The 70,831-nt window shown below is 45.8% G+C and overlaps 4 protein-coding genes across 6 annotated transcripts; 3 read left to right on the top strand and 1 right to left on the bottom strand.

Annotated features, from left to right (window-relative positions):
* The first annotated feature begins 10,996 nt into the window (after positions 1–10,996).
* On the top strand, positions 10,997–13,544 carry LOC129841888 (urotensin-2 receptor-like). Its single transcript, XM_055910232.1, has one exon. The coding sequence runs from the start codon at positions 11,079–11,081 to the stop codon at positions 12,234–12,236; it is 1,158 nt and encodes a 385-aa protein (XP_055766207.1). The 5' UTR covers positions 10,997–11,078; the 3' UTR covers positions 12,237–13,544.
* A 30,225-nt stretch (positions 13,545–43,769) lies between these two features.
* Positions 43,770–47,848, bottom strand: LOC129841911 (Fc receptor-like A). Its single transcript, XM_055910271.1, has 5 exons — positions 46,979–47,848; positions 46,583–46,752; positions 46,039–46,377; positions 45,792–45,884; positions 43,770–45,697 (listed from the first exon to the last, which is right to left on the bottom strand). Exons 2-5 carry the CDS (start codon positions 46,725–46,727, stop codon positions 45,624–45,626), a joined length of 651 nt encoding a protein of 216 aa, XP_055766246.1. The 5' UTR covers positions 46,728–46,752; positions 46,979–47,848; the 3' UTR covers positions 43,770–45,623.
* Positions 47,849–47,983: 135 nt separating this feature from the next.
* On the top strand, positions 47,984–58,110 carry LOC129841910 (KH homology domain-containing protein 4-like). 3 transcript variants are annotated; one of them, XM_055910270.1, is made up of 14 exons: positions 47,984–48,154; positions 49,895–50,087; positions 50,295–50,423; positions 50,636–50,715; positions 50,874–50,926; positions 51,050–51,201; positions 52,342–52,553; positions 52,737–52,797; positions 52,964–53,021; positions 53,110–53,324; positions 54,596–54,739; positions 55,689–55,804; positions 56,089–56,180; positions 57,176–58,110. In XM_055910270.1, exons 1-14 carry the CDS (start codon positions 48,126–48,128, stop codon positions 57,418–57,420), a joined length of 1,779 nt encoding a protein of 592 aa, XP_055766245.1. In that variant the 5' UTR covers positions 47,984–48,125; the 3' UTR covers positions 57,421–58,110. The 3 variants fall into 3 exon arrangements, with proteins under 3 accessions (XP_055766245.1, XP_055766243.1, XP_055766244.1); XM_055910268.1 differs by having other exon boundaries at positions 57,167–58,110; XM_055910269.1 differs by having other exon boundaries at positions 47,985–48,154; positions 56,092–56,180; positions 57,167–58,110.
* Positions 58,111–61,055: 2,945 nt separating this feature from the next.
* Positions 61,056–68,712, top strand: LOC129841846 (dual specificity protein kinase CLK2-like). The gene is made up of 10 exons (XM_055910164.1): positions 61,056–61,127; positions 62,227–62,317; positions 62,500–62,566; positions 62,666–62,782; positions 63,443–63,581; positions 65,978–66,107; positions 66,187–66,269; positions 66,807–66,886; positions 67,043–67,133; positions 68,484–68,712. The coding sequence occupies exons 1-10, from the start codon at positions 61,056–61,058 to the stop codon at positions 68,658–68,660; spliced, it is 1,047 nt and encodes a 348-aa protein (XP_055766139.1). The 3' UTR covers positions 68,661–68,712.
* Positions 68,713–70,831: the final 2,119 nt, after the last annotated feature.

Raw genomic sequence — 70,831 nt, 5'->3', positions numbered from 1 at the left:
TTTCTCTCTGTAATTCCCCCTCTCTCTCTCTATGTGTCCTTCTCTTTCTCTGTGTAATTCCTCCTCTCTCTATGTGTCCTTCTCTTTCTCTCTGTAATTCCTCATCTCTCGCTGTTCTTCACAGAACACAATCATCTGATAATGACCGAGAGAGAGTTAGCACGCAAGGAGGCGTGTCAGTCTGTGAAACTATACATTTTTCTCACCCTCCTCCCCTTTCCATCTCTCTGACCTCTCACTATATCCCTAGCTTCAAAGGACAGAGTGGATGGTAGAGGGGTAATCCTTGGCCCCGAGTCCAAATACAGCGCTCCCTCTCACAGAGCTGCCAAACACTGGCTCACATGGCCCAGAGAACCACACACAGATAACAACATAACTTAAGATGATGAAAATGGTGACGATTTCAGCATTATCATCATACAAATTCTGATTGGTTGAACTACAGTAAGAGTAGGTAATACAGTTCTGACCTTCAATTATGTTTTAAGTAACTTAACAAGAATAAAGTAAGGTTCTTCCCAACAGCCTAGTCACAGACAGACGTCACAACCCTGTCAAGTTATACAACGCCTGTGGTTCCCAATACTCCATTTTTTTTAGGAATGTTTTTCCATTATCCAAAATAATCAGCCACGAAAACACAGCAATACAGGCCTTTCTTTCCCTTTTCCTTTAACCTATCAGTATACAATGTACAGATATGTCTACAGTGGGGTGGAAATCTGTCACTTTGAAGGACAGTTCCACCAAATCCCTTTGGACAATATGTTCCCACTATTCTAGTGAGGATCCCGACCAAACAGATGACTATTAATAACATGTTGCCAACTAAAAATACACTAAATACAAAACAGAGGAGGCTGTTTATAGTTGCTTCCTCTGAAGTAAACACCTGCCCAATATGGAAATGGACAGATTTACAATGTAAAACACTGTACAAAACAATTGTCAAATAATTAAGAGGCAAGGCATTTTCAAGTGTCTACTATCTGCATGTCTCTAACAGAGCACTTTAAAACAGTGTAAACAGACATTATTCCACTGCGACATGAATAATATCATATGTGTTTGTGGTTTGTCAACTATGAACAACAGCAGGTTATGTCTAATGTCCATGATGCTACCATTTATGGAAGCCTGTGCGCAAATTTCAAAACAGTTATATCGGTTAAAACAGCAAGAGTATTATGATCAAATTTGTCCAATATAAAAATGTGTATTTTGGCAACTTATTTAATGCAAAACAATTATCACTCACCGTTTTATTCGCCTTTTTGTAGTTGTAAAGAAATTCTGCAAATTTCCATTCAGGACCACCTGATTGCTTTTCTTCATATATGAATTTGTAACACAGGAGGTAGCCAGCCTACTGTAAAGTGTCCGGGACGGGTACCCTCTCGCTCTGTATGCCCGTGCGCTGGCTCGCACCGGGATATTACCCTCGTTGACTGACTGCTACCGGCCACGTCTCGTCGTGCGCTCTGACTGGCTCCTTCTCCCTCGCTCTCTCCAGCAACAACTGGCTACTTCAAATATCCTCTACATGTGCTGTGTTGTGACAGTAAAACTAATGGTGTGACAGTAAAACTAATGTTGTGACAGTAAAACTAATGGTGTGACAGTAAAACTAATGGTGTGACAGTAAAACGAATACATTCTGCATAGGATTTTATTGTCTAAAGTTTAAATGTAAAGTGGAGAATATTGGTCATACAACGTCAATGCGCAAAAGCAAAAGGCATTGCAAAATGGGTAGGTTGCTCAGCAGGAAAAACATGTATTGTTACCTTCATTTCTGGTGTCATTAATAATGTAAATGTTTGTCATGCAAATAAAAGGTAATTGTGCAGGAGGCGTGTGTGTATATATGTGTAGGCTCTGTGTGTGTGTTTACTAATACTTAATCTGTTTTAATCTCGGTCAAATTCCCCAAGGCGTGGCCTATGATGTCATATCATAGCCTTTGTCATCTAATGCAAATAGGATCCGACAGCCAGCAGCGCACCGGAAGGTGATGGAAAGGAGGTTAGGGGCTGAAACCAAGGATATCATATCATGACGCCGGGCAATAAAGCATTCCCTTTTCTCTGGCTAAAGTTAGCAAAGGAATCACATAGTGTACAATCATAATAAGGAATAAATGATCACGTCACTGTGCGAATTAGATATGAAGGATTAATAGGCCTACCAGTGATTCAATATATTAGCTGTGGTTTTGTACCGTTATGCTACTGGTCCATCTAGCCGTCTGTCCTTGCATAGTGTGAGAAAGGTACACTGATTGTAATTGATCGATGGAAAATTCTCTCCAGGCAGCGAGAGAGAGAAATGTGTACATGGGAGGGAGAGAAGGGGAGCGGGAAAGATAGAGGAGAGAGAGAGAGAGTGTACATGTCATGAGAGAGAGAGGAGAGCAAGAGAGAAAGAGATGGAAGAAATACTTCATTTTTGCCTCTAACAGCTTTTGAATGTGAAAGTTCATGATCAGCACAGCAAAGAGAGAGAGAAGGGAGGCATGGTTTTATGAAACAGTTCAATTCAGTGGCACAGACAGAAATTCGTTGGTGGGTGCCCCCCCCAAAATGTTTTTACACATTTTGCCATGAGGCTGAGAGAAAATGTCTAATTTCCTGCAATTAAAGCTAAAATATAGGTGTGTTAACTGTGATAAAGGCACTGGGTTATGAGCTGTCTTGTTTGCTAAATAAACAAATGACATAGGCAGTGGCATGGTGCATATAGCCATAGAAGCACAGTGACATATGCTTCAATGCAGTCATATTTGTGGCATATTGGGGTTGTGGCTTTCAGTTAGTTATTTTTGGCAACCCATACTGAGAGTGAATGTCATTACAGTTCATCAAATATGACTAACCCAGTGCACTGCTTGCTATGAATTCTATCTGAAGGCATTTGCATGTTTAAGTTAAAAGACAAAGAATGTCCCATTTGGAACACTGACAAGTAAACACCATCCTTTATTTTTTTAATCTCAATCTGATTGGATGGGCCTGTCTCCCAGCAGGTGGGCCTGCACCCACCCAGGCCCACCCGTACCTACACGCCGGGTTCAATTAAAATATACATCCCATCATTCAGGACATGCTTCCCCTAAAGATCTGTAATTGGCATTTCCAGGCTATGCTTTTTTATAGGGTGTTTGTATGGGTAGAGCAGAGGGAGGGTGCTTTAGCAACACATAACCACCAGAGAGCAGATGTCAGCCATTTTTGCAATCATCACCAAAGTGCTTGCAGCAACCAAGGAGGTTTGGGCTTATATTTTAGCCCTTTTTCTCCGCAATTGGTAGTTACAGTCTTGTCCCATCACTGCAACTCCCGTACGGACTCGGGAGAGGTGGCCGGCTGCAACACAGCCTGGGATCGAACCTGGGTCTGTAGTGACGCATCAAGCACTGCGATGCTGTGCCACTCGGGAGGTCGAGGTTTGGGATTTAGATTATGCATGATAGTATAAACTACCCAACAGGGAATCTAAGCACTATTTCCCTCTGCCTTGGGAGAAAATGCCATTTATGTGACCATTTTCATGTAGCTTTCCTCTCGGGGCTTGTTTCAGAGTATAAGGGTTTCTTTTTTGTGATTGTCAAGTGATTTGACACTAAATATATTGCATCCTACACCAATATTATAATTATTACATAACTATTACATTAAAATGATCATAATAGATGTTAAACTACAGTTACATTGAATAAATGCTTTATAACCCGCTCAGCATCTGGGAGAAAGAAGAAAAGACGGATATGTCCAATAGTTCCACTGATCTGCTCATCACAGTGATGGGGACCATCTCCCTCCTCTGCAGTAATACCTTGGCTGCAGCGATAACATACCACATGGGCTCACTAAAATTCTGATCTGGGACAAAGAGAGATTCAGGCCCAGTAACAGTTTCCATTTTGTCATGGTCACAGAATGTCCAAATCAAATGCTCCAGGATTCAGGAGGAGGAGGAGAGACCATCTTGGTTCAATCTGTGGCTTTGAGGTTCTCCAGACTTCACTGCCTGTCAAAAGAGACTAGAAACGTCATATATAAGTGATTCAGAGGCGCAGGTTAAACTGTTCCTCCCTTAGAGCAGCCATTAGCAGTTCATATGACTCCTGTGGGAAGCCACATCCAACACAATCTCACAAACTCACTGCTATATACTATGATGTTCGTCCAAAAGACACAAACATCGATTTGCGAGGCTGCAGTCAAACGCCCAATACTGCTGTCAACCTTCCCTCAGAGACTGGCCACATCACTGTTACTCTGACTAAATGGGACAGTAGCAATTGAGGGGGTAAAAGGACTACCAATATGGAGGTAACTCTTCCTGTGCCATAAAGATCTAGACCTATTGGCAGAGGCCAGTCTCGCTGAAAGAAATATCAGCATCTGTTGTGCTGGTAAATGACAACACAATAAAACCAAAACAACCCTTGCTCTGTGGATTAGTGAAAGTGAAACATCTTGTTTAGAGTCCTACATAGGCCTGTGTGCGGAGGGGGATCAATAACTCATCGCGAGCGTGGCTAATCAGCCGGAAGGAACAACCGTTTGTCACGCAGAAAAGATGTCCGCCCATTTAATTATTAGTATGGGAAGCTGGCCAACCGGTGGGCAATTTGTCAGTCAGTCGTTGAGAAACAGGAAGAAATTAATTAACATAATGAAGGTACAGCGCAAGGACAGCATGAGAAGCCGGAGGTGATTATTTGGTGTATTTTAATTTCTGTCATGAGAGGCTACTAAAGTTACATCCCTTGTAACTACCGCTCACAGATGCTGATATATAGACAAACAAAACACTGTTTTTCCAAGGAGAGTGTGTGTGTGTGATTTCAAGCTCAGTTATGTTTTTATAGTCATAACCTCTGGAACTCTCAGCAGTAGCCTACAAAGACACGTCAGAAGGATTGTCGGTCACATGGAAGGCTTCACACCTGACTTACATCTGTCTACACAACACTGGATGAATTACATACATCAGACACACACCTGACTTACATCTGAACAATACGGATGACTGTTGGCTGTCATGAAATACTGAAATATAATGTCTGTTGTCGTTATCATGGTCATGACAGCGTAGTACCACTGTGACAGCTGCCTCAAGGATATGGTTCCTACCTTGGCGTATTACAATTTACCTCTGTCATCCAAGGGTTTAGACCAGCCAGGTTCTCTATGTGATGTCCATCTCGAAGCGACAGCTAGATCCAGGTCCCTTCCAGACACAACCTAAAACAACATAAATGTAACGTTATAGAGCATAGATGTGATCAGCACAACAATGGTCAGGAGGAGAATGAAGACCCTGGTTTGGGGTCAGTTTCAATGATGAAAGAAATAGATAATAGTTCAGAAAATAAGAAATTATATAATTGATCTGGACACATCTCTGAAGTCACATCTCTGAATGAGGCTATTCTTCGTTCCTCAAATGTTCATTGAAACAACTGTAGAGGAGGTTAAGATGCCGCAGTCATAGCTCAAGTGCATGTAATTAGAGATTACACCAGACAGGACTGTCACGTGAACAGAGATTGATGGGCTGGATGTGTACCACAGAAGAAAACACGCCACATACCATCTCAGATTAACTTCCCTTCTCATCTCCCCTTCTCTCCATTTCTCCCCTCTTTCCCCCAATTTGTCGTTCTCAATTTTCTCAAGTCAACATTGACCACTAAATTCTCTCGCCTAACTATTCCATACCCCTTCATCTCTATATTTCTCTCTATCTCTGTCCACTTGAGAGCCCAAGCAGTGAGCACCCAGAGCTCACTGCTCTCTCCCGTCTTTGGCCTTTCCTTCTACCTTTCTTCATCTCTGTCTATATACACTGTATCTCTATTTCAATCCATTGTTCTGTCTGTATCGGAGCAAGCCTATGTCCCTGTACCCCTCCTAGCCCCTCTCCCTCCAGCTTCTCCCGCCCCTAGCCCCTCTCCCTCCTAGCCCCTCTCCCTCTAGCTTCTCCCGCCCCTAGCCCCTCTCCCTCCTAGTCCCTCTCCCTCCAGCTTCTCCCGCCCCTAGCCCCTCTCCCTCCAGCTTCTCCCGCCCCTAGCCCCTCTCCCTCCTAGCTCCTCTCCCTCTAGCTTCTCCCGCCCCTAGCCCCTCTCCCTCCTAGCCCCTCTCCCTCCAGCTTCTCCCCCACCTAGCCCCCCCCCCCCCCCCCCCAGCCCAGCCCCTCTCCCCCCTAGCCCCTTAGCCCCTCTCCCCCTTAGCCCCTCTCCTCCTTCTTTGGCATGCCCGTGCCAGGTATTTGTTCAAATTCCTCACACCCTGCGGGGCTAGGTATGTCCCCCCAACCTCCCTCTCTCGACTTCTCATCTTTACGACCTGTCTCAGTCTGTCTTGTGTTCTCTTGCTAACACATGTATGGGACATCAAGACCAGACCTCAGCATTGGTATCACATACAGTGATAGAGGCGTACAGTGCACAGGTTAATACTCAATAAGTACCACACACAACCAGGTCAATGTGGCTGAGTTGCTAGGGGCATAGTGGTGCTGGCAGACCCAAGATGGTGGTTTCAATTCCCGCGCACAAGCCTGAATGTGAGTTAGAAGTTTCTTCTATGCTTAATGACCAAATCATTGCTATTTAAACTTGTTTCTGACATGGAAATATGTTGTTAGAGGCACTGGCTGCCCTACTGTAATTCAGAATTCAGACATCCCACCACCATATAAAGCTGTGTGTGTGTGTGTGTGTGTGTGTGTGTGTGTGTGTGTGTGTGTGTGTGTGTGTGTGTGTGTGTGTGTGTGTGTGTGTGTGTGTGTGTGTGTGTGTGTGTGTGTAGTATTGACATTGGGCCGAAGTTGAAGTGCGTTAGTTATTGCAGCGCTCCCCGAAATGACAGCAAATAACGACGTCTCACTGGTGTGTCAGCACGTCTGTCCGTCTGCCTCCTGTCCTGTTCTGCTCTGTTTCACTGGAAAGCCTCATGAGTCACACATTTTTCCTGGAAGATACTGGAACTAACACGCATATCAAGACCAGTGTGTATGTGTAATCTAGCTACTTATTCAATATACAGTATGTTGCGGCAGAACGTTGCTAATTGTAGTTCTGTCTGTTGCAATTGAGGATTGATTCCTTTTGGAGTCGATAAAGTTACTGTTTTACATTTAAATCATTTTGCAGAGGCTCTTATCCAGAGCGACTAATAGGAGTAATTAGGGTTAAGTGCCTTGCTGAAGGGCACATCAACATAATTTCCCCACCTTGTTGGCACTGTGATTCGAACCAGCAACCTTTCCGTTACTCGCCCAACTCTCTAACCGCTAGGCTGCCTGCCGCCTTATACCTTATCTTAATCAGTCCCAATTGAGTGATTGACTTTGTAATTGAAGAAACACACGAGTGTAAATGTCACTGAAAGACTATTGTCGTGCGTCATTGTGATTCTTACTGGAAGGTGCATGTTCAGTAAACACTAGTAACGTAATGTCTATAATGAAGAATGTACAATTGAGTTCATTCATAGCAACAATGTTTGTACAATATGTATTGTACTCTAGTCTAGTGTACTCACCATTGGTTAAGTTCTTGTGTTGTTATTTTTTGTGTCATGTTGTTATAAAGTAATTAAGCCTACTGTTTATTGCACTGGCAGGATAAATATTGCATAATTAATTTCAAAGCGATTCACTGATTCACAGGGAATAGCATTAGTATGTCTTGGCCTAGGCTATGAGGAAGCCAGATACTGTATTTTTTATTTACATTTTATTTAACCTTTAATTAACTAGGCAAGTCAGTTAAGAACAAATTCTTATTTACAATGACGGTCTACCCCGGCCAAACACTCCCTTATTAACCCGGGCGACGGAGGGCCAATTGTGCGCCGCCCTATGGGACATTTAAGTATTTGTAGTAATATAACATTCTATATAAAATAAAATAGCTTTTTTATTTCAGTAAAGGGTTCGTAAGATAAGTATTTATTTGGCTTTAAAAGGGATGTTCTTGATCTCTTAATTGAAAGGTTGGTATTATTTTTACCCTCCAACAGTAATCTCTTTGCTGAGTCATCTCATCAGAAAGCCAGATCCCCAGCTTTTCCTCCTCTTGGAATCACAGCTGAGACCAAAGCATCCAGCTGATATAAATCTATAATGATATACTTTATGGAGGACTATTAACATTTAGACATCATGGTAATACATCCTTGACTCATTGGCATCTGCAATGTACTGCAGTCTACTTCTGAGATACCATTTATGGTCAGATGCTTGCATTTAACAAGTCAATGCTTGAATTTTGTGGGGAAATCTTTCCAGGACGTTTATCTGGACCTGGCTCAAAATTATTGAACCGATTATATCAAAATATTGAATTTTCACATGCATGATCATGCAACAACACTGTTCAACCCTCACCTTTTCTTTACAGCAAATACAACTAATCTAAAAATGCACATAGTAACACAAGAAAGCCCAATTCAAGTGTAAAGGAGCCCATTATTTTTACCATAATATGAAATGTTATGTTAGGCTGTAAATACAGAACACTTCATATGAACCTAAAGTATTGAAAGACACACTCATTCAAGCAAGCAATGTTACATTTCCAAATGGATTCATTATTTCAATTTAGAATAGAATAAATATTATCTTAGGGAAGCTTGAAGTGTCCAAACTTTCACCATTTGACAATAATCATTTACTGTAAGGACTTGATTATAGGCTGCATGAATGACAGCTATAATAGTTACTTTAACCACGACCTTTAATAACTGACTAATATAACCAGATGTCCAATATAATAAATAAAACAAACCACAACAAATGTTCAGCCAAAATATGGAACTCTATGTGCCACCAATGAAGTGAAAGACCTCTCTCTCTCTCTCTCTCTCTCTCCCTATCATTCTCTCACTCTACGCTGTGAGCGCGTCGGTTTCTCCTCCTTCCCCCTCCCGTGGACTCGTAGACACACCAGAGACTGGGCCGCGGGGGCGAGGGCCACACTATGAGGAGGGAGAGGAGAGGAAACATAGCATAGCGAGGCACAAAGTTAGGAGGAACAGCTTTAGATCCATCAACCATCACCTGTCTGACAACGAATAATAAAGAATTGAGGATATCTATTTTTTCTATAGACAAAAACTGGACCAACTATAGGCCTCTGTGGATTTTTGAATGGAAACTGAATCGGACATTCAGACCAATTAAATGGATGATGATGTTATTTGCAACTAACGGAATTGGATTGAATAAGGTAAAGACAACTCAACAGATTATATAGCCTACTTCAAAAATGTGTATTTGTTGTCTTGGCTAGAGCAGTCTGTAATAAAGAGCTCTGGTCTTGGATATCCACTTCTGTGGAAGAATTGTCTAATGCTGGGTGGATACGCTACCTATTCATCTGACCATTTAGCCTAAATTATTATTATCAATAATTAACAAGTCATCATTAGGTCTACTCTACTTTTCAGTCAGTCTTTTCAGATATGTTTATGTCACTGTGTTTACCGTAGGCATTGGCCTGTTTGTCAAATGTATTAAATTCAAACGTAATTTATATTCTCTGACAAAATGTTATATTTGGAGCTTGCACAAATATTTTCACAAAATAATACCCGTCACCTACATTTAGAAGGCATAGCATATTCGTTTTAGATTATGATGTGGTAGCCTTGGCCTAATAATAGAAAGCAAAATTAGGCTAAAATATGAAATACCTAAGTAACAATCTAAGGAAAGAAACGTCCAGTAAAATGCAACCGTCTGAATGAAATGTCCATTTGTTAGAGATATTAACAGAGATGTTATTTTAAGGGACACGTTAAACCCGGTGGGGCCACAGCGGGAGTTCGGCAGGCCCTCCACAGGTCAACAGTAGCTCTTAACCCCGGTACTGGCGGAGCCAACATGTGTCATAGGCTTTTTCTTCTGCACTCTAGGTGCTTTGACGTGCTTTGACGTTACCACGTACAATTACAATCACTGCATTTACACTACACGAGAGCTATAAGTTAGGTAGGATAGGCTATTTGGATTCGCCTATAGGAAACCACGTTGCAAACAAGTCTATACTTGTGTGTTTATAACCATTATTAACTTATTATAATTAGCCTAATGTAGATATCGCAATGTTTTGTTTAATGAAACAGTGGGTTTCAAACCTCATTTTATGCCCTAATAAATGACCGATTGTTAAACAAAAAACATGATATTTTATTGCCTACAACATGGGTTCTCTCTGTCTCCTGCCTTGCTCTTCCTATCCCCAGCCACAGCGGTGTAGCAAGCCGATGGAATTTCATAAACTGGTGAGGACTATGTTCTGTTAAGTTAAAAATGTGGTGACAGCTTGACGCCGGAGTCTCTGCATTCTCGTGCCCCCGGTGCGCAAATGTGCACGTAGACATAAATCTGGAAAGGGCCGAAACACGCGTCAGCTTGCTTGCCTGCCTCATGTTCAACTTCACGAGACGCGCGGTGAACATTTGTGTGTGTCGGTTCCACATTTCGTTTCGTGCCATGAAATTGTTGCCCACAACCAGCGGTGCGACCTTAACAGGAGTGCAGGGGATTCATCAGTAAATTTATGACCTACAATTGGCTCTACACCCCTACACAGAAAAGCCAGTGTGAAAAAAAGCACTATAACCGTATCTAGAATTGAAGCTTTGCCAATACAACGACTTCTATGATGATGCCTTTCTAAATTGCCTCTGTTACTGGGACTACTACACAAATACAATACATTGACAGAACATTAATCCATATGCCAAAAACAAAATGGCCAAAAATAGGCAGAATACAGTTGTGTGACAAATCATTAAATGCTGTAGATGCTTTTCAGAAGGTCATTTTCTGTGTTTCAATGCTAATACATATAACTTTCTCCTCTCCCATTTCTCTTTCTCAACCATGCTCCCCATCTCCTATGTCTACCCCCCCACACTCTTACCATTGTCCACCACCAAAACCCTCCCATCCAGCCAAGTGGAATCAAAATAATAGTTCCTCTCCCTCTGACATTTATATAAACCCAGCGAACCTCCACACCACCCCCATTTCAGAAGTCTCAACTAAAAAGTATGGATTTCTCTAGCTCCCTGCCTCCCTCACTTTCTCCATTATACACCTCCCCCTTCATCCCCAACTCCTCCTTCCCCTCCGCCTCTCCATACATCTCTCCTTCCCCCAGCCTGGCCTCAACCGCTCTCTTCTGCTCCCTCCTGTCCCTCCTGGCTCTCCTGGGCATTGGGGGGAACCTCTACACCATGGGTCTCCTCATCAGACGCAGGAGAGGCAGAAGGAGGCGAGGATGTTCTAGCAACTGTTTAGGAGGGAGAGGAGTACCGTTACCATCCTGCCTCTCCTCCTCTCCCCCCTCCCTCTCCCCTTCCTCCTCTCCCACCTCCTCCTCCTCTTCCTCCACCTCCCTCCATCTCCAGGTTCTGAGTCTAGCTCTGGCAGACCTCCTCTACCTCTTCACGGCTCCCTTCATCGTGTACGACAGCCTGGCGGCTGACTGGGCGTTTGGGGAGCTGGGCTGTCGCCTCCTCTTCAGCCTGGACCTGATCACTCTGCACGCCTCCATCTACACCCTCACCGCCATGAGTCTGGACCGCTATCGGGCTGTGGCCAACCCCCTGGCCACCTCGTCCTCCCCCTCCTCTGGGCTGCTCCGTGTGGGCCTAGCCTGGGGCCTGGCGGTGGCCCTCAGCCTGCCCATGATGATCACCCTCCACCTGGAGGATGGAGACGACGGACAGCTGTGTGTCCCTGCCTGGGACGAGCAGAGCTCCAAAGTGTATATGAGCGTGCTGTTCTGTACCAGTATGATAGGGCCGGGGCTGGCCATCGGGGCTCTGTATGCTACTCTGGGCCGTCTCTACTGGGTGTCCCAGACCCGGCCCTGGGACAGTGGTAGTGGGGGTAGCACGTCCTACCCTCCGCGGGCCCCAAGGCCCAAGGTCCTGCTCCTCATCCTGGGGATAGTTCTGGCCTTCTGGGCCTGTTTCTTGCCCTTCTGGGTGTGGCAGCTGCTGCCGCTATACCGGCCCGACATGCTGCGGACAGTACCGGTGGGTACCCAGGTGACGGTGAACCGGATCCTAACGGGGCTGACGTACGGGAACTCTTGCGTGAACCCATTCTTCTACACGCTGCTCACAGGGGGGAAACGACGGAGGAACAGGCAGACACCGACATCAGCGAATCAGCTCTGCCGCAAGAGCAGTCCGCAGTAGTGTTCGTGACAACACAGACAGTCCGGTATAATAGACTGCTCTGGGGGCTGGTGGGGTGCTGCTTACAAACTGTCCGATTCAAACACCCCCGTCAATATCAAAGGGCATTTCACTGTGTGATTGTTACTCCGTAAGGACTATACCAAAGACAGCACTTCGTATGCACGTTTGTGACTGGACCATATTTCCTATTTGGAGATTAAAAATGTGACGGGCTGAGCGAAAATACCAAAGCTTCAAAACTTGAGAAATATCTCATTGATTGTATGAATTCACAAAAATACATCCACATACGGGCCATGAGTGGAGTATGACAACAGAGAAGCAGCGTTTGTGTGTTATGTTATCATTTAGGGGGCTTTAGTGGACCCGCGCATTTCCAGTAAAATGACACACTTCTATCAGTCTGGAATGTCATCAAAGAAAATGTTTTGCTTTTGAACAGCAACTGATTGTCACTGGCCATGACATATTTGGAGATTTTTCTTTAAAAAGTTGTTTATTGACACAGAGAATGATGTTTGAGGGGGTAGAGAGGACCTCGTTTCATGGACCCTTAAAGTTTGATATGCACCCCTAAAGTCAGAACTTTTTTTATTAGCAATACCTGCATGGTGGGTTTGGACTTATTTTGTAATGAACTCTGCAATGCTTTGCATGGTGACGATGACGCCTGTATTTATATCCAGTTTGGTGTGTATAATATGACATAATATATCAAATCAAAACATGCTTTATATACTAGAGTCTATGTCACAGGCTTTCTGTTCCCTAGAGGAGAGGATGTGTTCCTCCTGACCCCTCAGAAAAGAACACAACAGAACTGAAAACACAGATCTCATACCCACGGTTTTATGGTATTTATGACAATAGCAGACGAGGGGAGAGAAAGAGGGATGGCCAGAGAGAGAGAGACAGTGAGAAAAAGAGGGACGGCCAGAGAGAGTGAGCAAAGAGATGTAGAGGGAAGGAGGGGAACAGAAGGCGAGAAGAAGGAGCGACAGAAAAAGAGAGAAAAAAGTGAAAAGAGCGAAGGATAGGCCAAGAAGAAAGTGCTGAGTGGAAAAATCCCTGGATTTGAGTTTGCACTCATACTTTTATTTGTGTGTCTGTGTCAGCGTGTCTGTAAGTCTCTCAGGTCTTCCCCTTCCCTGTGTGTGTTCGTTGGGCAGCCTCTCTCTCTGTGTCTCCTTGTAGCAACAGCGTGCCTGTCTGTGTCTGACTCAAACACTGACTGTACTGTACACCCAACAAAACCCTGTGGCTCTTTGATGCAGATGAGCAAATATTGTTGTTTGACAGAGAGGAGTGAGGTTGGGGGGATAGGGGGGATAGGGGGCTGGGTGGGGGGGATAGGGGACTGGGTAGGGGGAATAGGAGGCTAGCTGGTGGGAGGGTTAGGGTCTGGGTGGTGGGAAGGATAGGGTCTGGGTGGTGGAGGTGTACATATGTGAAGGAGTTTGTTTAGAAGTATTGCGTGGGTGCATTTAAGAGAGGGGAGAAGAACAATGGACTTGTTGATGCATGTCACGCTACTAATCAGTGGGAATAGGGGACAGGTGTGTGTAATGAAAGTTCTGGAGGGATCCGTGATAGTATTTATACCCCCCGACGTGCTGCACTAGCAGCGCAACCACACCGGCTTCGAGGACGATCACAGGAACGCAGTGCGGGTCGTTCAGGGCTCGATGCAGCTGCCGAAGTTGCGGCGGCGTCGGATGGACCAGTAGCAGTAGCGTCGGACGGACCGGTTTTGGCGGCGTCGGACGGTCCAGTTGTGGCTGCTGAAGTGGCATCGTTGGACGGACCCGTTATGGCAACGTCGGGCGGCCCATTTGCAGCTGCCGAAGTTTCAACCCTGTGTTTTTGTTACGTATTTGTTTGGTCTTCCTCCCGGTGCCCTTACACGGCACGCCGTAATATGGGCTTAATTTTAAAAAACTATTACGCATTCCTGCACCTGTCTCCCAAATCTCTTCATACCAACGTGACAATAATAATCAAACTAAATTATATAGAGATACCATGTAGCATACCTTTTAAATATACAGTGCATTCGGAAAGTATTCAAACCCCTTGACTTTTTCCACATTTTGTTTCGTTACAGCCTTATTCTAAAATTGATAAATGTCAAAATCTTCATCAATCTACACACAAAACCCTATAAGGACAAATCAAAAAAACATTTTTTATACATTTTTGCCAATTTATAAAAAATAAAAAACCAGAAATATCACATTTACATAAGTATTCAGACTCTTTACTCAATACTTTGTTGAAGCACCTTTGGAAGAGATTACAGCCTCGAGTCTTCTTAGGTATGACACTACAAGCATGGCACACCTGTATTTGGGGAGTTTCTTACATTATTTTCTGCAGATCCTCTCAAGCTCTGTCAGGTTGGATGAGGAGTGTCGCTGCACAGCTATTGTCAGATCTCTCCAGAGATTTTGGATCAGGTTAAAGTCCACTCAAGGACATTCAGAGACTTGTCCCAAAGCCACTCTAGTGTTTTCTTGGCTGTGTGCTTAGGGTCGCTACTCCTGTTGGAAGGTGAACCTCAGTCTGAGGTCCTGAGTGCTCTGGAGCAGGTTTTCATCAAGGATCTCTCTGTACTATGATCCGTTCATCTTTCCCTCAATCCTGACTAGTCTTCCAGTCCCTGCCGCTGAAAAACACCCCCAAAGCATGATGCTGCCACCACCATGCTTCATCGTAGGGATGGTGCTAGGTTTCCTCCAGATGTGATGCTAAGCATTCAGGCCAAAGAGTTCAATCTTGGTTTCATCAGACCAGTGACTCGTGGTCTGAATCTTTAGGTGCCTTTTGGCAAACTCCAAGTGGGTTGTCATGTGCCTTTTACTGAGGAGTGGCTTCCTTCTGGCCACTCTACCATAAAGGCCTGATTGGTGGAGTGCTGCAGAGATGGTTGTCCTTCTGGAAGGTTCTCCCATCTCCACAGAGGAACTCTGGAGCTCTGTCAGAGTGACCATTGGGTTCTTGGTCACCTCCCTGACCAAGGCCCTTCTCCCCAGATTGCTCAGTTTGGCCAGACGGCCAGCTCTACTCTAAGCTTACTCTAAAATTCTTCAATTTAAGATTCATGGAGGCCACTGTGTTCTTGGGGACCTTCAACACTGCAGACATTTTTTGGTTCCCTTCCCCAGACCTGTGCTTCGACAGAATCCTGTCTTGGAGCTCTATGGTCAATTCCTTCGACCTCATGGCTTAGTTTTTGCTCTGACATGCACTGTAAACTGTGGGACCTTATATAGACAGGTGTGTGCCTTTCCAAATCATGTCCCATCAATTGAATTTACCACACGTGGACTCCAATCAAGTTGTAGAAACATCTCAAGGACGATCAATGGAAACAGGATGCACCTGAGCTCAATTTCGAGTCTCATAGCAATGGGTGTGAATACTTTTGTTTTCGCTTTGTAGTTATGGGGTATTGTGTGTAGATTCAAGAGGATTTTGTTTTATATCATCCATTTTAGAAAAGGGCTGAAAATGAAATACAGAAATCTCATTTAGACAAGTATTCACACTCCAGAGAAAATACTTTATAGAAGAACCATTGTCAGTGATTACAGCTGTGAGTCTAACTGGGTAAGTCTCTAAGAGCTTTGCATACCTGGATTGTACAACATTTGCCCATTATTCTTTTCAATATTCTTCAAGCTCTGTCAAATTGGTTGTTGATCATCGTGAGACAACCATTTTCAAGTCTTGCCATAGATTTTCAAGTAGATTTAAGTCAAAACTATAAATCGGTCACTGATAAACATTCCGTCTTCTTGGTAAGCAACTCCAGTGTAGATTTGGCCTTGTGTTTCAGGTTATTGTCCTGCTGAAAGGTGAATTCCACACCCTGATCTGTTTCACCTGTCCTTGTGATTGTCTCCACCCCTCCAGGTGTCGCTTATTTTCCCTGGTGTATTTATCCCTGTGATTCCTGTCTCTCTGTGCCAGTTTGTCTTGTATGTTAGTCAAGTCAACCAGCGTGTTTTCCCGTACTCCTGCTTCTATTCTCTTTTTGCCAGTCCTCCTGGTTTTGACCCTTGCCTGTTTTCTGGATTCCATACCCGCCTGCCTGACCTCGAGCCTGCCTGCCACTCTGTACCTCCTGGACTCTGAACTGGTTTTGACTTGTCCACGACCATTCTCTTGCCTACCCCTTTTGGATTGATTAATAACTATCAAAGATTCAAACCATCTGCCTCCCGTGTCGGCATCTGGGTCTCGCCTTGTGCCCTTATAGTGGAAAGCAGTCTGAACCAGGTTTTCCTCTAGGATTTTGCCTGTGCTTAGCTCTATTCCTTACATTTTGTATCCTAAAAATTTGTCATTGCTTAGCCACATTTTTTGCAGTATTACTTTAGTGCCTTGTTGCAAACAGGATGCATGTTTTGGAATATTTGTATTCTGTACAGGCTTCCTTCTTTTTACTCTGTCAATTAGGTTAGTATTGTGGAATAACTACAATGTTGTTGATCCATCCTCAATTTTCTCCTATCACAGCCATTAAAATCAGCAACTGTTTTAAAAATCACCATGGTGAAATCCCTGAGCCGTTTCCTTCCTCGCTGGCAACTGAGTTAGGAATGATACCTGTATCTTTGTAGTGACTGGGTGTATTGATACACCATCCAAACTGTGATTAATAACTTCACCATGCTCAAAAGAATATTCAATGTCTTTTTTTTCTTCTTTTTTTTACCCATATACCAATAGGTGCCCTTCTTTGTGAAGCATTGGAAAACCTCCCAGGTCTTTGTGGTTGAATCTATGTTTGAAATTCACTGCTCGACTGAGGGTCCTTACAGATAATTGTATGTGTGGGGTACAGAGGTGAGGTAGTCATTCAAAAATCATGTCAAACACTATTATTCCATGTAACTTATTATGTGACTTGTTAAGCACATTTTTACTCCTGAAGTTATTTAGGCTTGCCATAACAAAGAGGTTGAAAACTTAATGGCACAAGACATGTCAGCTTTTTATTTTAATTCACTTGTAAACATTTAAAAAAATATAATTCCACTTTGACATTATAGGGATTTTTTTTAATACAGGCTGTAACACAACATGTAGAAAAAGTCAAGGGGTGTGAATACTTTCTGAAGGCATTTTCTAAGAAAATGTACTTCCTTCCCGTGTTTTGTGCTGCTGGGATGGTGCAAAACTAGGCTGGCTATACTGTATTACACACAGCAATGGATAGGCTATCCCAATCATCAGCCCTGGCCTGCCCTGCTCTTGCTGATGTAGACATAAAGCCGTTTGTGCTGTCTAACCAATGGCTGTGATGTGTACAGTGGCACTTCAGGAGGCGAGTCAAAGGCTTCTTCCGGAAAAAAATGTTATTTGTAAAAAAAATTAAAAAAAATGCAATATCTGTGCGCACGGACTAGGCCTACTGATGTTCTGTTCCGTTTAGGAGGGACAGCGCGAAGACGAGAAGGAGGACTGAAGTTAAGCTTGCTACAGCTATAATTTATTTTAAATGAAAACAAAATATTTTGTTGACCATAGTGAAGCTATTTGTCGGAGCTATTGACCTCACAATAAGCCAGATTTGACTAATTGACATCATTTACATTACTATGAAGCGGCAGCATGGACAGTGCATGGGTGCTGAAATGCTATTTCGAGAAGGCCTAATTAATTTAAATCTTGATTTTAATCTTGATTTTAATTTGACTTTAGGCTACTAAAGAAAATAGCTAAAGCATAGGCCTACCTCTTGTTAGCTTTTGTGGACCTTATTATATACAGCGATCTATAACGACACTTTAGTTTGCAATACTTTATGCTTTAAACAAACTGTAAAATGCCGGGGAAAGTTGTGACTATGATGCATATGGGATATCGTTGGTTTGTCTCTACGACATCAGAGGATGCACTACAACCTATTGCAGAGGAGACAAAAATGTTACTTTGAAGTAATGTGTAATTCTGTCACTATTAATTGACGTCTAAAATGTCAACAGGCTATTAAACAATACACTAACTCTAAATTAGCAAGCTGGGTAGCCTAAGAAAGAAAAATAATAATTTGGGCTATATTATTATTATTATTTGACCAGGGGAAACCCATTGAGACCAGGGTTTCATTTTGAAGGTTGCCCTGGGAACAATAATGTCAGGACTCCTACGGAAGGTGGCTCCCCTTCCTGTTCGGGTGGCGCTCGGCGTTCGTCGTAACCGGCCTACTAGCTGCCACTGATTTTTTTCTCCCCCTCCTTGTCTGTTTATTAGTTACACCTGTTTGTAATTAGGTTTATTGGTTGGGCTTTATTACCCAGCCGGCCCGCCTGCTGGGTGTGCGGGATTGTTTGATGTGTACTGTCGTACACGCATGTAGCCACGGTTGTTCGTGTACGTTGGTTATTTTCGGAACTGTTTAGTTCCCCTGTGTTTTGGGGCATTTGTTTTAAGTGGCGTCGTTTTCACCTATGTGGTGATTAAAGTAGTAACGCTACTCTGAACTTTCTGTCTCCTGCGTCTGACTTCTTCCTCCACTACACCCCGGGCATTACAAATAAATCAACATAATCAGAATCAAAACAACACAATCAATTTACAATTTCACATTTCAACAAATCAAATTCAAAAGCAGCAGATAAAATTACACATCAATCAAAACAAGTGCATTTCTCCTTCACCACATTCCTCATGAAAGTCCCAACCTGACCCTTCGAGACCAGAGAGTCAAGCCTCAAAGTGGGCTGCATGTCATTCCATGCGCTAAGGGCACAATAACTAAAGGCAATCTTCCCGAACTCTGTGGAGACCAGAGGAACCTCTAGAACACAGGTGTCAAACTCATTCCATGGAGGGCCGAGTGTCTGCGGGTTTTCGCTCCACCCTTGTACTTGATTGATGAATTAACATCACTAATTAGTTAGGAACTCCCCACACCTGGTTGTCTAGGGCTTTATTGAAAGGAAAGACCAAAAACCTGCAGACACAAGGCCCTCCGTGGAATGAGTTTGACACCCCTGCTCTAGAACTATTCAGTCTTGAGAGCGAGTCTGGTGGCTTTATTTCCAATTAAGAAGTGAGGTAGCTAGGGAGTTTCTGGAGAACTGTTTTATATACAAATAGCAGCCAATGTTGGGCCCTTTTGGTAGTCAGAGACTCCCAGCAAACAGAATTATATAAAAGGCAATGATGTGTAAGAAAATATTGTCCAATGATATAGCTAAAGCCACCATTTAAGAAATCAAATGTGAAGCATTTGTGACATGCTTCCGGCTGGCAGGAGAGCTCAGCATTTCAACTACAGGACTTTAACAACATGCCTATATATTTTGCATTTAGGCTATAAACAATTACCTTATTTTTTACTTAGAATTAAATAATAATGAAATTAAAAATGTCTTATTAGGCTATAGAGTCATTCTACAATGCCTTTGAATTCACTTTTAGAAACATGAGTTTGGCCAGTCTTTGGTTTGAGGATCATGCGATGAGCCATGCATGCCTAGTTGTTAATTTAGCCTAACAGATGTTCTTATATTCCCATGCCCTAATCACAGTAAACACACATCTATTTTGTGCTAACAACATCATGGAATAAAATAGAATACATTTGTACATGTACAAGTGCATATACTGTAGGCCTACCTGATGATATGCGGGCGGCTGCTGTGTTAAAAAACAAATGTATTTTTCTTAAATTCATGTATGATCAGATACTTCAGATGTAACTCGTTCTGTTGCGTTCCATTTTTACAGTTGATGGACAACTTTAGCACTGTTCCAAACTTAGACTATACTCTTTTTTAAAGTCTAGTTTCTCAGACAGCAAATAAGATGATAGATTCATGCCGTGCTTTTATTATTATGGAGATCATCTCACCCCTTCCCTTGTCAGCGGTGGTCTGCCAATCACAACTTTCTGCCACTTTGCCATGTAATGCTTACAAAATAAAAAACAGTTTCTAAACTGCATCTAAGGCTCTGGTCTGTCCTAGGAGTGAGGGTAAACGGTAGACATGTTCTCTGCTATCCACATTGTTTTAATTGTTATTATGGGTATAGTGGAGGGTCACTTGTTTTTTTTTAAAGCGTTCAGGGAGGGTCGGGTAAAAATACATTTTATTGAAGGAGGGCCATCCATTTTCAGGTCCGATTTTCTTCAGTTATCATTCATTATAAATAATGTACAGTCCCTAAAAGTTTTCTCGGTTACTATTTAGAAAGGGCTAAATGAAGGGGAATCTCAAATCCGCAGAGAGAGTGGACCTACACAGGGGGTAAGGAGGGATCTGGTAAGTCCTGTAACTAAGAGACATATTGGTAACACCTGACCCCTAAAACACTGATGATGAGAAACATTAGTGAGCAGTAGCTCGTTGGATTGGTTGGCTGATGGGCAAACGCCCTTTTCCATGGTACTTTTATCAACATACACAGCAACAACACCCTCTGGAGACATCCAAGACCAATTAAAGTTAGTTTTGACACATCGCTATCCACGATAAGTCTCCAATAATTATGTGATATCAACAAATTACGCATTCACTTTCATGGCGATATGGGTGAACTGTGGAAATTCTTGTGGACTTCAGAACTGTTCTAGCCATCTGAATGTGCGTCCTGGCCGTTCTGTCTGTATGGCTGGGAGCCTCTCCTGAAGTCTTGGGTTTTGCCGCCATGTGTTTCCATTTACCTGGGTTACCTCGGAGCGTGACGTTCCCACCGCAGTTATTACCCAGCGCCCTGTGCGCCCTGTGGGGGGTGCTTCTTCTGTGAAGTTAATGCAATAGCCATCCACCTTGAGACCCTTACTGTCACAGACAACTAGTCGGTCTCAGAGACCTTCTTAGTCCAACTGGGCTCTCAGACTAGACGTTATAGTAGAGATACAGCATATTTGACAGAGAGAGACGCTGTACAAAGAAAAAGATATTGGCATGTTCTTGGGACGAATGTAGGGTTCATGTGGGAATGTGCTCCACAGATCCCAAACTTACAGAAAAATGACAGAAATGGAGGGTTAAACTGAAGCTCATCCAAAACAGACATTTCACTCCATTTTCGCCATTGGGGATTTGACAGTACTGGCAGTAGAGTTGGTCGTTGAATATTGCCCGCCTCAGGCATATTGGACAGGCCGTGGGTGTCAGTGTATTCTCATACTCCATATATCAGATGATTAAGTTATCCCTCACGTCTGCTGGGATGACTGAGTGTTTGATAAACTTCAAACACCTTGTGTTTATTCAACCCAACCAAACCGGCGGAAAATATTGCCTCAGTCGGAGGCTTAGCCAATCCATACACTGTGGGTTTGTGTTGGTGGTAACCAGCGCCTGCAGGTCGGGTCCAACCATAACTTCTGCCTCCTGCTCTCCACAGAAACGTCTTATTTCACACGAGACCGGTGTCTTCGTCCTCCTATCCTCTCGTCCGCAGGGAGAGGAAGAAGACAAATATTTTCTTTCAGGAGCGTCGCTCTGTTACCTGAGAGTTTCATAAATCCAGCACGTCTATTTCCTGGAACTGTTGAGTGTCTTTCCATCCCCTCGCCCCTCCGCCCCACCCTCCAGACCCTTCTCTCAGCCAGTGTTTGGGCCTGGAGCAGGTGCCCCTCCCCTGGGCAGCCTGCTCAGGAAAAGCTCCTGCTGTGCAGACGAGACTGGGCCGCAGCCCGGGCCAAGCTCATGCTGTGAGGGGTATAAGAGGCTCCCTTCTATCCAGACACACACAAAAAAAGATTTGCCTTGCACTCCTCCTCCTCTCTCGCTCTGTTTCTCTCCAAAATGCAATCTTCCCATCTGTTTTCCCTCTCTCAAATCACTTTCTTTCTCTACTTCGCAAGTCGCTCTGTTTCCCTCTCTCTCTGCCTCCCTGTCCCTTCTCTCACCCCATATGACTTTATAAAGGTTACAGACCAAAGCACGTCCATCAATCCTGGAAAATTATGAAAAACATGACTACTAAAAAAAGGTTTAACTCTTTACTCAAGCTATCATAATAAGCAGTAAGAGTTACTGTAGTTACTCATGTCCTGAAGTTACTCATGTCCTGTAGTCACTCATGTCCTGTAGTTACTCATGCCCTGTAGTCACTCATGCCCTGAAGTTACTCATGCCCTGTAGTCACTCATGTCCTGTAGTTACTCATGTCCTGTAGGCCAAGCTGTGTGAGTTACTCATGACAGTGTAGTTACTCATGTCCTGTAGGCCAAGCTGTGTGAGTTACTCATGTCCTGTAGGCCAAGCTGTGTGAGTTACTCATATCCTGTAGGCCAAGCTGTGTGAGTTACTCATGTCCTGTAGGCCAAGCTGTGTGAGTTACTCATGTCCTGTAGGCCAAGCTGTGTGAGTTACTCATGTCCTGTAGGCCAAGCTGTGTGAGTTACTCATGACAGTGTAGTTACTCATGTCCTGTAGGCCAAGCTGTGTGAGTTACTCATGTCCTGTAGGCCAAGCTGTGTGAGTTACTCATGTCCTGTAGGCCAAGCTGTGTGAGTTACTCATGTCCTGTAGGCCAAGCTGTGTGAGTTACTCATGTCCTGTAGGTCAAGCTGTGTGAGTTACTCATGTCCTGTAGGCCAAGCTGTGTGAGTTACTCATGACAGTGTAGTTACTCATGTCCTGTAGGCCAAGCTGTGTGAGTTACTCATGACAGTGTAGTTACTCATGACAGTGTAGTTACTCATGACAGTGTAGTTACTCATGTCCTGTAGGCCAAGCTGTGTGAGTTACTCATGACAGTGTAGTTACTCATGTCCTGTAGGCCAAGCTGTGTGAGTTACTCATGACAGTGTAGTTACTCATGTCATGTAGGCCAAGCTGTGTGAGTTACTCATGTCAGTGTAGTTACTCATGTCCTGTAGTTACTCATGCCCTGAAGTCACTCATGTCCTGTAGGCCAAGCTGTGTGAGTTACTCATGTCCTGTAGGCCAAGCTGTGTGAGTTACTCATGTCCTGTAGGCCAAGCTGTGTGAGTTACTCATGTCCTGTAGGCCAAGCTGTGTGAGTTACTCATGACAGTGTAGTTACTCATGTCCTGTAGGCCAAGCTGTGTGAGTTACTCATGACAGTGTAGTTACTCATGACAGTGTAGTTACTCATGACAGTGTAGTTACTCATGACAGTGTAGTTACTCATGACAGTGTAGTTACTCATGTCCTGTAGGCCAAGCTGTGTGAGTTACTCATGACAGTGTAGTTACTCATGTCCTGTAGGCCAAGCTGTGTGAGTTACTCATGACAGTGTAGTTACTCATGTCCTGTAGGCCAAGCTGTGTGAGTTACTCATGTCAGTGTAGTTACTCATGTCCTGTAGGCCAAGCTGTGTGAGTTACTCATGTCAGTGTAGTTACTCATGTCCTGTAGGCCAAGCTGTGTGAGTTACTCATGTCAGTGTAGTTACTCATGTCCTGTAGGCCAAGCTGTGTGAGTTACTCATGTCAGTGTAGTTACTCATGTCCTGTAGGCCAAGCTGTGTGAGTTACTCATGTCAGTGTAGTTACTCATGTCCTGTAGGCCAAGCTGTGTGAGCAAAGAAACTGAATTTATTGACTCCCTGAAGCATCACAACCAGTCACAACTGACACATGGTTACTTACTACATCATTTAATGTGGTAACAACATTTATCAAAGTTTGAGGGTAGGGTTTATTTTAGCGAATGCAATCGAAAACCTGTTCAAAACTCCCCTACTCGTAATTGCTGGTTTGACAGCAAACACTTAAACCAGGGAACAGACAGAGTCTCTTTGTTCACCGTATGGCACCCCCACCATGAGGAACCCTCCTCCCCGCCACGTCCCCTGTCTTCACACTTCTGTGTCAGCCGCCAACATCAGGCGAGACCCAGGCTTGCGTGCCTTGAAGGCTGGAGGTTACATAAACCTACATAGGCACTGCAGTTCGCACATGGGCTCTTACTAGTAAAGACTGTAAATATGGCATGTCTCTCCATCCTTCTCCAGGGCTTGACATTAACGCTTGTAAAAAAAATAGTTAAAAAAAAGTTGGACAAGAAGAATATAGATTTGAGTTGTCCGAATGGACAATCACACAAAAAACATTGCAATATCAAACAATTACAATTGGATCAGAGTTGGATCATTGTCCCTCCTGAATGCGATATATTGCTGTTCTCCCAATTTCTGAAGACTGCATCCAGTAGGATTGTATTGAATTGACAGGTAGAAGCAGTCTTTCAATCATCTCGGGTTGTGAGCTTTTGAGAACAAAGCAAAGAGCTGTGTGTAGCCGTGTGTGCACGTGTTGATATTCGGTGCTAATTAGTGAGTTATTTACACAGGTAACGCACATTTTGGTCAGCAAACAGGGTTTGTACAGTCATGAAAATCCTGGAAAAGTCATGGTGTGCAGCTGTGTGCATCACCTGCATGCGTGCCAGTGTGAGTCGGCCAGAGAAGAGAGAGACATTGCAACAGGTAGGCCTAGCCTATAAAATAATGATAGACAACAGACTAATTAGATAACTACATAACAACTAACTACATATCGTGTAGCCTGGCTAGTTATCTCGGCAGTTATCTATTTAACATTATCATGTATTAATGTCACAGGTACTCAAACTGCAAATGACCGACAAGCAATTGATGAACTGGTGCCTTAAAGCTGGAATCCGTAAGGCGGCGTCCGTAAAAAAATGTTTACATTCTGTGTGACGCTCCTCAGCTTATCAACAAAAATTATACGAACGGTGGAAGGGCGGCCATTGGAGCCGTTTCCCCGTACTGCAGATTCCATCTTTAATAAACCAATGCCACATACTCCTGTAGAGACCAACTGTCTCTACAGCGCTGAATATTGGGAGCTGAAAAATAAATCTGTGTGGAAAGCTGGAATTCCCCTCTGTTCAACATTGGCTATGTCATTCTAACAACTTTAAAATATATTCTTAGAATAGCCTAGTTGACAAATACCTCCCATGCTGTCAATAGATCTCCACTGAAACCAGAATATTTTAGCCTTACAAGGTTATAGATAAACACGTCTTAGTTACCTTGCTTTGAATTAGCCTAATAAATCCATTTGATCCCTGATTCATTGAATGAGTAAATTATTTTATAAAGAAATATAAAGTATTTGGTTGTACAGTTGTGGCCAAAAGTTTTGAGAATGACACAAATATTAATTTTCAGTCTGCTGCCTCAGTTTGTATGATGGCAATTTGCATATACTCCAGAATGTTATGAAGAGTGATCAGATGAATTGCAAAGTCTCTCTTTGCCATGCAAATGAACTGAATCCCCCAAAAACATTTCCACTGCATTTCAGCCCTGCCATAAAAGGACCAGCTGACATGTCAGTGATTCTCTCGTTAACACAGGTGTGAGTGTTGACGAGGACAAGGCTGGAGATCACTCTGTCATGCTGATTGAGTTCATATAACAGACTGGAAGCTTCAAAAGGAGGGTGGTTCTTGGAATCATTGTTCTTCCTCTGTCAATCATGGTTACCTGCAAGGAAACACGTGCCGTCATCATTGCTTTGCACAAAAAGGTCTTCACAGGCAAGGATATTGCTGCCAGTAAGATTGTGCCTAAATCAACCATTTACTGGATCATCAAGAACTTCAAGGAGAGCGGTTCAATTGTTGTGAAGAAGGCTTCAGGGCTCCCAAGAAAGTCCAGCAAGCGCCAGGACCGTCTCCTAAAGTTGATTCAGCTGCGGGATCGGGGCACCACCACTACAGAGCTTGCTCAAGAATGGCAGCAGGAAGGTGTGAGTGCATCTGCACGCACAGTGAGGCGAAGACTTTTGGAGGATGGCCTGGTGTCAAGAAGGGCAGCAAAGAAGCCACTTCTCTCCAGGAAACATCAGGGACAGACTGATATTCTGCAAAAGGTACAGGGATTGGACTGCTGAGGACTGGGGTAAAGTCATTTTCTCTGATGAATCCCCTTTCCGATTGTTTGGGGCATCCGGAAAAAAGCTTGTCCGGAGAAGACAAGGTGAGCGCTACCATCAGTCCTGTGTCATGCCAACAGTAAAGCATCCTGAGACCATTCATGTGTGGGGTTGCTTCTCAGCCAAGGGAGTGGGCTCACTCACAATTTTGCCTAAGAACACAGCCATGAATAAAGAATGGTACCAACACATCCTCCGAGAGTAACTTCTCCCAACCATCCAAAAACAGTTTGGTGACGAACAATGCCTTTTCCAGCATGATGGAGCACCTTGCCATAAGGCAAAAGTGATAACGAAGTGGCTCTGGGAACAAAACATTGATATTTTGGGTCCATGGCCAGGAAACTTCCCAGACCTTAATCCCATTGAGAACTTGTGGTCAATCCTCAAGAGGCGGGTGGACAAACAAAAACCCACTGATTCTGACAAACTCCAAGCATTGATTATGCAAGAATGGGCTGCCATCAGTCAGGATGTGGCCCAGAAGTTAATTGACAGCATGCCAGAGCAGAATGCAGAGGTCTTGAAAAAGAAGGGTCAACACTGCAAATATTCTTTGCATCAACTTCATGTAATTGTCAATAAAAGCCTTTGACACTTATGAAATGCTTGTAATTAAACTTCAGTTTTCCATAGTAACATCTGACATAAATATCTAAAGATACTGAAGCAGCAAATGTTGTGAAAATTAATATTTGTGTCATTCTCAAAACTTTTGGCCACAACTGTAATTATAGGCTTAATGATGCAATATTTTATAGGCTATGAAGGGTGGCCAACCATCCTCCAGGAGAGCCTTAAAGATGGAATCCGCAGTAGGGGCAAACAGCGCCACTGGCCACTGTCGTGGTAATTTCCTGTATTACCAAATGATGAGAGAGCAAACCACACACCAGTCAGTTATACTCAAACTTTACCTTCAATAATAATTAAGCTTTTGCAATAGCATTTGACTTTCAACATTTCAGTATCTCTAATGAAAAGTTGAGAGTGGCCAACATAATGGCAACTGAGATCTTTTATAGCAAAGATCCACCCCCTAGTCGACATGACAAACCACAGATAATAAGAACTGTTCACAAAGAAAGACTTTTACTTGAGAGAGGAGTATCCCATAGCTAGACAGCATTCGCTATCAATTATCATTCAGTTTGGTCTCCTAAACAAGGTTCTTATCTCGTTCTTGGTACTTCATAGTGCTAAAACATTACCTCATCCAATGGCATATATCAATTGTCAATTCTAGATACTCCCATCTCAAATACACACCCTCCTGGACAAGCTCACTGAAGACAGTGAGCCTCTTAGGTCATATACTAGGTCAAGATAAGGGCAACATCAGAGGGGTAATACAATGCTGCCATACTCCTCCCCCCAATGAGAAAAGGAGGGAGTGACTGGCGTACAGACATTGTATGAGATAACTAACTGGTTCCCCATTAATCACGCCATCCCTTCACATATTTTAGGAATAGTTATAGACACATTCCCATAAGAAGACAACATTCCACTCTGTCCTCCTCCCCTTCTAATATTCTACATAGCACCACATGGTTTAACAGATACATTGACTTATGAAGACAAGCCTGACCTCTCCCCTCTCTGGGCCCCAAGTGACTAAGCCCTAGCTGAGAAGTGATAACTGCCAACCCTATAGTCCAAAGGGAAACATTCTAATGACAAGTATCTCACAAGCATATGATGAAAATAAAACATCCTATCTATGTTACCCAACTAATTCTGATTCATCCCCAACATTCCCCTTTCAAGGGACTCCGTCCTTTCTGAAGAATCAGAACAGTAACATGGTACCTTACTAACAGTAGTTGCAGAGTATATGAAAAAATAAAAAAATACATACTCAAAATTTAAGGATAATAGGGAATCAAATCCCTTCAGAAACTAAGTTTACAACCTTTATACCACAAGACAGACTTGCACAAGTTTAATCACACAGAATAATACATTTGTTGAGTAAAATAAAAAATAACAGAACATAAATGCTCCCTAAATTACAGGAGAACCAGTGTCTAAACACAGGCCTCATCACAACATATAGGACAGTCATCCCTCTGAGTCCTCATGCTCAGAATTGGGTTCCCCGCTATCAGAGATATAGTCAGGAATAGGGAACAGGTCAGGGAAATCATTCATATACTGTGAACCCTCTATCTACACTGTCCAGTGAGAATATTTCACTGTGTTCACCTGATTGTCGTCCATCAATCTCAGATTCTTCATCTACAGCTACTTCCTTTGCAAGCAAGGGCATAGTAAGAACAACATCAACCACTTTATTAAACAATTTCTTCACATAAATGATAATTAGCAACAGAGCAATCAGTAATAATAGACCATAGATGCACCAGTCGAAAATTGTCGCTCCCCAAGCATCAAACACTGACTGAACCCATCCTAAAGGATTCCAGTCGATGTCAGGCTGGTGTTCCCTTTCGAGAACACCACTAAGCTCTTTCAAATGTTCCACTACAATATTCAAATTGTCATCCCCCTGGGGTATGAATGTACAGCAGTGATCTCCTATAATTTGACACTCCCCTCCTTCACGTGCTAGCAACATGTCAAGTGCCAACCTATTTTGTGTTGCCATGAGTCGAGTGGCTTGCAACTCTGGTCTTATCATAGAAAACCCTGCAGTGGTCAAATTTACCAGTGATTCCAGATGATATCCTAGCCTATCCAACTCATGTGCATTCTCCGATGCCCCATACCAGGGATTCCAAATGATATCCTAGCCTATCCAACTCATGTGCATTCTCCGATGCCCCATACCAGGGATTCCAGATGATATCCTAGCCTATCCAACTCATGTGCATTCTCCGATGCCCCATACCAGGGGAATAAACCACGCCAGAACTTTTCCAATTTCGAGGATCGTCGCGAGTCACTGGGGACATAATTGGATTGCGAGATGTCCCTCTTAATTAGTCTTAACCTGCTTGGAATGGAGGAATTCGTTTTTTGCATTACCACAAGGGATATGTTTAGTTTACCAAAAATACAGCACCCTGTCCAATTTGTGGGTAGGTAGAGATAGGCTTTATCACCACAAATCCAATAATGATCAGTAAATGTTGCCGAGCCGAATTGATGAGAACGATCGTCAGTTTCCGCATCAATAATGGTGTTCCCCACCCCCAGTCAAATGGGGTATCCAGAGCTGCATGTTCCCTTCTTCCAGCTACATCCTATTGAGAAAACACTATTATTGACACATGTTGACATTCCGAGATAGGATTCATTAAATTGTGGTATGGAAATATTGCTTGGGTTGGGACAATGACAGGTTCTGAATGGGGTTCGCCGGGGTTGGACTTGAATAGGTTCTGGTACACGGGATCTAGGTTCTAAGATGATTCTACTGCACCAATGTGAACAATCAAATCCCCCTCGTAAATCTTTTGTTGATGACAAATTACCATTAATGCATTTATCCCTCAGTGTTCTACCTAGTGAGGGTTGACCCCCTGTGTTCTCATTGGACAAGAGCACTTCTAATGCACATAGTGTCATTAATGCTGACCTCTACTGAATACTGTAAGAATGGGGAGATCGCTGAATGTGGAAACAAACTACATACATAACAGGAGTTATTTCCTAACATCAGTTCAGTCTTTACTGTATAGTTAAGCAGTGACCACCAAGTGTTTCCCTCGTGATTCCTACTGTGATGCTCATCCAGTGGATGCATCGACCTTCTTCTTCTTTCGATATGGGAGCGGCTATTGTTTGCTGGACTCCTGTCCTGAGCCTGCCGTTGGCTCGAGCTGGAGTGGCTGTTATTTAAGTCCCGCCATGGAACTGAACGGTCATTAGTCGAGTCCGTACCATGTTGTCTTTCCAGGACCGGTTGTCCTTGAGTCACTGTCCATATGGCAACTGTAATGAGAAGGCTCAAGACAAGAGCAAGAAACATTATGTGTAGAGTCTGGGCCTGATCCTCCCATGGCCATATAGGCGGTGACTTCCGGCGTCTCTGGTCCTCCATCCTCAGGGTCTGGTGGGCAGTATGGCACCTTCCTGCAGTGGCTGGCATGGATCCAAGTAGACCTCTCAGCTACGCGAACAGCAGTGGGGGTAATCAGCATCACCTGGTATGGTCCAGTCCACCTCTGCTGGTTCCAATGCTTTCATCTCAGGTCTTTCCCCACCACCCAGTCACCTGGTTGCAGTTTGTGGAGGATCCCCACCAGAGGCTGGGGTAGAGCCGCTTTCACCCTGGGGAAAATAGCCCTCAGAACATTGTTAAGAGCAGTTCAATAACTTACCATGTCATCGTCACAGCCCATCAGTGTCAGCTTGTTCTGTGGGAAGGGAGAATTAATCATCCTCATTGGTCTACCTGTCAGAACCTCATGAGGAGCCAATCCAGTGGTTCTGTGGGGCTGCCCTGGCATGTACATCAGAGCCAGGAGCATCACAGTGACCCAAGAAAGCCCCGTCTCTGCCATAAGCTTCACCATCTTAGATTTTAGGGTTTGATTAGCGCGTTCAACTAAACCACCGGATTGCAGCCTATAGCTACATTGGGTCCTGAGGTCTTTCTGCAGACTCTCAGACAAGTTCTGTATCACCAGGTTTACAAAGTGGGAGCCATTGTCGCTGGTTAATTTAGATGGTAACCCCCACCTTGGGATGATCTCCCTAAGGAGATTCTTGGCTACTGCTATAGTAGTGGAATGTCGACATGGGAATGCCTCTACCCACTTGGAGAAGGCATCCACTATCACCAGACAATATTTGTAACCTTGACAAGGAGAGAGTTCAATAAATCCATCATTATGTGTTCATATGGTCCTTCAGGGGTTGGATGAGCCGACAGTGGCATGGGGATCCCTCTTCCCATGTTGTTAGTCATACAAATCACACATTATGCACCAAATTGTTCAGCAAACACAGAAAACCCAGGTGCAAACCAAAATGTATTTACAAAATCAACAACTCCCCCCTTTGACACATGATCCCTACCATGTGACAACTTAGCTAAGTAGGGGAAACATGAACATGGTAAGACTGGTAGCACAGCCGGGCCCAGCCAGAGTTTCTGCACCTGGTCATATGTACATAGTCGTTTCCACTTCCTCAACTCAACAGGACCTACAGAGGATTGCAAGTCAGAGATATCAGTGAGAGAGAAGAGGTTATGATCAGGAAGTAAAACCATCTGTAACACAGGTTCCTCCAAGGAGACAGCTACTGCCTTAGCTGCCAAGTCAGCCATAGCATTACCTTTGGAGACAGGGTCGGAAGAGTTAGCATGAGCAAGGCACTTACAAACAGCAATTTAGCAAGTTATCAACAAGTTTTGAATGAGAGATTGTCTTACCAGAGGAGGTCAGGAAGCCGCGCTGTTTCCACAGAGTACCAAAATCATGTACCTCACCAAAGGCATATCTGCTATCTGTATAGATAGTAGCAGACTGGCCTTTAGCTAATATGCAAGCTCTAGTGAGTGCAAAGAGTTCTGCTGCTTGAGCAGAAAGGTGGGAGGGTAATTTAGCACTTTCCAGTGTGGTTGAGGCAGTAATAACCGCATACGCAACCAATGGTTCTCCTTTCTCAGAACGCTGAGCAGAGCCATCTACAAACAGTTCCAAATGTGCATTTTGCAAAGGGACATCAGTTAAATCCAACCTTGGTTTAGAGACAAGCTCCACCAGAGCAGCACAGTCATGCGGCTCTCCATCATCCTCAGTGGGCAACAAAGTAGCAGGATTTAACACAGTGCACCTCTTCAGGGTCACATGACACATTGTCAGAAGGACATTCTGATAATGGAGCAGTGGAGCTGGTGTTAGATGGGCCGTCTTTGCCTGTGAAATAAGAGCATGTACAGCATGAGGAACGTGTACAGTGAGTTCACACATGGCAACAATGTCTGCACAAGCCGACACAGCTTCAGTAGCAGCAGCCACAGCTCTCAAACAACAAGCCAGACCTCTGGCCACACTGCCCAGCTGTTTGGAATAATACCCGAACGGGCGCTGCTTTCCTCCATGTTCCTGTGTTAAAACAGATGACATAAAACCATTTTTCTCACAAACAAAGAGGTTAAAAGGTTTAGAATAGTCAGGGAAGTCCCAAACAGGGAGAAGTAGTCATGAGTTGTTCAGTCTGATCAGAGCAGTCAGTCCCTCTGGTGTCCACTTCATTCTGTCAATCATAGCCATTTTGTGGCCATAAATAAGGTCAGCAAGCGGCTGCACCACCTCAGCATAGTCAGGTAACCACGCCCTACAATACCCTGCCGTTCCAGTCAATGACATCATGTGTCGTTTAGTAACCGGCTGTGGGACGGAGAGAATAGCCTGTATCCTCTCTTTACCCAGCTGCCTGCCATTGGGAGAGATGTCATGACCCAAATACCTCACTGTCTGTGAAACCAACTGTAACGTCTTCTTTGAAACTTTGTGGCCATTCTCAGCGAGAAATATCAACAAAGCCTGAGTATCAGTTCCACAAGTTTCCATTGAGCTGGAGCACAACAACAAAATCATCCACATACTGAATCAGAGTGCTGCCCTCAGGGGGTATAAAACCCTCCAGATTTTGTGCTAAAGCTGCTGAAAAAATAGCGGCGGATTCCACGTAACCCATTGGAGCCACAGTCCACGTAAATCTCTTACCTAATAATGTGAAAGCAAACCAGAACTGAGATTCTGGTGCCACTGGAATACTGAAAAATGCATTCGTCAAATCTATCACAGAGAACCACTCTGCTGTGGGTGGTACCGCACCCAACAGTGTAGTAACATTAGGAACCACCGGGGCACGGGCAAAAACTGCATCGTTCACAGGCCTTAAGTCCTGGACCAATCTCCAACCACCTGAAGGTTTTCTAACAGGCAAGATATGGGTGTTACAGGGTGATTCTGGACAGGGAATTAAAGCACCATTATCTAACAGGGATGCATGAACAGGAGTAATACCTGCTATTGCCTCCCTACTGAGTGGATACTGTGCTCTAGATGGGCGCCTGGTATCTTTAGGAGTGACCACCATTGGCTCAGCTCTCTTTATTCTCCCAAAATCATACTTGTCCCTTGTCCATAGGCGTTCAGGGACCCCTCTCAGGAGGGGTGAGTCTTCACTCAACAACATGATATTGGTAGAAAAATAAACCTGATCAACACCATGCACACCCCTCTCAGTTGGAGTTTCCCAACTGAGTGGGTAACAACTTGTCAGTGTGCTGGGTGAATAAGTTGACCCATCAGGGCGCAACTCCCAGTCTGTAGCATTAACCAAGCTTTTCATCCAAATTCCAGTATCCACCCATTCTACTCTGTCTGATTTTGCCAGGGACACATGTGGTGCGCTATCCTCAAACAGGTAGAGCTCTTTCTGTGCAGGGGTTAGATTAACCCCTAAAGCACAGAAATCACTGCTACAGTATAAACCCTCACACTGCACTGACTCATCCTGTAATGTATCACACAGCCATTGTTTCTCATAATGGAGATCTTTTGTCAATGGTGAAAAATGGGAGGTGGAATGTAAGCCTGCTTCAGACATGAAACTGCCCTCGTTGCCCCAATGGGTTTTGGTCATTGAGAAAACACTAACAATATTGGGCACCTCATCATCAACATCCCATGCATAATACCAGTCACAAAGCTCAGACATTAACATCAATTGCTCCCCCCCTTTCTCCTCTTCCTCATGAATAACAGTTAAACCGGTTCAGCCACATGTTATGTTGATGCCAAGTTTACACAGGAGGTCCCTGCCCATCAGATTGACAGGACAGTGGTCGGAGTAGAGAAATTGATGTTGACAGTTCTCCTCACAAAAGGAGACAGGCATAGTTACCTGCTCTCTGAGTGGGAGACCTGAAGCCCCTACAGTTTTGACTATTTCATTAGACATGGGAGGTTTTGTCATGGCCTTGCAGTTATACACAGACATAGCAGCCCCAGTATCAACAAGAAATATTAGTGACTCACCATTGACACAAGCCTCCACGGATGGCTCTACTCTCGGAACGGTGTGACACTTTTTAAAAACAAATGCTCTTGTTGCTCTGAGGATTTTAGCACAACTGTCCCTGTCACCTCATCATGTCAATACTCCTCCTCCTGTCCCTGTCTTCTCATCATGTCAATACACCTCCTCCTGTCTTCTCATCATGTCAATACACCTCCTCCTGTCCCTGTCTCCTCATCATGTCAATACACCTCCTCCTGTCCCTGTCTTCTCATCATGTCAATACACCTCCTCCTGTCCCTGTCTTCTCATCATGTCAATACACCTCCTCCTGTCCCTGTCTTCTCATCATGTCAATACACCTCCTCCTGTCCCTGTCTCCTCATCATGTCAATACACCTCCTCCTGTCCCTGTCTTCTCATCATGTCAATACTCCTCCTCCTGTCCCTGTCTTCTCATCATGTCAATACACCTCCTCCTGTCCCTGTCTTCTCATCATGTCAATACACCTCCTCCTGTCCCTGTCTTCTCATCATGTCAATACACCTCCTCCTGTCCCTGTCTTCTCATCATGTCAATACACCTCCTCCTGTCCCTGTCTTCTCATCATGTCAATACACCTCCTCCTGTCCCTGTCTTCTCATCATGTCAATACACCTCCTGTCCCTGTCTCCTCATCATGTCAATACACCTCCTCCTGTCCCTGTCTTCTCATCATGTCAATACACCTCCTCCTGTCCGTGTCTTCTCATCATGTCAATACACCTCCTCCTGTCCCTGTCTTCTCATCATGTCAATACACCTCCTCCTGTCCCTGTCTTCTCATCATGTCAATACACCTCGTCCTGTCCCTGTCTCCTCATCATGTCAATACACCTCGTCCTGTCCCTGTCTTCTCATCATGTCAATACTCCTCTTTCTATCCCTGTCTCCTCATCATGTCAATACACCTCGTCCTGTCCCTGTCTTCTCATCATGTCAATACACCTCCTCCTGTCCCTGTCTCCTCATCATGTCAATACACCTCCTCCTGTCCCTGTCTTCTCATCATGTCAATACACCTCCTCCTGTCCCTGTCTCCTCATCATGTCAATACACCTCGTCCTGTCCCTGTCTCCTCATCATGTCAATACACCTCGTCCTGTCCCTGTCTTCTCATCATGTCAATACACCTCCTCCTGTCCCTGTCTCCTCATCATGTCAATACACCTCGTCCTGTCCCTGTCTTCTCATCATGTCAATACACCTCCTCCTGTCCCTGTCTCCTCATCATGTCAATACACCTCGTCCTGTCCCTGTCTTCTCATCATGTCAATACACCTCCTCCTGTCCCTGTCTCCTCATCATGTCAATACACCTCGTCCTGTCCCTGTCTCCTCATCATGTCAATACACCTCCTCCTGTCCCTGTCTTCTCATCATGTCAATACACCTCCTCCTGTCCCTGTCTCCTCATCATGTCAATACACCTCCTCCTGTCCCTGTCTTCTCATCATGTCAATACACCTCCTCCTGTCCCTGTCTCCTCATCATGTCAATACACCTCGTCCTGTCCCTGTCTTCTCATCATGTCAATACACCTCCTCCTGTCCCTGTCTTCTCATCATGTCAATACACCTCCTCCTGTCCCTGTCTTCTCATCATGTCAATACACCTCCTCCTGTCCCTGTCTTCTCATCATGTCAATACACCTCCTCCTGTCCCTGTCTCCTCATCATGTCAATACACCTCCTCCTGTCCCTGTCTCCTCATCATGTCAATACACCTCCTCCTGTCCCTGTCTTCTCATCATGTCAATACACCTCCTCCTGTCCCTGTCTTCTCATCATGTCAATACACCTCCTCCTGTCCCTGTCTCCTCATCATGTCAATACACCTCCTCCTGTCCCTGTCTTCTCATCATGTCAATACACCTCCTCCTGTCCCTGTCTTCTCATCATGTCAATACACCTCCTCCTGTCCCTGTCTTCTCATCATGTCAATACACCTCCTCCTGTCCCTGTCTCCTCATCATGTCAATACACCTCCTCCTGTCCCTGTCTTCTCATCATGTCAATACACCTCCTCCTGTCCCTGTCTCCTCATCATGTCAATACACCTCCTCCTGTCCCTGTCTCCTCATCATGTCAATACACCTCCTCCTGTCCCTGTCTTCTCATCATGTCAATACACCTCCTCCTGTCCCTGTCTTCTCATCATGTCAATACACCTCCTCCTGTCCCTGTCTTCTCATCATGTCAATACACCTCCTCCTGTCTTCTCATCATGTCAATACACCTCCTCCTGTCCCTGTCTCCTCATCATGTCAATACACCTCCTCCTGTCCCTGTCTTCTCATCATGTCAATACACCTCCTCCTGTCCCTGTCTCCTCATCATGTCAATACACCTCCTCCTGTCCCTGTCTTCTCATCATGTCAATACACCTCCTCCTGTCCCTGTCTCCTCATCATGTCAATACACCTCCTCCTGTCCCTGTCTCCTCATCATGTCAATACACCTCCTCCTGTCCCTGTCTCCTCATCATGTCAATACACCTCCTCCTGTCCCTGTCTTCTCATCATGTCAATACACCTCCTCCTGTCCCTGTCTTCTCATCATGTCAATACACCTCCTCCTGTCCCTGTCTCCTCATCATGTCAATACACCTCCTCCTGTCCCTGTCTCCTCATCATGTCAATACACCTCCTCCTGTCCCTGTCTTCTCATCATGTCAATACACCTCCTCCTGTCCCTGTCTCCTCATCATGTCAATACACCTCCTCCTGTCCCTGTCTCCTCATCATGTCAATACACCTCCTCCTGTCCCTGTCTTCTCATCATGTCAATACACCTCCTCCTGTCTTCTCATCATGTCAATACACCTCCTCCTGTCCCTGTCTCCTCATCATGTCAATACACCTCCTCCTGTCCCTGTCTTCTCATCATGTCAATACACCTCCTCCTGTCCCTGTCTCCTCATCATGTCAATACACCTCCTCCTGTCCCTGTCTTCTCATCATGTCAATACACCTCCTCCTGTCCCTGTCTCCTCATCATGTCAATACACCTCCTCCTGTCCCTGTCTCCTCATCAAGTCAATACACCTCCTCCTGTCCCTGTCTCCTCATCATGTCAATACACCTCCTCCTGTCCCTGTCTTCTCATCATGTCAATACACCTCCTCCTGTCCCTGTCTTCTCATCATGTCAATACACCTCCTCCTGTCCCTGTCTCCTCATCATGTCAATACACCTCCTCCTGTCCCTGTCTTCTCATCATGTCAATACACCTCCTCCTGTCCCTGTCTTCTCATCATGTCAATACACCTCCTCCTGTCCCTGTCTTCTCATCATGTCAATACACCTCCTCCTGTCTTCTCATCATGTCAATACACCTCCTCCTGTCCCTGTCTCCTCATCATGTCAATACACCTCCTCCTGTCCCTGTCTCCTCATCATGTCAATACACCTCCTCCTGTCCCTGTCTTCTCATCATGTCAATACACCTCCTCCTGTCCCTGTCTTCTCATCATGTCAATACACCTCCTCCTGTCCCTGTCTCCTCATCATGTCAATACACCTCCTCCTGTCTCTGTCTTCTCATCATGTCAATACACCTCCTCCTGTCCCTGTCTTCTCATCATGTCAATACACCTCCTCCTGTCCCTGTCTTCTCATCATGTCAATACACCTCCTCCTGTCCCTGTCTTCTCATCATGTCAATACACCTCCTCCTGTCCCTGTCTTCTCATCATGTCAATACACCTCCTCCTGTCCCTGTCTCCTCATCATGTCAATACACCTCCTCCTGTCCCTGTCTCCTCATCATGTCAATACACCTCCTCCTGTCCCTGTCTCCTCATCATGTCAATACACCTCCTCCTGTCCCTGTCTTCTCATCATGTCAATACACCTCCTCCTGTCCCTGTCTTCTCATCATGTCAATACACCTCCTCCTGTCCCTGTCTCCTCATCATGTCAATACACCTCCTCCTGTCCCTGTCTCCTCATCATGTCAATACACCTCCTCCTGTCCCTGTCTTCTCATCATGTCAATACACCTCCTCCTGTCCCTGTCTCCTCATCATGTCAATACACCTCCTCCTGTCCCTGTCTCCTCATCATGTCAATACACCTCCTCCTGTCCCTGTCTTCTCATCATGTCAATACACCTCCTCCTGTCCCTGTCTCCTCATCATGTCAATACACCTCCTCCTGTCCCTGTCTCCTCATCATGTCAATACACCTCCTCCTGTCCCTGTCTCCTCATCATGTCAATACACCTCCTCCTGTCCCTGTCTTCTCATCATGTCAATACACCTCCTCCTGTCCCTGTCTCCTCATCATGTCAATACACCTCCTCCTGTCCCTGTCTTCTCATCATGTCAATACACCTCCTCCTGTCTTCTCATCATGTCAATACACCTCCTCCTGTCCCTGTCTCCTCATCATGTCAATACACCTCCTCCTGTCCCTGTCTCCTCATCATGTCAATACACCTCCTCCTGTCCCTGTCTTCTCATCATGTCAATACACCTCCTCCTGTCCCTGTCTTCTCATCATGTCAATACACCTCCTCCTGTCCCTGTCTCCTCATCATGTCAATACACCTCCTCCTGTCCCTGTCTTCTCATCATGTCAATACACCTCCTCCTGTCCCTGTCTTCTCATCATGTCAATACACCTCCTCCTGTCCCTGTCTTCTCATCATGTCAATACACCTCCTCCTGTCCCTGTCTTCTCATCATGTCAATACACCTCCTCCTGTCCCTGTCCTGGATTGTACAGGGTCGTCTGTGCCGGCGGCCCCGTCTGCCAGGCTCCAGGTTGTCCTCTGCCTGGAGGGACTCCTTGTGGGCCCCACTGTTGCTGTTGCTGGACCCCGTGAGGTGTCCCGACCTGCCATTGGTTGGGAGGTGGCTGCCACGGCTGTTGTTGGAATGGGGCTGTCCATGCATGTGCTCCTTTTCCTCCTCTTCTTGCCCCATCCCTTTGGGCCCCTCTTCTCGGTCCGCCTCTGCCTTTGTTCTTCTGTGCATTCGTTGGCTCGGAGCAGTCAGCAGTAAAATGACCCGGCTTCCCACAGTTGTAACACTTGCGCACTCCACCCCCTTGTCCTGTCCCTGCTGGGGCTGCTCCCTGGTAAAACATCATCTGGGCAGCCTGTAGTTTCTGTCTTCACTTTTTCTTCCTTAATTTTTTCTTCCTTCTGAGTACTTTGTTGTCTCTCAGCATGCTTGCAGTGCTGTACCACCGTTGCTAATGGCTCAGTCTCCCAACTGATGCAGGTAGTGCTCACAGCTTTCTCCAGGCCCGGTGTCAGACCCCTCACCAGGGCGTCTTTCAGCAGATCCCCATATGCATGTTCGTTTGGTCTGATACCACTGTGTAGCCTGAAACAGGTCTCAAGTCTTTTTCTGAAAGCCTCCAGGCCCTCAACTTTCTTCATTGTGCATTCTCTGATGGCAGTCCAGTCGGTCTTACATTTACATTTAAGTCATTTAGCAGACGCTCTTATCCAGAGCGACTTACAAATTGGTGCATTCACCTTATATCCAGTGGAACAGCCACTTTACAATAGTGCATCTAAATCTTTTAAGGGGGGGGGGGGGTTAGAAGGATTACTTTATCCTATCCTAGGTATTCCCTAAAGAGGTGGGGTTTCAGGTGTCTCCGGAAGGTGGTGATTGACTCCGCTGACCTGGCGTCGTGAGGGAGTTTGTTCCACCATTGGGGTGCCAGAGCAGCGAACAGTTTTGACTGGGCTGAGCGGGAACTGTACTTCCTCAGAGGTAGGGAGGCGAGCAGGCCAGAGGTGGATAAACGCAGTGCCCTTGTTTGGGTGTAGGGCCTGATCAGAGCCTGAAGGTACGGAGGTGCCGTTCCCCTCACAGCTCCGTAGGCAAGCACCATGGTCTTGTAGCGGATGCGAGCTTCAACTGGAAGCCAGTGGAGAGAGCGGAGGAGCGGGGTGACGTGAGAGAACTTGGGAAGGTTGAACACCAGACGGGCTGCGGCGTTCTGGATGAGTTGTAAGGGTTTAATGGCACAGGCAGGGAGCCCAGCCAACAGCGAGTTGCAGTAATCCAGACGGGAGATGACAAGTGCCTGGATTAGGACCTGCGCCGCTTCCTGTGTGAGGCAGGGTCGTACTCTGCGAATGTTATAGAGCATGAACCTACAGAACGGGCCACCGCCTTGATGTTGGAGTCTTAGTTGGATACATCTCCACAATCCTGGCCAGCAGTGCCGTTATCTGGTCCTGATATGCGCCATTCACAGTCCACAGGTAGTTGCAATCAAACTGTCCCTGTACATCCACCCACCTGAATCCCAGTTTCTTTTTACAGATATGGGCTATCTCAGCAGCAGATGGTTTGTACTGACCCACCAATACCCTCATTTCTGCTGAATATTTCACAGCGTCTTTACTTGGGTCTGGTAGGTCTACAATGTCTTTGATTTCATCATGTCTCCACGTCCTCTGGACATACACAATGGGGTTCCATGCTGCGGCGGCAGCAGCATTAGCATCATCAGGTCGAGGCTGAGGGTTGGGACAGGCCATCAGAGGGTATTGTCGATACATGTCTGATGCTGGGTCGTATGGGGAGGAGGTAGAGACACGCCTCTCCGTCCTGGCCCGTAGACGGTCCTCACTTTCCTCCCTGGAGCTGAGTGGAGGAGCCTTGAGAAAGGGATTGTTGATCTTTTTACCCTTCTGGCGTGCTCCCCCCACTGCGCCTCCAGTGGGACTGGCCGGAGTCACTCCAGACCCTTTCAGGACTTCAGCCTGTCTCCGTGCCTGACGATCAATCACCGTGGTGTTGGGAGAGACAGGGGGTGAGGCTGCAGGTTGTAGTGGCCTTGTATCCAGCGGATCAGCAGGAGGCGGCTGAGGAGGAGGGAGGTCCGGCAACACTGGGTAGAGAGTTTGAGGAGTACAGTAGGGAGGGGGACAGTCTCTGTCATCATCATCCTTCCTATTGCTTCTCAGTTTCATCTTTCCCCTTCTTTACTCCTTCCTCAGTCTGAACTACCATATTCTGACAGGGTTTTCCCTGAAATGGGTCCTGTCTCTTCTTTCGTTTGTCAGCTTCCCTTTCCCATTTTCTGAATTTCACCCAGTCAATTTGATCCTTTTCCCCTTGTTTACCTTCCTTCTCTACCAATCTCTGTCTTATCTCGTCTAACAGCGTCACACTTAGTGTCCCTGTCAAAGGAAAACCACCCTCTATATGCCATAGAAGTTCCTGTTCCAGAATATCCCTACCCCATTTATCTACCATAACCTTCAAGGCTCCAGTAGGAGGGTCCGGAATGCCTGGTTCTTTGCTCCCGCGCGCACCCATGGCTCCTTAGTCACACACACACACAAAATCTCACTCACACACACACACACACACACACACACACACACACACACACACACACACACACACACACACACACACACACACACACACACACACACACACACACACACACACACAGGGAGAGAAAAACAGTTATAACAGAAATTCCTTAAGTACTCACACAGAACTTCAATGATCACCCACACAGGATTGGTCAGATGCTCACACAGAACTGGTCAGATGTCCACACAGAACATCAGAACATAATTGAAAGGTTACGCACACAGAGTCAACCTACCGCGCCCACACAGAACGCTCCTACAAAACAAAACACTCACATTGAGTAACCCAGGGCATACCTGGCTAGCACATTTAAAATAATTGGAATTCACCACTTCTGAGGGTCACTTAGACAGTCACACAGACACTTTCAGAATGAGGCCCTTCTTCCAATAGGGCTTCACCAAGTACCGTGTTTAACACAGAACACACAGTCACCCTGGCCCCTCACCAATCCCCACTGTGATCAATTCAGTGTCAGGACGGCTCTAGATCGCCTGCAACCGACCAGTGGCAAAGTATCTTTGAGTCCACAAACTCTCAGATTACTCTCCTCTGACTCGGCCCTGCTTACGCCTCTAAGGTGCCCCCCTCACACAAGAACACACTCAGAGCCCACGTAACAGAGGCTTTTGTTAAAAAACTCAACTTCAAGTGTGGTTTGCTCACCTCAACTTTTTTTTTACTATGTTCGGGATGTGGTATCCACTCGGCTCGCTGCCTCTCAGATCTTAGGTTGGTCCATCTGCTCCGTTCCCGAAGTGTGGTCTCCCTGAGATCCCAAGTTTGAGGGATCCCTTGTGCAAGATTTACCTAGGTCGTCAGGAGCGGTCACCGAGTGAAGATTCACATCCCATCCTCGTCGCCAAATGTCGTGGCAATTTCCTGTATTACCAAATGATGAGAGAGCAAACCACACACCAGTCAGAGTTATACATAAACTTTACCTTTAATAATAAAGCTTTTGCAATAGCATTTGACTTTCAACATTTCAGTATCTCTAATGAAAAGTTGAGAGTGGCCAACATAATGGCAACTGAGATATTTTATAGCAAAGATCCACCCCCTAGTCGACATGACAAACCACAGATAATAGGAACTGTTCACAAAGAAAGACTTTTACTTGAGAGAGGAGTATCCCATAGCTAGACAGCATTCGCTATCAATTATCGTTCAGTTTGGTCTCCTAAACAAGATTCTTATCTCGTTCTTGGTACTTCATAGTGCTAAAACATTACCTGGCATATATCAATTGTCAATTCTAGATACTCCCATCTCAAATACACCCCCTCCTTGACAAGCTCACTGAAGACAGTGAGCCTCTTAGGTCATATACTAGGTCAAGATAAGGGCAACATCAAAGGGGTAATACAATGTTTCCAGACACTGCCATACTCCTCCCCCCAATGACAAAAGGAGGGAGTGACTGGCGTACAGACATTGTATGAGATAACTAACTGGTTCCTCATTAATCACGCCATCCCTTCACATGGTTTAGGAATAGCTACAGACACATTCCCATAAGAAGACAATGTTCAATTCTGTCCTCCTCCCCTTCTGATATTCTGCATAGCACCACATGGTTTAACAGATACATTGACTTATGAAGACAAGCCTGACCTCTCCCCTCTCTGGGCCCCAAGTGACTAAGCCCTAGCTGAGAAGTGCAACATTCTAATGACAAGTATCTCACAAGCATATGATGAAAATAAAACATCTTATCTATGTTACCCAACTAATTCAACCCCAACACCACCACACCACAGCTGATATTGTTTTGTTGCTGAGCTGAGGAGCATCGCGCTGCATGGTAAAAAAAAAAAGATCTTTACATTTTAGTGCTCTTCTATCGGGGAGGGAGTGTTTGTTGTTTGTGCTAACCTCTTCTGTCATTGTAATATCGAAAGGACAAGTGGCTAAAAATGTTTATGTCAAAGCAGTGTATTCCGCCGTCTCTCCCTCTTTCCATGTCTCTGCCCATAAACAGTCCTCCCTTGTCAAGTTGGGCATCAAAGCTCCCCTGACCGCTGACCTATTGACACTTAACTCATCTGAACCCCATTCCCGAACTTACACTTCAAAATAAACTCAGCAAAAAAAAAAACGTCTTCTCAATGTCAACTGCGTTTATTTTCAGCAAACTTAACATGTGTTTGTTTAACATATTTGTATGAACATAACAAGATTCAACAACGGATACATAAACTGAACAAGTTCCACAGACATGTGACTAACAGAAATTGAATAATGTGTCCCTGAACAAAGGGGGGGGGGGGGGGTCAAAATCAAAAGTAACAGTCAGTATCTGGTGTACCAGCTGCATTAAGTACTGCAGTGCATCTCCTCCTCATGGACTGCACCAGATTTGCCAGTTCTTGCTGTGAGATGTTACCCCACTCTTCCACCAAGGCACCTGCAAGTTCCCGGACATTTCTGGGGGGAATGGCCCTAGCCCTCACCCTCCGATCCAACAGGACCCAGACGTGCTCAATGGGATTGAGATCCGGGCTCTTTGCTGGCCATGGCAGAACACTGACATTCCTGTCCTGCAGGAAATCACGCACAGAACGAGCAGTATGGCTGGTGGCATTGTCATGCTGGAGGGTCACATCAGGATGAGCCTGCAGGAAGGGTACCACATGAGGGAGGAGGATGTTTTCCCTGTAAAGCATAGCATTGAGATTGCCTGCAATGACAACAAGATCAGTCCGATGATGCTGTGACACACCGCCCCAGACCATGACGGACCCTCCACCTCCAAATCGATCCTGCTCCAGAGTACAGGCCTCAGTGTAACGCTCATTCCTTCGACGATAAACGCGGCTCCGACCATCACTGCTGGTGAGACAAAACCGTGACTCGTCAGTGATGAGCACTTTTTGCCAGTCCTGTCTGGTCCAACTACGGTGGGTTTGTGCCCATAGGAGACGTTGTTGCCGGTGATGTCTGGTGAGGACCTGCCTTACAACAGGCCTACAAGCCCTCAGTCCAGCCTCTCAGCCTATTGCGGACAGTCTGAGCACTGATGGAGGGATTGTGCGTTTCTGGTGTAACTCGGGCAGTTGTTGTTGCCATCCTGTACCTGTCCCGCAGGTGTGATGTTTGGATGTACCGATCCTGTGCAGGTGTCGTTACACGTGGTCTGCCACTGTGAGGACGATCAGTTGTCCGTCCTGTCTCCCTGTAGCGCTGTCTTAGGCGTCTCACAGTACGGACATTGCAATTTATTTGCCCTGGCCACATCTGCAGTCCTCATGCCTCCTGCCGGAAACTTGCCTTAGGCATGCTGCAAGATGAGCAGGGACCCTGGGCATCTTTCTTTTGGTGTTTTTCAGAGTCAGTAGAAAGGCTTCTTTAGTGCCCTAAGTTTTCATAACTGTGACCTTAATGGCCTACCGTCTAAGCTGTTAGCGTCTTAACGACCGTTCCACAGGTGCATGTTCATTAACTGTTTATGGTTCATTGAACAAGCATGGGAAACCGTGTTTAAACCCTTTACAATGAAGATCTGTGAAGTTATTTGGATTTTTACGAATTATCTTTGAAAGACGGGGTTCTGAAAAAGGGACGTTTCTTTTTTTGTGAGTTCATATGGAGACAGAATGCAATTCTCAGATCTAGGCTCATTCATCATACAACCCTTTAAGTCTAACAATTCACCAATAAATGGAACATAAGGGCAAACATATTTTGCTTGCCTTACACTGTTGAGATTCACTCACACTCACTTTTAATCAACTGGTGGTTGGCAGTTATTTCTTTAAAAAATATGGAACCTGTTATGAGAAAAGAGTTGGGTCTATTTGACAATACAGGCATGTTGCAGTGTTGAATCAATGTATTATTTGAGTGCCACATTGTGGTGAAAATAAAACAAAAACATTCTTTGGTCAAAATTCTCCAAATAATGATATGTTTATTATTCTACACTCCAATTTTGTAATAAATGATAGAACGTTTCTCAAGTCAGCTGGGTCCAGATACATCTGCAAGATTACAATAAAACATCTGTTTTAATCTTTTGAGTAAAAAACATGCAACAGGGTGATCAAATTAAGATCCTACACCTGTGCACTAATGTGTGCCATGTGTGCTACATGAGTTCTCACAGCACGTCTCACCAGTCCTCCCTCTCATTTTGGTCCCTGTATTGTACTGCACTCATTGCACTGCAATTCTCCTTGTCCTCTGCCTCTGAGCTGCCACACTACATGGTCACACAAAGAGAAGAGATAAGTGTTGAACTGACTCAGTCCCAGAGACTCAAGAGTAAGACTAAGATCCACTATGCTGCCACTTACATCTCATCGCGTATAGTCTCACAAAAAATGCCAATGGAGCCACGGAGAGGATCAGGAAGGTGCCAAAGCAGGTGACCAGTATCAGAGACAGGTCTGGATGAAGGCAGAATGAGAGAGATCAGGATACAAAGTGAATGGTAAAGAGTGGCAGTTTTGACACCAGAATAATGAATATGATTTCAGACCAGCAATGAAAACCTATGGCAATTGGTAAACTAAACGTTCAGGTGATATAGTATGAACTCACTGTCTAGTGTGATGCTGATCTCCTGGCTGCTCCTCCTGGCCCTGCCTGCTCTGGCCACACAGCTGTAGGTCCCCATGTGACAGCTAGAAGCCCTCGCTACGCTGTACATCCCACTGACAGAGTCCCTGGACACTGGCCAGCCGTCCCTCAGGAAGGAGAATGTTACAATCACTGTGGTCCAGTTACAGTCAGGATCAGGGTGACTATGTAGACTGTGGTTACCATGATGTTGGCTCAGTTTGCAGTTGCTAAGCTGGGCCTCACAGGTGAGGTTGAAAGCCCTGCCCTCTTTGACCACGGTCGAAGGAGATGCTGACAAAGTCACTGATGTGAAGAGCTCTGGAGAGGATATTGATTACACAGATTGATTAGAGGAGGAAGTTGAGAAAAATATAGATTGCAAAGAAGTAGAGAAGTGAAATATATTCAAATTGTCACTGACAAGAGCTAGAGTAACGAGTGGGGCTTGTCAAGTAATCTATGAAAAAGTGCATGACACCACATGCAAGACAACCATTACTCATGTGCTACTCTCCTCACTCACCAATGACATTAACAGACACTGCCTGGCTGTATTGGATGTAGAAGACTGGCTGTCCTCTCCCTGCTCTGCACCAGTACTGGCCTGTGTGTGTGACAGAGGCACGCCACAGTTGGTAGACCGCCCCACCTCCAACTCTGCCCCACATCTGCTCCACAGGGCCAGTGTCCTGCCTAATATAGTGTTATGAGCATTAGTTCGTTCCACTTGTTAGTACATTCCAGTTCCTGTACACAGTTATCCAGTGCCATGTTTTACTATCATCACTCAGGGAGTGATGGATACAATAAGTAGCCTAACACACACATTCTATTAGATTGAACTGAAATCTATCACACCTCCCGACATCCAATATACACGATCAGAGAAGCAACATAAAGAGGGAGCCAGAGGTCCAACCTGTCTTTGTGCCAGTAGAACTGCCAGCCCAGCCCAGAGTGGCCAGGTAACTGACATGCCAAGGTGACTGTGTCCTCAGTGTACAACTGTCATCCTGAAGGCTCCACAGTCAGAGTGGGCATCAGTAGAACCTCTGTGAACACATGCAGTAGCCTAGAAGCAGTAGCCTAGAACTTGAATATAATTCATGGTATAAAAATGAAGAGTGTGTGGTATTAAAATGATACTCACCTGATGATGGATAGACCACCAGTGTACTCAACACTAGAACATAATAGACATTATGCATAATAAGGCAAATGACCTGATAACCCAAACTCAGACATAAGCATTACAATTAGGCTAAGCCTATGTGGCACTGGGTATTTAATTTTAGCCTGCAGATCCATGATCTAATTGCCAAGGGGATTAAAAAAGGTTAAACTTGGCTGATAGCCTACTTACAAAGTACAGGAAGGAGAGACATTCCTGAGCTATTCAGTGAATAGGAGGGGAAATCAGTTTACTGAAACAGTTAGGCTAATTAAACGGTCCACAAAGGACCACACACATTGAAAAAAGTTGACAACAATACATTTTACACATGCAAAAAGCTGCAATTGGGCCAATGTTATTGTTTTAAACACAGAGACACAACACCACGTGTTGACAACAACCATCATTTACCTGGCTAACAACCATAGTTTACCTGGCTCTGGCATCATCACCTGAGCACCCTGCTTGTAAGATGTCTGGTCCTACATTTTCACGTAGACCAAGCTGTGTGCTGTGGGGTTTCATTTGGGAAAACTGAACCAACATTAATCTGATTCATATCCGCAACACTCACCTGGGGGTGGCAGGAAAACGATGATAGCAGGCAGCCACAGGACTGCATCACCCGGTAAAACGCGGCCTGCTCAGCTCGAGCTGCTCACTGCGTCCCCTAGCGTCGCACATGATTGAAGAAAATAATCTGTGAGGGAAGCAAAATTCAACACAGCACCGGTCATTTCCCCAAAAAACAGGAAGTGGGAGCGATATCGCATAGATTGAAAGCTCTTGCAGTAAGTTACTCCACTGTCTGGACAAGCTATATTGAAAGTCTGGCGGAGTCAGTAGTGTTAGTGTTTTTATTCAAAGAGAAATTCAACCAAATAGAAGATTGATGTCATTTGGTGGAACGCAAAACGGCGGGTGAGTTGAAAGAACGTTGCGTTATCACGGTGCATTTTACCGCAGACTTGCTCAACACTGACTGAGCAGCACAAAGCTAGCTAGTTAATTTGTAATGGCGGAGTGCTTGTAGCTAGCTACGTGAGGTATGGTTAGTAGCCAACGGTGTAGCTAGCTAGCTGTCCAGTTTAGAAAGTGGTTGGTTATGTAGCCAGCTAAGAGTGCGGTTGGGTGATACGTTTATTATTTTTTTTAAATCGATGTGAGTTGGTTACCTAGCTATCTATTAGTTAGCTCGCTAACTGTTGTTTTGGTAAATTACAGTAGCTAACTACGTATGGTTGCTAGTAGCTAGTTAACTAACGTTAAGCACAGCGACGTGAACAAACTGTTGGATAACTAGCTAGCTAACGTTAGCAAGTCAACAACATTAATTCAATCCACAAAGTTAACATTAATTGTAACGTTAGATGGCAAAGACTAAACTAACTTGTTAGCTAGCTAACGTTAGCCTACGACCTCTGAACCCTGTAATTGATGTGGTCATTTAAGGTGCAACCTGCAGTTGCTACATCCATTTTTTTTTTTTTACTTATAAATAATTATTTCCTGATTGTAGTAATTTAGTTCACCTAATTTCAGTTTGACAAAACAAGCAGGTACAGTGTAGAGAATCATTGTACCATCTAATCCCCTGTGAAATATATTTTCCATAACTAAAAATATTGTGTTTGAAGCTGGTGTATAAAACCAAATATAAAAGAACCAAGTGTAAAAGAAAACAAAACTTAAGAATGGGAAGCATAGAAATAGCCACATAAAAATGATATACTGCTTCTTAGATTTGCTTTCAAAGACAAATCTATAACTAACATACTTTTTTTTGTGTAATTTCCCCCACAATTTCGTGATATTACGATCTTATCTCATCGCAACTCCCCAATGGACTCGGGAGAGGCGAAGGTCAAGTCATGTGTCCTCCGAAACATGACCCGCCAAACTGCGCTTCTTAACACCTGCTCGTTTAACCCGGAAGCCAGCCACACCAATGTGTTGGTGGAAACACTGTTCAACTGACAACTGAAGTCAGCCTGCAGGTGCCTGGCCCACCACAAGCAGTCGCTAGAGTGCGATGAGCCAAGTAAAGCCCCCGCGGCCTAACTCTCTAACCCAGACGACGCTGGGACATTTTTGTGCCGCCCTATTGGACTCCAGGTCACGGCCGGTTGTGACACCGCCTGGGATGGAACCCCAGGCTGTAGTGACGCCGCAACACTGTGATGCAGTGCCTTAGACTGCTGCGCCACTCGGGAGGCATATAACTAACATGTGAAATTGGTTGGTCACCCAAAACGTTTTGCTCAACTGACATACACCATCAGAACCCAAAATATACTTATTTTTTTTACTACATGGGAGTAAAACAAAAAGTATATGTAAACAAACACTGCAGAGCCTCAAATGGTTAAAACTATAATTGTTATATCATAGATGGTCAGTTTTTGCATCCATAGCTCTGTCCGAGAGTTGTTAGGCCTACCTTTCTCCAGCATCCATCCCTCCAGCTTTTTACAGAAACGGGTGGGGAGAGGCCTTGTGATTGCTGCTTTTGCACTGCCCTCCATTCTTTTTCTGCTTCTCCCATCCCTTCCACTTACCATTGCCCTCTTTCTCTCCCTCCCTATCTCCCCTGCCTTTCTCTTTCACTACCCCTCCCCCCTCTCTCTGGTCCCCCACCCCGCTCCCCTCTTTGTTCCTCAGTCGCCGTAGTAAATGGGACCAGCCGGGCCCAGGTCCTGGTTCAGACCAGATGGGGGAGGCGGAGGCGGCTCCTACAGGGGCTCTGGACGCTGCAGCTGCTGTGGCAGCTAAGATCAACGCCATGCTGGTAGCCAAGGGCAAGCTCAAGCCCTCCCAGATAGGACCGTCTGGACCATTTGGACCCCCAGACAAGGTAAGGGTCAGGAAACCTCTTACACTGAAAACATTAGAAACGCTTTCAGTCTCTCACCTGTAATCTGGCTTCTCTCTGTCTTCGTTGTCTGTCCCTCTCTCGCCTCTAAATTCTGTAATCGCCTCGCTCTTAATCTCTCTCTTTTTTAGAGATATTGTTGTAAATGTTAGCATGCAGTACATAAAAATTCATCTTTGTCATCACCAGGTTGTGGGTGTAGGGAAGCCCCAGCCTCCTATGAAAGCGAAGGATGACCTGGTGGTGGCGGAGGTGGAGATCAACGACGTTCCTCTCCCCTGCCGGAACCTGCTGACCCGCGGACAGACACAGGATGAGGTCAGAGTCCATGACATCATTATGATCTTTAGACCCATTGATTGATCAATCTGGTCAACAGTCAAATTTACTGCTATGTTTACCCAGCTCTTTCTCTGTGTGACACGCACATGTACAGACTGGATCAGTGTCATGTAAACCAGTATGGGACTGAAAGTGTCTCACTTGAGGACAGTAAATGACCAGGTTCTTCTTCATCCTATTGTGTGAAGATCAGCAAAGTGAGCGGTGCTGCTGTGTCCACCAGGGGTCGATACATGGCAGCAGTGGAGAAGTACAAGGCTCCACAAGGGTGAGTCCTGCTTCACACCTTCTTTATTACCACACTGATCTACCAAGGAGATTACTGGTATTTACTTTTTTCCATACAGACAAGTGGATCTGTTGTCTGATTGCATCATATAACCAAGTCTTAGGCTACTGACCGACTGCTTCTCTCTCTGTTGTCAGGGACCGACCCCTCTATCTCCACGTCCAGGGCCAGACCAGGGAGCTTGTCGACAGTCAGTACATCTCTATTTACTCACCTAATTTGATTAAGATTATCACCATTTCTGAACATCAGGATCACCAGGGTCCTTCTTTCCTGACTTTCTATGTTGTGACGATCCAATCTCCCTCTCCAGGAGCTGTGAACCGCATCAAGGAGATCATCACTAACGGAGTGGTGAAGGCGGCCACCTCCTACAGCGGAACCGGAGCCACAGTCCCAGTCTACCAGCAACACAAATCCCAGCCCCCCATCAACCACCATCACAGACCACACTTCCAGTCTGGGGTAAGCAGTGTTTTCCACAAGTACATAGTGGCCAGCTAAATAGAAAAAGTAGCTAGCCAGGGCAATTTTAATTTACTGAAAATGAATGAATTAGTTGTTTGGGGTATGGCCTAGGCTTATATATTCAGGACTATACTGTGTCCGCTACGAGGGGCGTTACCGCGCGCTACGAGGGGCGTTACCGCGCGCTACGAGGGGCGTTACCGCGCGCTACGAGGGGCGTTACCGCGCGCTACAAGGGGCGTTACCGCGCGCTACGTGGGGCGTTACCGCGCGCTACGTGGGGCGTTACCGCGCGCTACGTGGGGCGTTACCGCGCGCTACGTGATAGAATAGGTGCCCGTCAGTCACAAAGCGAGCGATGACAGGGAAACGCAATGTGCCGTCTGTCCCGCCTCCCGGTACAATTTGTGTGCACTGTGGTTGGTTGCAGTCTAATTTCTTTACACAGAGGAAGGAGAGAGCATGATGCTAGTGAAATTGCACGCCCCACGCAGCGGACGGATGCGATAACGCCCCGCGCGCTACGTGGGGCGTTTCCGCGCACGCGCGCTACGTGGGGCGTTTCCGCGCACGCGCGCTACGTGGGGCGTTTCCGCGCACGCGCGCTACGTGGGGCGTTTCCGCGCACGCGCGCTACGTGGGGCGTTTCCGCGCACGCGCGCTACGTGGGGCGTTTCCGCGCACGCGCGCTACGTGGGGCGTGCAAATTCACTAGCATCATGCTCTCTCCTTCCTCTGTGTAAAGAAATTAGACTGCAACCAACCACAGTGCACACAAATTGTACCGGGAGGCGGGACAGACGGCACATTGCGTTTCCCTGTCATGCTCGCTTTGTGACTGACGGGCACCTATTCTATCAATAGATCGCTAGAAGATGCATATCGTTCATTCTATCCAGAGGAGGCACGGCGGACTAGTGAATTGAAACGTTTAAATGAAAAGTAGCCTAGTTAATAGGAAGTGGAAAAAGTAGGTGGCTGAAAATGAGTCTGTAACTGGCTGATTAGCTGATGGCCAGCACTAATCAGAAATCTGAGTTTGTGTGTGTGATTGTCGCTCAGTGTGTGTGTCAATGTTATTTTATGAGTGTCAATGTCATTAATGAATCTTGAAGACTTATATCCATATCCTTTCAGATGCACTATGTGCAGGAAAAGTTGTTTGTGGGTCTGGAGCATGCAATCCAGGGCTTCTCAGTGAAGGAGAGGGTGGAAGGGCCAGGCAGCTCCTACCTGCAGCACATCCAGGGTGAGACTGGGGCCAAGGTCTTCCTCAGGGGGAAGGGATCAGGCTGTCTGGAGCCCGCCTCTGGGCGAGAGGCCTTCGAACCGATGTACATCTACATCAGGTAAGTCTCTTGGACTAGACTCGTGTTCATCTGTATCAACTCAGAGAGGGCCTTGAACTCATGTACATCTACATCAGGTAAATAGCCGTATTAATGGATAGTCTGGGGGAGTAAAGTCCATGTTCATTTTTTATTAGCACAGAGCTTAGACACCAGGCACACATTAACTCCTCTCTTCCCCAGTCATCCCAAACCAGAGGGCCTTGCTGCAGCTAAGACCCTGTGTGACAACCTGCTGCAGACGGTGAGTGTCTAATGGTTTACTGACTGGCACTCTGTTCTTTGTTCTCTGTACACTGCTCTACTTTCACTTAAACCCTGTTTCAAGCTGTCCCATCTGAAGTGCATTGTATTATGTAACTGAGCTCTGTTTGCCATGTGGATCTCTGACTGTTCTCTCTTCCCTCCAGGTTCATGCAGAGTATTCGGTCTTCCTCAACCAGATGAGTGTCATGATGCCTACTCCTGGTACAGACTCTCTGGCTTTCTTTCTCTTTTACAGCCTCTACAATGTGTCAACATGTACTGACATGTTCCTCTTCCTCTCCTCCTCCAGGCTTTATGCATCCCCCCATGGCCAACGGGATGCCCCCCCAGCCCCCTTACTACCCCCCAGCAGGGTACCAGCCCAGCTACCCCCTCCCTGTACCTCCCCCTCGGCCCATTCCTCCCCCCTACGCTGTCCCCCCTCCCATTCCCCCTGGGGTGCCCGCCGGTCTCCCCCCTCCCAACCGGTACGCCCTCCCCCCTGCACCGGTCAGTTTACCACAGGTAAGACTGGTCAATCAGATTTAGACTGTATGGACCTGTAATACAGTACATTAAGACTATTACATCCGAGCTATGAACTAGTTGTAAAACTATTTATATAGCCCTTCGTACATCAGCTGATATCTCAAAGTGCTGTACAGAAACCCAGCCTAAAACTCCAAACAGCAAGCAATGCAGGTGTAGAAGCACGGTGGCTAGGAAAAACTCCCTAGAAAGGCCAAAACCTAGGAAGAAACCTAGAGAGGAACCAGGCCATGAGGGGTGGCCAGTCCTCTTCTGGCTGTGCCGGGTGGAGATTATAACAGAACATGGCCAAAATGTTCATAAATGACCAGCATGGTCAAATAATAATAATCACAGTAGTTATCGAGGGTGCAGCAAGTCAGCACCTCAGGAGTAAATGTCAGTTGGCTTTTCATAGCCGATCATTAAGAGTATCTCTACTGCTCCTGCTGTCTCTAGAGAGTTGAAAACAGCAGGTCTGGGACAGGTAGCACCTCCGGTGAACAGGTCAGGGTTCCTTAGCCGCAGGCAGAACAGTTGAAACTGGAGCAGCAGCACGGCCAGGTGGACTGGGGACAGCAAGGAGTCATCATGCCAGGTCGTCCTGAGGCATGGTCCTAGGCCTCAGGTCCTCCTCAGAGAGAATTAGAGAGAGCATACTTAAATTCACACAGGACGCTGGATAAGACAGGAGAAGTACTCCAGATATAACCAACTGGCCCTAGCCCCCAGACACACAAACTACTGCAGCATAAATACTGGAGGCTGAGACAGGAGGGGTCAGGAGAGACTGTGGCCCCATCTGATGATACCCCCGGACAGGGCCAAACAGGAAGGATATAAACCCACCCACTTTGCCAAAGCACAGCCCCCACACCACTAGAGGGATATCTTCAACCACCAACTTACCATCCTGAGACAAGGCCGAGTATAGCCCACAAAGATCTCCGCCACGGCACAACCCAAGGGGGGGCGCCAACCCAGACAGGAAGATCACGTCAGTAACTCAACCCACTCAAGTGACGCACCCCTCCTAGGGACGGCATGAAAGAGCACCAGTAAGCCAGTGACTCAGCCCCTGTAATAGGGTTAGAGGCAGAGAATCCCAGTGGAGAGAGGGGAACCGGCCAGGCAGAGACAGCAAGGGCGGTTCGTTGCTCCAGAGCCTTTCCGTTCACCTTCACACTCCTGGGCTTCACACTCTTGATAGGCTGTATATATGATGTATTCAACATGCATTGCATCCAAGTTGTTTATTTTGTCTCCAGACTCTCCCACCTTCTCCTTTCCCACCCGCTGCTCCAGTTCCGCCCAAAGCTCCGCCTCCCGTAGTCTCAGCCAATCCACCGCAGAAAAGACGCTTCACCGAGGAGGTGCCAGACGAGAGGGACAGCGGTCTGCTGGGATACCAGGTAATTTACCATTATTTTATTCTTCCACCTTATGTGCTGCCTTCGTCCAGTCTGTCCCTTCTGCCTCTGTTGTCTTCCTGTCTTTTCTTATCTTCTGTCCATGTATCTGATATCTGTTCCTCTTTCTGTTAGACTGAATTCATTCTGATTCTCACTGTCTCTTGTCTGTAATTCTGTGAGTCCCTGTCTGCATTCTATAGGAAAGGTTTGCTTGAGTGAGTGAGATTGAATGTGTCTCTGTTCAGTGTCAACTTGTTTTTTCCCTAGTAGATCTTATGACGTTCATTGAAAAGCATTGTAACCATAGCTGTTATTATCTGAGTCCATGTATTATTGGATTTATAGAACTTTCAGATTATGGAGATTCTGAAGAGGTATTGTTGGATAATCATCAAATGTACTTCAATATATTGAAATTAGTGCAGGTACGATACCAGTAAGTATCATGGCAAGGAAACAAAACATGAAATGGATGAACTTTAGGAAAACGGCCCTAATGTTGGAAACAATCATCGTTATGTTGTCACCCAGAGTCATTTTATTTATTTTCCAAGCTATAGCACATCATGTTTTACATACAGCAGGTTTTTAAAGGACCAAAGAGTTTGGTCTGCTCCTGTTTTAATTTTTGCCATGGAAACAATATCGCAATACTAGTGTCGTCACAGGCCGAATTTAAATGTGTCCTCTTGATTTAAAGATATCTTACTTTAATACATTCCTATTTTCGGGTTTTGTGCAATCACAGCATGCATAAACTTAAAATAATAGTTTTATTCTCAGCTGCTTAAATAAGGTGTAGTGAAAAGGAAAACGTTTTGGAATACTAACTTTGCAGTTCAGTTCCATTCAATAGTTTAGATAACTATATGCTTGTAGGCCTACTATTAATAATAGTGATTTAGGGGAGGATGTGTGCTAATGCGCCTGTGTGTTTTTCTGCTCATAGCATGGACCCATTCATATGACTAATTTAGGTGCAGGCTTCCCTGTGGGCAGCCCCGGCCCAGAGGCTTCAGGACCCCCGCCACCGAGTTCCTCCGGGCCGCCGAGGGAGAGGGACAGGTACGGGATGGGGGGCGACGAGTCGCTCTCCTTTAAAACAGTGTCCTTCATCCCAGATGCTGGACACACCGTGTGTGCAGGCTTGTGTTTGCTTGTGATTGATGTTGTGCAACACTGACTGCTCTCCTTCCCTCTTCCCTCTCCCTCTCTCTCTCTCCTTCCCTCTCTCTCTCCCCTTCCCTCTTCCCTCTCCCTCTCTCTCTCTCCTTCCCCCCCTCTCTCTCCTTCCCTCCCTCCATCCCTCTCTCCCTCCCTCCTCCCTCTCTCCCTCTCTTTCTCTCCAGCAGTAGGCAGCTGATGCCTCCACCACCTATTCCGATGAACGGAGGCATGACACCCAAGATGGAGGAGAGGAGGCCGCTGCAAGGCCCCCTGGGTAAGGGCCCCACCCCATGTAACCCCCTGACCCCTCCCCATCCATGGCCTCTCAGCCATAAAGCACGCTGCCCACCCCCCCGGCCTCTTGGCTGTCAGTAGTCAGAGTCAAATAGCATTTTGCATGCAGACATGCTGTTCTCACAGGTGACATAACAGGTTATAGCAGATTACATCAGACAGGCATAGTGTTCATTGATAAGTTCTGCTTTGAAAGTCAGTTCAGAATCAAGAACTGGGCAAAGCTTCGATCCCCCACTGCCTCAGGTAAATCTGTCGTTGATCCTAAGTCAACCCCTATCCCTAGGCACTGTGTAGGTCTGAGAGGATTTTATAGGTGTAAGCAATATGTAGACCATTACAATTGGCCTGTAGAAGAGTAAGGCTGATCTATTACCATAATAATAATTACCACCTGGCATCTCATGTGACATCTAGGAGGTGTCTAGGGATGGATTTCAGATTGGGAGTCCCCCTCTCTGTCTAGCTGGTGCTGTCCCCTCGCTGCCCGTCCCTTTCTGATGACGTCATCAGACAGGAGTGTCTGTGCCCGTGTGTGACTCCCTCACTAACAAGACTCTCTCTTTTTTGTGTTCTTTCTCTGTGTTTTTCTTCTCTTCCATGTCTCTCTGGGTGGGATGCCGGATGGGGGTGGGGCTCTTCTCCTGTGGCGCTGTCCTGCATCGTGATTGGACGGCCCTAACGCTGCCGCTCCCCACCGACCAATGACTGCCGCTGCTGACCCATGCCCCTCCTCTACCTAACTCACCCCTGCTGCCAAACACAATGCAATCTATTAACTTTCTCTCCCTATCTGTTGGTAAACAATTGACTTCCAACTGTTGTTTTTGAAACCTTTGTGCTGGTCTTTGGTTGTGTTCTTTCTCTCTCTGTGTGTGTATATGTCTCCCCTCTCTCTCTCCTGCACCCCTCTCCTTTCTCCCTCATTCCTTCCTCTTTCTCCCACTGTTTTTCCATCTCTCTCAGATCCCTCAGTGAAGAGGATGAAGACGGGGCTCGTGGCGTACGCTGGTGACTCCTCGGACGAAGAGGAGGACCACTCCACCCCCAAAACCTTGGGGGCAGGTAACCATGGTAACATCGCTGGGGCGACCCACTCCACCCCCACATCATCCTCGGGCTGGACTCTGGGGTACCGCTGCCCCCCTCCGCCTCCCCAACGTGCCAAAACACAGCAGGCACAGTCACAGCAGCCCATGCCCTTCTGGATGGCCCCATAACACAGGAGTATTAAACCTCATACTCCCTCCCCTGACTCCTAGGGCCTTTTGGAGGGTTCCATAATGATGTTTTACACCCCAAACTGAGCCCCAGTCCCCCCTCCTCCCCTTTCCCCTGAACCATCACTCCTACCTGCTCCTCTACTTGATAGAATTTCTTTTGTGATGACTTAGATTTCGTTAAAACAGTTTTGCCATGCGCTCAGCAGTAAAGCAGAGTCTGTAAAATGGACTAAACAGACCGGCTGGCTGATACAAAGAGAACAGACTCAACCAGCCAACCAGGCGCAACCAGGAGACTGACGGACTGGATACATGGTGACAAGCAGCAAGATGCCCCAGACTTCCACACAGATTCAAGTGTACTCTGAACTCTGTATAGGAGAGACAGCTGAGGAACAGACACTAATGGAGGGTAATAGTGGCCTGTTTCTGGTTGATTTGGAATGTGTCCACTCCTGGTTTTACTAGTGTAGGAAAGCACTGAGGTAGAAGAGATTTCAATGCATTCTAAATGATTTCTTTGTTAAAAAATATATTTCCCCCATCCCCATTTTCTTTTTTTGGTCCAAATCTTAATCAAATCTCCCTCTTCCTTCATTGAGTACAAACATGCTCGTTGAACTTTTAGAAAATGCAATTGACTCAACTGTTCTAATGCTTTTGTGGAATAAATGAGCATTATCTCTGTGTATGAGTTTATTTCAAAACTGGTTTGACAGATCATGCAATAGAGAGAAAATGGGTGGTTTAACTGACTAGCAGGTGTGAATCTCCCATGGTCTTAAACAACCCACAATCTGAATCAACTGCCAAGAAATCATCTTTACCTGTTCTGTTATGTCACACATTCCTTGGCTATGTTCTCAAAATATTACATGAGGACACCTGTTCAATTTCCATGTCTTGGGTCAACAACACCAGTGTGTGTAAAGAAGGGGACTCAGCCCAGTAGACTACATTAGTTCTGAAGAGACATTGTTTCAGAATGAGGGGTGTTGTAGATCTGCTGGTGTTGCTTTACTGTCTGTCTGGGACATGAGCTCAGGGGGAGAGTGGAGGGGACAGAAAGATATCACTGAACAGGGTCACAGTGAAGGAGGAAAGAGCAAGGAGAGTGATGCTGAATAGTTGACCACCCAGCCTTGCATCTGGACTGAGGAACATGGTGGTGGAACAGAGAGTGGAGCTGAGTATCACTAATACTGAACTGCAGTAACACAAGAACGAGGTGACTGAACTGAAAAGACAACACAGGTAAAGTAAGACAGCTGTATCTAATGTGATTACTGTAATCAGCAGAGTAGTGGTGTGTTGAATTCTTCAACAGTTTCTTTGTATGATATTGTAGAATTGCAGGCCAGAGTGAGAGCCAGGTGGAGGAGCTGAAGACAGAATACAGGTAAATACATTATGTGAAGAGGATTTGATTATATTTGGTCCAAATCAGACAAGGAACAGGTTCTCAAAATTGTTTCTATATTTGTAATTTCAGCTCAAGCAGCTACAGGTAGCCTACTGCTTGCTTACACACCCATCTACATGTATGAACACACATGTCCATTGGGACCAGATACAGACACTGAGTCTAACAGGCGGCTCCAGTGTCTGGTGGCTTTGAGAGACTGTGTTCATTTCTCTCTGTTTTTCCTCTGATGCAGGTGTCTTCAGTGCTCCAGTGAGAGGAGTACATGGACTTCCGTTTGTTCATGAATGACCAGGGTATAATATGGAATGGATAGTACAATTGTCACGGAAGGGGACAGTATCTCTCCAATTCTGGGACTCTAGAACTGGAGGAGGGGGACTTGGTCTACATGCGTCTCCCATCAGGTTAAAGGATCTATGATGATTCAAATAAACACAGCTCCTTCAGTGGCTTCCTGCTCTTTCCTATGTGAGATGAACACCACAAAAGCTGTAATAAAAAGTCCAATCTGTTCTTATAACATTCCATGAAACATTGACGGTAAAATAAAATGACTTAATGGCTTCTGTTCTGTTGACGTTTGACTGTATTTACTATGAAATAGATGAATGTTATTCAGCTCAGTAGTTTGGGTGGAAGGCAAAGGGTCAGCGTTGGGGGTTAGAGTAATGTATTTATTGTATGTAACTACAGACAGAATTAAATAACTGTCCAGATCCACAGTCAGTTTAACTGACAATTTCAAGCACTTCATTCTTTCTCTGCTTAATGATAACACTAGAAGCCCATTTAGCCTATTAAAGCTATACTGCTCCCATATTAATCTGCTACACCTATCCATCTACTAACTGACATACAGGCCAGATCAGTATCACCAAACACAGTCAGCAAACTTTAAAGGTACAATCCTGAGTTTGTGTCAGCCCAACAGCAGCCCAACCACTTGGTTTGGTGTAAAGCTTAGAGATGGGTCTAGTCGTGCTTGTAAACATTATTCCTAAAAAAAAGTTTCAGAAGTTGCACCTGTGCTTGTAGTGAAGAGATGCGCTACATGGCAGTTTGGAACTCAGTAGGGAGTGTTGAAACTGAGGGCAGATACCCTTCAGCACTCTGCAGTCCCGTTCTGTGAGCTTGTGTGGCCTACCACTTTGCAGCTGAGCTGTTGTTGCTTCTAGACGTTTCCACTTCACACTCACAGTTGACCGGGGCAGCTCTAGCAGTGCAGAAATTTGACAAACTGACTTGTTGGAAAGGTAGCATCCTATGACGGCGCCACATTTACATTTACGTCATTTAGCAGACGCTCTTATCCAGAGCGACTTACAGTAGTAGTGAGTGCATACATTTTTTATACTAGTCCCCCGTGGGAATCGAACCCACAACCGTGGCGCTGCAAGTGCCATGCTCTACCAACTGAGCTACACGGGACGTTGAAAGCAGTTCTTTGTGTTGGTGAAGAATATACATGACTGGGTAATTTGTACATGTTTAAGTTCCTCCCTGGTATATCCGGAGAGTTAACTTCCTTGCAATTGCTTGAATAAAATCTTACCATGAAAATGAGCTCTGCCTGATCCCTGGAACAAGTTTTTCTTCAACAGTATACACAGAGGACAGGTGTAGAAAAGCACTATGCCAGAGTGCGGGGGTTAAGGAGGGAAACTAAATATGCCCCTCGTACACTCACACACACTTACACTCACACACACTCCACATCTTAATTCTGGTCTCAGGACTTTCCCTGGGGGGTGTAACCAAAGGTTATTATTAGTGTCCGTCTCAACTCCCTCTTCTTCTCTCTCAATCTCCTGTATCCTTCTCATACTTCTCCTTCCCTATCTACTTTCTCCTTATCTGTCTGTCTCTTTGCTTCTCTGTTCTGTCTTCATCGGTTCATCTAATCTGTATTTTTCTCTCATCTTGTTTCATTCTTACTTCACTCTTACTTTTGTCTCTTTTCTGCCACTGTCTTTTTCTTTTTTCTGTTTTCTCTTCCCTCTGTTTACTTTGTCTGTTCTGTCTTCCTTTGCACTCCTTTTTGCTCGGTCATTAGTTTTTGTCTCCTCTCTTCTGTCATCTTTCCTTTTCCTGTTTCACTGTTTGTGGGCTTTATCCTTCTTCACTGTCTTCTTTACCTACTCTGTATCTTCCTCTCCCCTCTTTTTCCCTTATCTTCTTAATTCTCTCTCTCTCTCTGTTCTGAGTTATGGGGAAGACAGAGTTGTACTCTGTGTATAAGAGCTTTCTGGACTGTATCTGCCTCTATGAGTACCCATCTGCATCTTTCCTCCTCGTCCTCCTCGTCTGCTTCTCTCTTACATTTTCTCCTTTCCTTTCCTTCTCTCTCCCATCCTCTCCCATCCTCTCCTTTCCTTTTATTTCCTTCTCAATCCCATCGTCTCCTTTCCTTTCCTTCTCTCTCCCATCCTCTCCCATCCTCTCATTTCCTCTGCTATGCACTGTTCATATGTTCACTGCCCTTTTCTTAGTGTTTGAATTCATTTAGTTGTGTTTTGTGAAGTTTGATACAGCGCAGTTTTATTCCTGGCAACTCTTCACTCTCTACCTGTGTTCTGCCTCTCTACCACAACTCTTCACTCTCTACCTGTGTTCTGCCTCTCTACCACAACTCTTCACTCTACCTGTGTTCTGCCTCTCTACCACAACTCTTCACTCTCTACCTGTGTTCTGCCTCTCTACCACAACTCTTCACTCTCTACCTGTGTTCTGCCTCTCTACCACAACTCAGAGAGAGAGAGAGAGATAGTCTGTGTGTGTGTTCATTCAGTCTGTAAGCCACCCTCTAAGTCAGGGAATGTTGCCCGCTCAGCACTCTCTCTTTTTCTCTCTCGCTCTCTCTTTCTCTCAGCACTCTTTCTCCTTGTGATGTTCTGATATTAATACAGTCTTAGAATGTAGATGGAAATAGTCACAGAGCTGCTCCATGCAGGCCAGCCAGTCACTTGACATTTCTCATTTAGGCCCTTAACACCAGGACAGGACAGGGAGAGGGTTTAGGGCTCCACTCTACTGTATGTACAGATAACATAGTCCACTACTGATATAGTCCACTTGTGCATACTCTGTTTAAGTGCAGTTCACTTCACCAGTTACTTGCTCCAGGTGGCAGTCCCAAGTAATTACATTCATCAGGAATGGACTGTTTTCTTAAAGGGAGTTAGGAGGAGCCTGTGGAATTGGATAACATCATCGGGGGCTTGCAACACTAGTCCTCAGCTTACAAGCATTTTAGATTATTAAGCAGCTGTTATGTCAGCTGTGTGTGTGTTATTGAGAGGCTCAGTCCAACTATGCTGACGACTTTTGCCCTGTTGTCCCCTCCTCTAAACCCCTGACCCCTGACCTCTGACCCCTAGCGGAGCAGCAGTGAGGGGCCAGGGAAGAACGAGAAGGCCCCTGACGATGGTCACCTGGCCTACCAGAATGGAGACGTTCTACAAGAGAGGTGTAGGCTATGTTTACCTTCTCATCTACTAGTCACTCCCCCTATCCCTCCTACTATCCTCTAGTCTTCACATATTGAAAAGACAGGATAGGTGAATGTTTTCGAGCCCTCTCATAAAGAGACTCCTCTACTTCCCAGTCTTAATTGAAACCCCATGCCTCCATCTCTTCGTCTTCCCCATCAGATGAGGTTATCAGTCTGTTGGGAGAGGGCACCTTTGGGAAGATGGTGAGGTGTGTGGACCGGCGCAGGTATGAGAGGCATTTATAAAATACGCATGGACACTCGTAGATCATCAGGTGGAGCGTGTGCTGGTTGTTAGCTAGCTATTCTCTCTGTCTCTCTCTCAGGGCTGGGGCATGTGTAGCTCTGAAGATCATTAAGAACATGGAGAAGTACAGACAAGCTGCTAAACTGGAGATCAATGTCCTGGAGAAAATCAACAAGAAAGACCCACACAACAAACAGTAAGGAGTCTGATGAACCAGTAGAAAGTTTGAGAAGTTGTTTCCCTCACCTTCTGTGGCTTTCTCTTTACTTCTCATTTCTCAAATACTTATGTCATGCAATAAAATGCAAATTAATTACTTAAAAATCAATGATTTTCTGGATTTTTGTTTTAGATTCCGTCTCTCACATTTGAAGTGTACCTATGATATAAATGACAGACCTCTACATGCTATGTATGTAGGAAAACCTGCAAAATCGGCAGTGTATCAAATACTTGTTCTCCCCACTGTATATGTATGCCCATATGCATGCTGGTAGCTCTCCAGAACCAGTGTTGGTGGTGACTACTTCCATAGACGATGACATTACTTAACAGGGATTGTTTGGTGTCTGGTAATGGTCTCTTTGACCAGAAGAGGGCGCTGGTTCATTGATGTAGCTCAGTCTACTAGCCTGAATCTCAACTCTGGGCCTCAAAGCCAGTTCCACTGCTTTTTTCATTGTTCCCCTCTAATCAGGGACTGATTTAGAGCAATTCATTATAAGGTAAAACAGAAAAGCAGCAGGCTCCGGACCTCGTAAGGTCAGAGTTGAATACCGCTGGTCTACTACATACTGTGGAGGAACTCCTATGGGCAGCAAGTGCAACGCTGGGCAGTGTCACCTTGGCTGTCCAGGTATTATCATGATGGATGCATGGTTTATCTGTTTCCCTCTGCAGTTCTCCATATCAACAAGCTGACCCACACTGACCTCAAACCTGAGAACATCCTGTTTGTCAACTCTGACTACACCAAAACTTACAACCCTGAGAAGGTGAGGGGGGGGGCTTTATCCTTCCTTCTTCACTCTCTTCTTTACCTACGCTGTATCTGGGGGTTTCTCCTTTGGGCAAAAGACCGTCCTCTGTCCTCTCTCCTCCGTCCTCTCTCATCTGGGACCCGGAAACCGATAAGGGGTCGAGGAGTGTGTCAATTTATTAGTAGGCAAACGGAAGAGTGTCGTCCCCTCCTCGATAGACACTTTTCATTGAGGACACTCATGTCTACAGTATCCTACTGCAGAAGTTTTGACATCTGCCATACCCCGTTTGAAATATACCACACCCCATTTGAAATATACCACACCCCCTTTGAAATATACCACACCCCATTTGAAATATACCACACCCCATTTGAATCAGATTTGGTTTTGTCAGAGGAGAAAAACATGCACACTTTAAAAACAATATGCTACGTATTGTTTTAACCATAAAATGTTTTGCATCTTAATTTGTTTTGATCACTTTAAAAATGTATTTTGGGATCCACCCCTGTAAACGTAATTTGCCTGATGAGTGGAGAAGGAACGTCTCATTTCAACCAAGCACATTTTCCTCCACGGTCACTCTCCATGCCGATTAACCTAGATTCACTTTTACCTTTTTCAAAATGAGGCGAGAGAGGACGGAGGATAGAGGACGGAGGATAGAGGGCGGAGGATAGAGGACAAAGGATAGAGGACGGAGGATAGAGGGCGGAGGATAGAGGGCGGAGGATAGAGGACTGAGGATAGAGGGCGGAGGATAGAGGACGGAGGATAGAGGGCGGAGGATAGAGGGCGGAGGATAGAGGACGAAGGATAGAGGACGGAGGATAGAGGGCGGAGGATAGAGGGCGGAGGATAGAGGACGGAGGAGAGAGGGCGGAGGATAGAGGACGAAGGATAGAGGACGGAGGATAGAGGGCGGAGGATAGAGGGCGGAGGATAGAGGACGGAGGATAGAGGGCGGAGGATAGAGGACGGAGGATAGAGGACGGAGGAGAGAGGGCGGAGGATAGAGGACGGAGGATAGAGGACAGAGGATAGAGGACGGAGGATAGAGGGCGGAGGATAGAGGGCGGAGGATAGAGGACGGAGGATAGAGGACGGAGGAGAGAGGGCGGAGGATAGAGGGCGGAGGATAGAGGACGGAGGATAGAGGACGGAGGATAGAGGGCGGAGGATAGAGGGCAGAGGATAGAGGGCGGAGGATAGAGGACGGAGGAGAGAGGACGGAGGAGAGGGCACCGAGGAGAGAGAACGGAGGAGAGTGGGCGGAGGATAGAGGACGGAGGATAGAGGGCGGAGGATAGAGGGCGGAGGATAGAGGGCGGAGGAGAGAGGACGAAGGATAGAGGGCGGAGGAGAGTTTGCGGAGGATAGAGGACGGAGGAGAGAGGACGAAGGAGAGAGGACGGAGGATAGAGGACGGAGGAGAGAGGACGGAGGAGAGAGGACGGAGGATAGAGGACGGAGGAGAGAGGACGGAGGAGAGAGAGGACGGAGGATAGAGGACGGAGGATAGAGGACGGAGGATAGAGGACGGAGGATAGAGGGCGGAGGAGAGTGGGCGGAGGATAGAGGGTCGGAGGATAGAGGGCGGAGGAGAGAGGACGGAGGAGAGAGGACGGAGAAGAGAGGACGGAGGAGAGAGGACGGAGGATAGAGGACGGAGGATAGAGGACGGAGGATAGAGGGCGGAGGATAGAGGGCGGAGGATAGAGGGCGGAGGATAGAGGACGGAGGAGAGAGGACGGAGGAGAGGGGACCGAGGAGAGAGAACGGAGGAGAGTGGGCGGAGGATAGAGGACGGAGGATAGAGGGCGGAGGATAGAGGACGGAGGATAGAGGGCGGAGGAGAGAGGACGAAGGATAGAGGGCGGAGGAGAGTGTGCGGAGGATAGAGGACGGAGGAGAGAGGACGAAGGAGAGAGGACGGAGGAGAGAGGACGGAGGAGAGAGGACGAAGGAGAGAGGACGGAGGAGAGAGGACGGAGGATAGAGGACGGAGGAGAGAGGACGGAGGAGAGAGGACGGAGGATAGAGGACGGAGGAGAGAGGACGGAGGAGAGAGAGGACGGAGGATAGAGGACGGAGGATAGAGGACGGAGGATAGAGGGCGGAGGAGAGTGGGCGGAGGATAGAGGGTCGGAGGATATAGGGCGGAGGAGAGAGGACGGAGGAGAGAGGACGGAGGAGAGAGGACGGAGGATAGAGGGTGGAGTATAGAGGACGGAGGAGAGAGGACGGAGGATAGAGGGTGGAGGATAGAGGACGGAGGAGAGTGGGCGGAGGATAGAGGGTCGGAGGATAGAGGGCGGAGGAGAGAGGACGGAGGATAGTCATCTTCTTTCTCCCCCCCTCTCTCTCTCTCTCTGTCCCCCCCACCTCTATTTCTCTCGCTCTCTCAGAAGCGGGATGAGAGGAAAATGGAGGATACAACAGTAAGGCTGGTGGATTTTGGCAGTGCCACGTTTGACCACGAACACCACAGCACCATCATATCTACACACCACTACCATGCTCCTGAAGTTGTTCTGGGTAACATACAGACATCACACTCACACACTCTAATCTTGGACTATTGGCTAGCTGAACATTTGTTACTTTTCCAACTCAGAGCTGGGCTGGAGTCATCCGTGTGATGTCTGGAGTATCGGCTGCATCCTGTTTGAGTACTATGAAGGCTTCACCCTATATCAGGTACTGTGTGTTTGTGTGTGGACGTGTTTAACTATACTTGTGGGGACCAGAAGTCCCTACAAGAACAGTAAACAAATAAAAATTTAACCAACTGGGGACATTTTGTTAGTCCCCACAAGGTCAAATGCTATTTCTCAGGGGTTTAGGGTTAGGGTTAGGGTTAGGAGTTAGGGTTAGTTTTAGGGTTATGAGCTAGGGTTAGGATTAAGGTTAGTGTTAAGGTTAGGTTTTGGGGTTAGTGTAAGGGTTAGAGTTACGGTTAAGGGTTAGGGTTAGGGTTAGGAGTTAGGGTTCGTTTTAGGGTTATGAGCTAGGGTTAGGATTAAGGTTAGGTTTTGGGTTTAGTGTAAGGGTTAGAGTTACGGTTAAGGGTTAGGAGTTAGGGAAAACAGGATGTTGAATGGGACTGAATTGTGTGTCCCCACAATGTTAGTTACAAAAGACTGTGTGTGTGTTTGTTGTTTGTGTGATACAAGTGAAAGTGAACTAAGTTGGGAGTTTATAGCTTCTGCTGACCAGTGTTTGTGTTTGTCTCAGACCCATGACAACCAGGAGCACCTGGCCATGATGGAGAGAGTACGGGGACCTCTCCCCTCTACGATGATCTGCAAGACCAGGTAACACATGATGACAGTTACACACACACACATACACACTCCTCATAGACACACATACACACTCCTCACAGACACACATACACACTCCTTATAGACACACATACACACTCCTCACAGACACACATAGTATACACTTTGTCTGATTTGCCCTTTCAGGAAGCAGAAGTATTTTCACTGCAGGCGTCTGGACTGGAACGATAGCTCCAAGGCAGGACGATACGTCAAAGACCACATTAAACCTCTATGGGTAAGTTACCCCTGAGATAAAGACGCTCTAACCTGAGACTGGACTGGTAAAGCCTTAGATACTTGACACCTAAAGAAACCAGTCTCAACGTCAACAGTGAGGAGGCGACTCCGGGATGCTGGCCTTCTAGGCAGAGTTCCTCTGCCCAGTGTCTGTGTTCTTTTGCCCATCTTAATCTTTTATTTTTATTGGCCAGTCTGAGATATGTTTTTTTCTTTGCAACTCTGCCTAGAAGGCCAGCATTCCAGAGTCGCCTCTTCACTGTTGATGTTGAGACTGGTGTTTTGTGGGTACTATTTAATGAATCTGCCAGTTGAGGACTTGTGAGGCATTTGTTTCTCAAACTAGGCACTCTAATGTACTTGTCCTCTTGCTCAGTTGTGCACCGGGGCCTCCCACTCCTCTTTCTATTCTGGTTAGAGCCAGTTTGTGCTGTTCTGTGAAGGGAGTAGTACACAGCATTGTACAAGATCTTCAGTTTCTTGGCAATTTCTCGCATGGAATAGCCTTCATTTCTCAGAACAATAGACTGACGAGTTTTAGAAGAAAGGTCTTTGTTTCTGGCCATTTTGAGGCTGATGCTGCTGATGCTCCAGATACTCAACTGGTCAGTTTTATTGCTTCTTTAATCAGCACTACACTACAATTTTCAGCTGTGTTAACATAATTGCAAAAGGGTTTTCTAATGATCAAGTAGCCTTTTAAAATGATAAACCTGGATTAGCTAACACAACGTGCCATTGGAACACAAGAGTGATGGTTGCTGATATTGGGCCTCTGTACGTCTATGTAGATATTCCATCAAAAATCAGCCTGTCACGACTTCCGCCGAAGTTGGTGCCTCTCCTTGTTCGGGTGGCGTTCGGTGGTCAACGTCACCGGCTTTCTAGCCGCCACCGATCTACATTTATTTTTCCATTTGTTTTGTCTTGATTGTACACACCTGGTTTCCATTACGTTATAATTTATTCCCTATTTAACCCTCTGGTTCCCACATGGTTTTGTGCGTGTTTGTTCTTTGTTAAGTAGTCGCTCTGTTGTGTCGAGCTGGAATATTTTTCCCTGTATGGAATGTGTTTGTGATTTTCCGAGTAAAGTACGTTGTTACTCAATTCTGTGTCCTGCGCCTAACTCCGTCCTACCTGCTGCACACAGACTCTTGACACAGCCGTTTCCAGCTACAATAGTCATTTACAACGATAACAATGTCAACACTGTATTTCTGATCAATTTGATGTTATTTTAATGGACTAAAAAAAGTATTTTCTTTCAAAAACAAGGACATTTCTAAGTGACCCCAAACTTTTGAATGGTACTCTCTCTCTCTCTCTTTCTCTCTCTCTATTTCAGAGATACCGGTTATCAGAAGCTAAGGAGCATCATCAGTTCTTTGACCTGTTGGAGAAGATGCTGGAGTACGAGCCCTCCAAACACCTCTCTCTCTCCTCCGCCCTCCGCCATCCCTTCTTCCTACCACTCCGTAGGGGCAGCAAGGCCTGGGAGAGCACCCGGAACATCTGCCGATGACCCCTGACATTTAACCCTTGACATGGATGCGAGGAAGGACAGCCCGACCATGTCATACAACGTGCCGTTGTAATGTGTCAGGAAGTCGTGCTTTGTGACAAATTGGTGTCTGGAATCCCTGTGCATTATGAGGGAAATAGGATAATCTGACCTCAGTGTCTGGGGCAAATGTATCCTTCTCCACCTTTAACATAAAAAATGGAATGGAGAGAGAGTCTGTCACTTCCCTTTAGGGTTTGATTCAGTGGATGCTGCTGAGGGGAGGACAGGCTCATAATAATGGCTGGAACGGAGTGAATGGAATGGCATCAAACCAGGTGTTTGATGTATTTGATACCATTCCACTCATTTCGCTCCAGCCATTACCAAGAGTCCGTCCTCCCTAATTAAGGTGCAACCAATCTCCTGTGGTTTGATTGGCAGTCTCCTTATGCTGATTGACAGCTTCGCTGCACAGTGGAGGCGGGCCTAGTGGCAGTGAAACATAGAGCACACTGTTTTAACTGCAGCATAACATTACACACACACACACACACACACACACACACACACACACACACACACACACACACACACACACACACACACACACACACACACACACACACACACACACACACACACACACACACACACACACACACACACACACACAACGGTTTATTTATGGTGCTATAATAATATGAACCCCTCTACTGATATATATCCTACTAGCTGAATCACACCAACACACCACCCTGTGCACCATTTGGACCCTGGCCTCAGAGTTTGATTGAGTGCCAGCTTAGTAGGGAGCATGGTCATAAGGCTATATTTATTTTATTTAACCAGGTAGGCTAGTTGAGAACAAGTTCTCATTTACAACTGCGACCTGGCCAAGATAAAGCATAGCAGTGTGAACAGACAACAACACAGAGTTACACATGGAGTAAACAATAAACAAGTCAATAACACAGTAGGAAAAAAACAAAATGAGTCTATATACAGTGTGTGCAAAAGGCATGAGGAGGTAGGCAATAAATAGGCATAGGAGCGAATAATTACAATTTAGTAGATTAACACTGGAGTGATAATTTATCAGATGATCATGTGCAAGTAGAGATACAGGAGTGCAAAAGAGCTATATACTGTAGGTATGTGAGAGAGGGAGCGAGAGAGAGGAAGAGCGAGAGATGTAGGGAGAGAGAGAGAGAGGAAGAGAAAGGGAGCGAGAGAGAGAGAGAGAAGAGATAGTCTTGACAAGTTTTCTTTCTCCAGCCTTGGCAGTGCTGAGAGGTGGCTTTAAGGCAGTGTGTTTGGATTCTGTCTGTATGAGACCCTTCTTCCAGAATGGTGTGAGTTACTTGTAGGGCTGTTGTGGTGATCCGAATGTGTGTGTGTGTGTGTGTTTTCCCTTTTCTTGGCAGTGCTGAATGTAAGCTCAGTCTGAAAGTCAACGTACGGTGTTAATGTGTGTAAATCAGGTCTAACATTAAAGTTGAGTGAGACCTCACCGGTCTCTATCTGAGTGTAGAGAGAGACACTGACGGAGGAAGTGTGTGTGAGTCAGTGTGTGTGTGTGACCGATTATTAGTTGCATGTTTGGACAGTCTTCTTTATTCTCATGTGTTTTGAGTGTGTGAAGCTCACAGGGGAAGCACATGTGTGTTTCCCATGTCTCTGTGTGTCTTGTCAGTGAGAGCAGTCTCAGACTGAGTCATGGTAATTCACACACACTAACATTAGACAGCCCTGTTATTGTACTGGTCTGAAAGGAATGACCTTAGTACATCCCTGACCTGTGTGTGTGTGTGTATCAGAGAGAAAGAGGGAGAAACAGAGGGTGTGTGTGTGTGTGTGTGTGTGTGTGTGTGTGTGTGTGTGTGTGTGTGTGTGTGTGTGTGTGTGTGTGTGTGTGTGTGTGTGTGTGTGTGTGTGTGTGTGTGTGTGTGTGTGTATGTGTGTGTGTGTTCTAGTCAGGCTGGCTGCCCTTCACATGCTGGACACTGATCCACAGTGGAATCCCTTAAGAAGCTCAGACAGCAGTGATTCTGGAAGCTCCAACACACATACACCACAGGAGGTTGGTGGTACCTTAATTGGGGAGGACAGGCTTGTGGTAATGGCTGGAGCGGAATACGGGGAATGGTTTCAAATACATTAAACACATTGTTTCCATTTGTTTGATGCTA

Source organism: Salvelinus fontinalis, unplaced genomic scaffold, assembly GCF_029448725.1.
Source record: "Salvelinus fontinalis isolate EN_2023a unplaced genomic scaffold, ASM2944872v1 scaffold_0002, whole genome shotgun sequence".
In the NCBI taxonomy this organism is placed as follows: Eukaryota; Metazoa; Chordata; class Actinopteri; order Salmoniformes; family Salmonidae; genus Salvelinus; species Salvelinus fontinalis.
The sequence above is the reverse complement of the archived record's forward strand: the minus strand, read 5'-3'. Positions and strand labels throughout refer to the sequence as shown.

What these genes read in the sequence shown, in the direction of transcription:
- LOC129841911 (XM_055910271.1), bottom strand. Translation starts at nt 46,727, where the DNA reads ATGTGGGGCAGAGTTGGAGGTGGGGCGGTCTACCAACTGTGGCGTGCC. An exon ending in AGTGTCTGTTAATGTCATTG is followed by an intron (nt 46,378 to 46,582) that starts GTGAGTGAGGAG and finishes TATCCTCTCCAG; the next exon opens with AGCTCTTCACATCAGTGACT. An exon ending in GATCAGCATCACACTAGACA is followed by an intron (nt 45,885 to 46,038) that starts GTGAGTTCATAC and finishes GCCTTCATCCAG; the next exon opens with ACCTGTCTCTGATACTGGTC.
- LOC129841910 (XM_055910268.1), top strand. Translation starts at nt 48,126, where the DNA reads ATGTCATTTGGTGGAACGCAAAACGGCGG. An exon ending in GGTGGAACGCAAAACGGCGG is followed by an intron (nt 48,155 to 49,894) that starts GTGAGTTGAAAG and finishes TTTGTTCCTCAG; the next exon opens with TCGCCGTAGTAAATGGGACC. An exon ending in CATTTGGACCCCCAGACAAG is followed by an intron (nt 50,088 to 50,294) that starts GTAAGGGTCAGG and finishes TGTCATCACCAG; the next exon opens with GTTGTGGGTGTAGGGAAGCC.
- LOC129841846 (XM_055910164.1), top strand. Translation starts at nt 61,056, where the DNA reads ATGGGGAAGACAGAGTTGTACTCTGTGTATAAGAGCTTTCTGGACTGT. An exon ending in AAACTTACAACCCTGAGAAG is followed by an intron (nt 63,582 to 65,977) that starts GTGAGGGGGGGG and finishes TCGCTCTCTCAG; the next exon opens with AAGCGGGATGAGAGGAAAAT. An exon ending in ACGATGATCTGCAAGACCAG is followed by an intron (nt 66,887 to 67,042) that starts GTAACACATGAT and finishes TTGCCCTTTCAG; the next exon opens with GAAGCAGAAGTATTTTCACT.
- LOC129841888 (XM_055910232.1), top strand. Translation starts at nt 11,079, where the DNA reads ATGGATTTCTCTAGCTCCCTGCCTCCCTCACTTTCTCCATTATACACC.